The sequence below is a fragment of the Zalophus californianus genome, chromosome 4, assembly GCF_009762305.2.
Source record: "Zalophus californianus isolate mZalCal1 chromosome 4, mZalCal1.pri.v2, whole genome shotgun sequence".
In the NCBI taxonomy this organism is placed as follows: domain Eukaryota; kingdom Metazoa; phylum Chordata; class Mammalia; order Carnivora; family Otariidae; genus Zalophus; species Zalophus californianus.
Genome location: NC_045598.1, coordinates 72,910,765 through 72,982,853, shown reverse-complemented (window position 1 = coordinate 72,982,853; position 72,089 = coordinate 72,910,765). Strand labels below are relative to the sequence as shown.

General features: G+C 43.1%; 1 long non-coding RNA gene across 1 annotated transcript; it reads right to left on the bottom strand.

Annotated features, from left to right (window-relative positions):
• Window positions 1-41,205: 41,205 nt before the first annotated feature.
• LOC113938154 lies at window positions 41,206-66,199 on the bottom strand. The gene is made up of 3 exons (XR_003524837.1): window positions 65,982-66,199; window positions 42,071-42,226; window positions 41,206-41,292 (listed from the first exon to the last, which is right to left on the bottom strand). It is a non-coding gene; the product is annotated as an uncharacterized LOC113938154 (long non-coding RNA).
• Window positions 66,200-72,089: the final 5,890 nt, after the last annotated feature.

Sequence of the window (72,089 nt, the reverse complement as noted above, 5' to 3'; positions counted from 1 at the left end):
TTAGCTCCCTCTCTGTAACGGGGGAGCATGGAGTTTCCAGAGATTGGATCACAAAGCCCAGGGCTCCTGGAGTCACTGGCTGAGCTGTTTTGCCTGCTCTGCCACCTAGTGATTGGGATGCAGAGAAAGGCCATGCTGCTCCGTGATGGAGGCTCTCAACATGTGCTCAATGCTGGAGGTTTCGGAAGATGGAGATGCTGGGTCTTCAGAAAAGGGGGATGGTGTAGGTGCAAAGGATCTTAAAAATCCTCAGAGCAGTCAGAATTTAGAAAAACAAATAGAAACAACTACAGTATTTCAACTCCTTGACTCCCCCATATTCTTGTAGGCAATGATCTTCATGCTCCAAGGATAATCCTGAGGGGCAGAATCACTTTCAAGGGCAGAGGCATTAATTAATTCTTGTGGGTGGACCACCGGGGAGACCAGCATCAGGCAGATTTTAAATGGAGAGAGGATGAGGAGGCAGATGAGTGCATGGTCCTTGCCCCTGAATAGTGCATGACTTGTTAGGAACAGTGAATGACTTTCACAAACACTTTCAGTTTATCCTCATTTTACAGGGGAAAAAAAAATGGAGGCACTTGGAGATCAAAGGATTTTCTTTAGGTTATGTGGCCAGTTCAGCACAAGGAAGAATAAGATGGCTGGCTCCTGACCCCCACCCAGGTTCTCTCCACAGGAGGTCACTGTGCCTGTTTTGTGCAGAATAAGAATCATCAGAGTTTAAGGCATTGGCCTGATATGCTCAGGTGGGCCTGCCTTCCCTTCCTTCCTGCAGGGAACCAGTCACCCTGACAAGGGAAAATGAATTTTGCTAGGACACCAGCCAGAGTCTTGGAAGCCTTCATTTTTCTCCTCCAAGTACTCAACTCCCAGAGAGTCAAGCAATCTGCCTAGTGTAGCAGAAAGTCATGTCCATTTTTATTTGGAGCTATTTAATACATATTAGCAACATGCCAAGCACTGTTCCATAATCCCCAAGAGCTTTCCTCCCCACTCTGGACTGATTTATGCTAAAACAATTACACACCCTGGAGCTTCACTCAAACGCTTGCTATGGAGGCCACCTCATGGGACCCTGTGATAAGTAGAAGTGTTAGAGCAGTATCTCCTTGGCATTTCTAAGGTTAGGCACCTCAGCTGCATTCTAAGGCAGATCAGCTTTACGTCGAATGTGCAGGACACGCGTGGGGCTTGGCTGAGGTTTCAGTGCACTGTGGGAAGAGGTGCTATGGAACCCTAGAAGCTCTCTCACTCGAAACTAGCCAGTTGCTCAGGTTGCAGGTGCTCTCACGTCCCCCTGGAGGACATGCTGACTGATGCCATCAGCATGTGGACACCCAATGGCACGGGACATTCTAGGAACCCGCAGGCTTCTATTCCTACAATCTCAAGTGTGTGCTTATCAAGAATCGGTTGTGTTGTTGCTTAGACTCTTTCTTCCAAATTTCCTTGTTATTACAATTACATAATTTTGGTCAATATTATGTAACCTGATGAAATATGAGTTCTGGGGACAAAAAAAGGGTGTTTCCGTGAAAACTAAACTAGAATAATCTGGACACAACTGGTAAAGGCAGTTGCTAAGAAAAAAAAATTGCTGTCTAATGAGATGTGGGCAAAACAACTGTAAGTAATTGGGCAAAATAGTAAAAATTCAAAATGGCCCTGAATTTAGATTGCTTCACAGGTGTCTTTCAGTTTGCTTCCTACATTAAAAGAAAGTCTGAAAAGGGAGATTCTATTGTATTAGGAGATAAATATACCAACTTACAAAGTGCCCAGAGAGTGAATGAGACAAAAGAATGTGCTGCCACAGACCTGAAGGCTTTGTCCTCCTTTATGGCTCCTCTGGTGTTTGTTCTTCCACTTGTTCATTTCCTGAGTTTATTGACAACCTGAAGCGCCTCCTGGGAAAGGCAGGCACTGTGCCAGGGACTAGGATGTGGTGAGAACCAAGGTGGATGGCAACACCCCCCAGGAGGCTTATTTTGCCAGAGCTCCATCCCCTGCCTCAGCACCCACTTTCCCTCCCGCTCCACCTACCAGCCCAGTCTGACCCCACCTCACCTTAGCCCCATGCCCATTGTAACCCTCTCAACTTGGCTTCTGCTGTCTCCTTTGCCTGGAATCCCCTACCTCCACTCTCAGCCTGCCCAAAGCCTTCCCAACCCGCATGCCCCTTCCTCCTCGGAGTCTGCCCTCTCCACAGGCAGAGGTGATCCCTTCCCACTTTAACTCCCACAGGATTTCCTATGTTGTTCCTTTATGAACTTTATAGGTTTCTGCCTTAGACTTAGTACCTTTCCTAATTTGCAAGGCCACTTTGGTCAATGACCAAGACATTCATTTTGGCATCTCCACATCACCTGGTCCATGGTCTTGTTCATAAATTCTAACTGCTGCTTTGGTTGCTAAAGTGCCACGTATAAAGATTAACTAAGCACAGGAGATGATCAAGAAAAAATACCCATTGATAGATTATGAATCTGTCTCCTTGTCCCTAAGAAACATTTTTAATTGACTATGCAAACTTCAAAGCATCTTTTATTCACCAGCTAGTTTGCAAGTAACACAATGAGATCTGCTAAAAGGAAAATTCTTTTGGAAGTTTTATTTGTTTGGGAACCTTACATTCTATGGAGATTTTCCTTCCTGCTGGAAAACATCTGGATATAAAATGAAAGAAATTAAGTTTTTCCTCATATTTCTAGAAATATTATTCTTCCAGGGATTTTGTTTATTCTCACATGCCCAGATGGAGAGGTAAGGGACTATGAAGCACATGATACCTCTTTGGAAATTTCAGAATTCTAAAAGCATTATTCTCCCAACTGCATTATAAGGGATGTGAATCTGCCTTGTCATAACCTAGGCAACTGCAGATGAGAATGACCTAAGGAATTACCCAAGATGGCCATGATTCCAAATCATTATTAGCAGTTAGCTCTATGAACCAAACACATTCATAGGTGCCCAAAATTGCAAGTCTCTGAAACACAATCACTTCCAAAGAAAATAATTATACTCGATAATGCTCTTTATGTTGTTAATGAGAGTTGATTGGTCACCGTGCTGATCCAGACTGTCCTCATGGCTTTGCCTAATGTCCACTGCTTAGCATGCCATGGAAGTAGATTATGCCTGGAAGGAAATTCATTTACTGCCCTTTATAAAGGACTTGGAGAGAAGCAGGATCTCATAGTAGAGAGATCACCAGCCAGGGGGCCCAACATCCTAGGCTAATATTCAGCTCTGCTCCTTGTGAGCTATAGGACTTAGTTTCCTCATCTGCTGAATGGTGAAAAGAATATACTTAGCAGGGTTGTGGTGAGAAATAAGTGAGATATCATAGGTAAAATGAATTGTGCCTAGATTACTATGGATGTACTATTGAATTCCTTACTTTAGTTCATGCTTTTGCTCATAAAACATTTGCATACTCAACTCATTTGAGTCTCTTAAACTCCCTGTGAGAGAGGCAAGGCAAAGTCTATGGGTTGAGTTGTCTGAAATGGCTGATACTTGACTATTGTGACCTATTAAAACAGACTGTGGATCCATATAATGTTACCCTATCTTACAGATAAGGAAACTGCAGAACCCAGTAGTTCTGTCTATTGGCCAGTACGCGGTGTTCCACCAAAGGAGCTGTCACAAAAGTCTTGTTCAAAATAGAAAAGACAAACACAGCGAAAGAAACATGGGCAAAGCCTAGGAGCAGACATTCCACAGAAGAAACACAAATGGCCAATAAAAGCAAAGAAAATGGGCGAACTGACCAGTAGTAATCAAGGTATATAAATTAAAACAAAATGAGATGCTTTCTCCCCACCCCCCATCAAATCAGTAATTTTTAAATGTTACTACTCAATGTTGAAGAAAATACAGGGAAATGTATATACTCATGCATACTGGGTAGGTGTGTGAAGCAGTATAACTTTTCTGAACTTATGTATAAAAAATCCTAAAAGAGTTCAGGAGTCAGTGTCCAGGAATTTACCTAGAAACACACTCAAAGACGTGAAAAATCAAAGATACATATTACGGTATTATTTATGATGTAAAATTGTAAACAACCTAAATACCTAAAATAGAGAAAATTAATTAAATAAATTTAGCAACAGCCATATACTTGGACTCTGCTCCATTAAAAAATCATGTTTTAGAAGAATATTTAATGACACAAGAAATATTACATGTTTATATGAAGCAAATGAGGTTTAAATGATGTATATGGAGAATTTTAATTTTGTAGTTATACACACATATAGACATACTCATGCATTTAGAAAATCTAGCAAGAAATACAAAACAATTTTAATAATTATTCTCATTAGGGTAAGGAAATATGTATTTTTTCATGTTTCATACTCCTTTGTATTTTCTAGATTTTCTTTAATAAACATATATTATCAGAAAAAAATTTACAAAATATCAGTATTTCTAAATCAAAAAATGACTTGAAGCAAAAGAAATAATTTTCCTAAAGAACAAAAAACTAACCATAATCCTCATGCATCATCTGACCAGACAAAACACTATTTCAATGTGGTAACATATCAAAAGATTATGCCAAGCATTACATCAAAAACAGAGGTGTTAACCCCGTCACATTCAGGACATGACTGAAACTGACCCAGGAATCAGCAATGGGATGTGGCAGAGAAGGAAAAACAAGGATGTAGGATTTAACTTACCCATCAGACCAATGATCAGTGTTATCAAGGTAATGAACATATAGTTCTTGAGTTCAGTGATTGGAAACCTAGAAATTGGTGAAAACAGAAAGGCCGGGCAGTTGAGAAGTTTCAAGTAAGGGACAGAGTGGCCATCTATTGAACATATTTGTGGAGTAAAAAGGGCAAAAGATCTCTATTCCACATAGATAGCTTTTTTTGATTGCTTCTGTTGTAGACCTTCATTATTTATTCTTTTATCCTTCACCCATTCTATAATAATATGGCTCAATCCATGCAGCTTAGTTTGGGCCAACATACCCACAAATTGCCCTCCCCACAACACATGGCAAGGTCTTTGTGTCAACCTAATCCTAGCTGATAGAATCCTCCAGTTCTATAGCCTCAGATGTGTGTGTATGACCCAGTCAAACCAATCAGTCTTTCCTGGTATTTTACCACAGTTCTTGAGAAATACAATTATTTGGGGCTACCAGCAGCCATCTTGGTATTCATGGAGAGAAACTTCCTGAGAATTAAGCCAAGCATAGGCATGCAAAGAAGAGAAATGATAAACATTATTTGAAGTGCTGGATCCAACTATTCCTAGAACTAGCTGTTGCTCATAAACTTATTGTGGTAGTCATCTTGCAATATGTACAGATATCAAATCATTATCTTGTATACCTTAAATTTATATAGTGTTATATACTGATATCTCAATAAAGCTGGGGGTGGGTGGGGGAGAACCAAATGTATACTCATTCACACGGTGCCAAGCACTGAGGAGGCACTGGGGCCACAAAGATGAGGAAGACAGTCTCTTCCCCTGTAATAAAGTGACATACAAGGTGCTCTGGAAGCCCAGGAAAGCCTGAAATTCCCAGGAAAGCTTAACAAAAGAGAACTTATTTGGGCTGATTCTTGCGCCGAAGTCCACATTTGGACAAGGGAATGGAGAGCTTTCCAGGGAAAGGGAACAACAGAAGTCTAGAGGTACAGAAGAGCTTGGCATATGAAATCAATGGTCAGAATGCCTGTGTGACAGGAACATAAGTTAATCCCATGGAGTGGTGGAGAGGAGGGACTGGAATATTTTTGAGAAATGGCAAGTTTTTCATTATATGAACTAATATTGTATGAAATTCAACCAGAAAGATAAGAGAGGGCATCCACATGGATAACACCAACATGGTAGTCACCCTCTGTGAAATTCCTGAGCTCCTGCTCTGTGCCAAGTACTCTTCCAGGTGCTTAGAATACATCAGTGAGCAAACAAAAGATGCCTGCCCTTAAGGAGCTTATATCATAATGCAGAGACAGACAATTAACAATAAACCCAATAAACAAGCAAACTATATAAAATAGATGATAAGCAAAAAAAAAGGGGAGTAGGACATAGGACAGAGTGGGGAGGATCAGGAGTACAGAGGTTGGGGAGACAGATTTTGTGGTTCTAATGAGGGTGGTCAGGGAAGACTCCCTTGAGAATGGAGATTCAAGCAAAGGCTTGAGGCAGATAAGGGAAAATCCAAGAAGATACGGAAGAAGAGCTTCCAGGCAGGGAAGGAAAAAGTTCCTGACACTGGAGGGCCAGCAAGGAGGTCAGGGAGTGTGGTGTAAAGTGAGCAAGGGGAGAGACACAAGGGAGGAGGTCAGAGAGCTGATGCGGAGCCAGATTCTGTGGGGCTTTGTGGCCACTGTAAGGACTTTGGCTTCTCTGAGTTGGGAGCCATGCTGATGGGAATACCCCAGGGGAGGGTCAGACACTGAAGATGTGGGAGGGAAGGGAGAGGTGCTGTAGCAGTACCCTTGAGTGGATGATGAGGAAAAGGCAACGAGCACAGGCAGAGGGACTGGCTGGAGACGGGAGCACAGGTAGCTCATCTGCAGGAAGAGCCTGCAAGGCCAAGTCTGTGGGAGCAGATGGTAGTAGGTGGGTGGAGGTGGGTGGGAACCTGTTCTCCTTGGATGGTTTCAATTTTTCTCAGTGAAGTAGGAAGCACGGTCATTAGCTGAGAGTGAGTGTTGGGGGAGGAAATTAGTTAACTGAGAGAACGAAAGGACCAGGAGCTAAGCATTAAGGGCCCACTAAAGACTCATGGTCATGCATTTAAAGTGAGACCTGTCTGCGTGGCTGTGTGTTTTTCTCCAGTCGTATTCAGCTGCACGGATGGAGGAGGAAGAGAGTCGGTTTTAACCAAGATTGTGGTTTTGCCAAATGAGTCTGAGGAAATGAGAAAGGGACAAGGGGGTCAACAGTATATGGCAGGATGTAATTATGATGATTGAGCATGGAATTTAAGCCCAGTAAGAATAAGAATGAGGACATCAAAGGGGTTAGGGACAGTGAAAATGTGGAAGAATCAGTAGAGTATGGTTCTGGTGGCCAAGGGATTGTTCAGGCTGGGGTACTACAGAGAATGAGCTGGAAAGATAGGAGGTGGGGGCCAAGAGCAAGCACATTACTTTAGGATTATAGAAGAGCTGTCATTTTGGCAATGGCACAGGAGCGAGTAGCTGAGGAGGGGTCGAGTAGTTAAAGAAATCATGTCTGGGCTACCGGTGCTAGGCGTAAAGATAGGTCATGGGTGTTTGAAGCCATGTTGAAACTGAGAATCCCAGAGAGAATTCAAATGACAAAGAGAACAGGGCTAAGCTCAGAGACCCAGGGAGTGGGACACTGGACAGAGGGAGGGCAAGCAGGAAAAGCGGTGTCCTAGAAGCCAACAGACAAATAGTCTGGAGAAGAGAAAGTCTGCCAGCAGAGTCAGATTCCTCAGAAAGGTCAGATAAGTAAGGACCAAACATTGTCCATCAGACTTGGCAGTAACACCTCCTCAGTGAATTTAGTAGCAGCTGGGGGGTGAGGAAGAGGTTAAAAAAAAATGGAGGCAGCAAGTGGGGACCCCAGTCTCTTTGAAGAAGCTCTGGAGCAAATCAATCCAGTTGTTAGACTACATCTGATAGCTACTCCCCTATGGCTATAAGCTGTGCTTTCTGACAGGCCCTTCCCTGGAAATACAAAATGAAAAGAGAAAATACAAAATGACTTCATTGCTTTAAATCATGCAGATTAGCATGCGTACATCTGTAAAACGCTGTTGTCAAGACAACTGACAAAGCCTCACAAGCTCATCTCTCACTTCATTCATCTATCACCTTGTTCTATGCCCGTGGGTGCCTGCCTTCTTTCCGATGCTGTTACATAACCTTAATGTAGATGAGGACCTGCCCATTTCAGACACAGTGAAACCGTTATTATTTTTGGAATGGACAACTGCCCATTTAAGGAAGTGGTAGTGAAGAGGACCTGAAGTAGGAGATGCAGGGATGACCATGACCCAACATCCAACATGTCAGATAGACCACTGACAGTCCCAGTTGGGCCACAGATAGCCTAAAGAAATATATATATATATATATATCTTTATCTTTAAGGGCCTACTCCCTGCTTATCTAAGAAACAGAATGAAAATATAAACCACCTATTTCATAGGGTTGTTGAAGAATACATTATTACTAACTACAAAATATGCTAAGGAAAGATAAGGCATTATAAATGATACTTTAGTTATTCTAGGTCTTTTGAAAACTTCTTGGGCATTGACTGCGTTTAAACTATAAATAAGGAGCATCTATTTCACCTAAGTTACTGACAAAGGTATATTGGGTGACTTCCGTGATGTAATGAGCACTGGGTATTATATAAGACTGATTAATCACTGACCTCTACCTCAGAAACCAGTAATACATATATGTCAATAACTGAATTTAAATTAAAAAATGAAAATAAATTTGTAAAGAAAAATAGGATGACTTCAAAATGTTCAATGGAATTATTCTCGAAGTGCTATATGAAACACAATTACTAATAATAGGCCTACGTCTGGGGTATGCGAGCAACCCTAAGAAATTCAATAGATGACAGACATCCTAGATGAGCTCTGCATTATCTCTATTTGATAGATGAGAAGGTAACATAAACGGCCTAATTTCACATAGCTGTAAGTGCCAGAACCAGGATCCAAACATAGGTCTATTTGACACCAGTGCTGGTAGTGGGTGAAATCTGAAGGCAAACTCCACATGTGTTAAGCTCTCTCCAACGACCACTGCAAACATCCACCACATTGGAGTTGTGATGCATCCCAAACAGAGACTTGAGTTATTAACCAATGCAGGTGAAGAAGAACTAAAACCCTAGATAGGACTGTCTTCTAGTCCAGAATGTCTTAAACATTCAGTCAGTGTCTTTTTTCTCAAATGTGTTCAGTTTGTACAACCACACTTGTTACCGGATTTTTTTCTCTCTAACCTTTGACACTGTAGCTACTATGTGTCATGGTGTGGACATCCTTGGGTTCATCTTATTTTGAACTCTGTGCTTCTTGAACTTGAATGTCTGTTTCCTGCCCCAGGTTAGGGAAGTTTTCAGCTATTATTTCTTCAAATAAATTTTCTCCCCCTTTCTGTCTCTTTTCTCCTTTGGGACCCTTAAAATGAGAATATTTGTTTGCTTGAGGTTGTCCAACAGATCTCTTAACCTATCCTCATTTTTAAAATTCTTTTTTCCTTTTGCTGTTCAGCTTGGATGCTTTCCATAGCCTATCTTCCAGATTGCTGATGCATTCCTCTGCCTCCACTAACCTACTGTTGATTTCCCCTAGTGTAGTTTTCATTTCAGTTCTTCTCTGCAATTCTGCATCCTTTTTATATTTTCTCTCTGTGGAAGTTCTCACTGAGTTCTTCCACTCTGCTCTCCAGCCCAGTGGGCATCTTGACAATCATTAAACTCTGATGTTTATGTTTCACTTAGTTCTTTTGAGGTTTTTGTCTTGTTCCTTAATTTGGAGCATATTCCTCCATCTCCCCATTCTGTTTCACTTTCTGTGCTTGTTTCATTGAATTCGGCGGAACAGCTACTTCTCCTAAGTTTGAAGGAATGGTCTTGTGTATGGTTGTCCCCTGTGTAGACTATGTGTGCCTGCTGATTCTGTCTGGCCGGAGCTGTGGCTGGCATGGCTGGGGGTCCAAGGGCACTCTGTGCTGGGCTGCCCTGGTGAGATGGCCAGAGCTGAAGTGGGCATGGGCCAGGGGTTCCTGGGGATCTCCACACAGAGGACACCCTGGCAGGATGCTGAGGCTGAAGTGAGTGCAAGCTGCTCTGTCCGAGGGCTTTCTGCACAGGGGGCACCCTGGCAACCCAACTGCAGCTACAGCAGGTATGAGTCAGGAGGTGCTCTGTGCCAAGGGTGCCCTAGCAAACCGTCTGGAGCAGAAGTATTCCAGGGTGACTGTGCCCTGTGTCACCTTGGTGTGACAGCTGGAACAGTTGTGAGCACTGACCAGGGATGGCCCCGTGTGTGCCTCACTGAGGCAGCCTTCTGGCTGGGACACCCGGAATCCTGTTCCCGGCCACACTACCCACTACCAAAGTGGAGGGGGAACATAAACAATGGCGCTTGCCATCCCCTCTGACCCCGAGATAGTTCCACCAGCTCCCTCGCTGTTGGCAGGGTCCTAGGGCTGGTTCCTCTCTTTTCTAGTTGCTCTTTTCCATCCTGATTTTTTCTGTTCCCCGGGGCCTCCTGGCTCCGCCCTGCCAGGGCGCTGAGGCGGCAGACGAATCTGCTCAGCTCCCTCAGTCGCGTCCCCCCATCGCAGTCCCGGGACGCGGGGGGGGGGGGGGAGTGTGCGGGCTCCCTTCAGCGCCAAGTCTCAGACTTGCCGTGCTCCGTGTGGTCCCCCATCCTTTGTTGTGCAGAAGCTGTCCAGTCAGCCCTCAGCTCTTCGGGAGGAACCGCTCTATACAGAGGGTTAGGGTCGGCGCGCCCCTTACAGAGGCGAGTTCAGGGTCTTCCTACGTCGCCATCTTGGACCAGATAAAGCACCTTTTAAAAAACATTCTTCTCCCCACCCGCGTCATGCCCTGCCAAATGCACTTCCCGCCCCCCGGCTGCAATTGTCTTCAGCTGAACACGTGGAATTTTTTCCATTTGTTTTCAGCAAGCTGGGCTGTTGGACCGCATGATAGCCTGGAAGCCGCGCCCAGGAGCCACCGCAGCTGTGTGCACACCCGGCTGATATGCCTTTTGCCCTTTCACCTTTGGACACGTGCTTCGGCAAGCCCGTTTGGGTCATCAGGCGCACCTGGCTTCACAGTGCCAGGGCGACAGGCCGTGTCCTTGGCCTTGTCAGTGCTCTATAGGCTCCCGAGTTTTATGCATAACAGCAATGGGTTGTTAGTCCAATTAAGTCCGCAGCTATCTGAACGGCTTCTATAGGAGGAGGGCGAGCACAATATGTAATTTCAGCCTTTTTTTTTTTTTTTGAGGAGTTTCAACCCTGCCATGAACTAAATCATTTTATCAGGTTTTTTTTATTTTTTTTCACTTGTCCCATTAAACTACAGAACTGGAACATACTCATGAATGGTTTCTTTCTGCTTTTACTCAAGGAGTTCCTGACATAACAAAAACTGGTAATTAACTGGCTCGGAGACTTTTACAATAGCCTCTTTAAATAAGTTCCAGTGCGCGGCCCTGGCAGTCCCGACTCCGCACTCCTGATAGCGCCGCAATGCACCCGCCATTAAACAGGCTCTCGCTTCACGCCCTCGTCCCCCCAGCTCGCGGCCGCACTATCTTGCTGCTTGGAAATGCCCTCCTGTCTCCGCGTTCCCTCCTTAGCTAAGCCGTTCCCTGCGTGTGATTCCTCCCTCACTGCCTCCAGCCAGGCTCTGCACTCCCCAAAATGGCGGTCCTACCCGCATCGCAGGACCTGACCCGGGGTTATCGTTTCCTGGAAATGTGGCTGCAAGGACTCAGCCAAGGAGAACGTCACCTTGCCATAGGCTCTCACAGTAAGAGGTTATCGCACCCTAATCTGTCCCTCCTCTTCCACTTTCCACTGCCAGCCTTGGCAAGGACAACACCAATGTCTTTCAGCAAATAATCCAGTCAGTTCAACAAATTTACACAAAAGCCTCCTGAGTGGTTTTTCTGTTTCCAAATTTGCCCACATTACCCCCACCTCCTTTTCCACAAAGCTGCCAGAACGCTCTTTGAAAATGTAAGGTGTGCCCCTCCCTAAAGTTCCCATTGCCCTTAGAATGAATCAAATTCCTTACCAAGCCAGCATTACCTGGGACATACCTACTTGACCAGGCTCATCTCTTACCAATGTCCTCACGTTCGCTCTGCTCATACCTCCCCTCTGCCCCTCACAGTCAAACTCCTTTCTGCTTCCGGGTCTTTGCATTAGCAGCTCCCTCAGCCTGCAATGATCATCTGCATATGGCCTGTTCCTTCCTGCCCTCAAATCTCAATTCAGAAATCGTCTCTAATGGGAGTGCTTCCCTGACCACCAATCACAAACATGCACTTGCACGCGCACGCACACACAAACACACACACACACACACAGACAAGACCAGTCATTCCGTCACATCCTCCAATTTTATTTTATTTTTTTAAAGATTTTATTTATTTATTTGAGAGAGAGAGCATGAGTAGCAGGGAGAAGGAGAAGCAGGCTCCCCAGTGAGCAGGGAGTCCAACATGGGAAACTCGATCGCAGGACCCTGGGATCATGACCTGAGTCGAAGGCAAACACTTAACCAACTGAGCCACCCAGGTGTCCCTCCAATTTTATTTTTTTAATAACAATCTTACACTATAATTATTACTACAATCCTTTGCTTACTGGTACTTGTGTTTCACTCACACAATGGAAGCCCCTCTCAAGCAGGGACCTCCTTTATCTTGTCATATCTACTCTATCTGGCACACAGAAGATGTTCAGGGAAAATTTCTCAAATGACGTTGTTTGTGACAGGAGCTATGCTAGACACTAAAACTATACCGATGACCAAGTACCGGTGTCTGGTATCCAGAATCTAGAGGAGGAAACAGGCAGGAAATATACCATGTAAGTCAAGAACACTGAAAGTGCGGGGGTGATTCGCTGTGGTGGAGTTCTGCATGGAAACAGAGCCCTGCCTTCGGATTAAACCACCATGGCATCTCCAGAGCAGGGATAGGGCATCTTTGGCGAGAGTTGGTTCTGAGACTGAGTGACTGTGCCCTGAAGTTAAACACCGAAAACCAAACTGAAAAGAAGGTGGTTCCTGGTTAAATACACCAACCCTGTTACTAACTCACCCTGCTGTGCAAATTTATTAAAGCAGTCTCCAAATAAACAAGTCCTAAAACTAATCAGGAAGTGGAAAAACATAAAAATAATCCCCAGCCCACAACACACACCCATGAAACCAAGAAAGAAAGAAAAACGTTCTATATAAAACCCATGGGGCCAAACTCTGTCCTCAATTAGTGGTGCAGGCTGCCAGCTGAAGTCAATGGAGGTTTTCAGTCCAATAAGAGAGGCAGGATTTGGGGCCCACTATGCATTGCATTCATTTTTAGGCAATAAATCAGGAATGTCAAGTGGGTGTGCACTGGCCTTGCTGACATGGTAATTAAACTGAACAGTACTATCTTCCACACTGAGATCCACTGGAGCTCATAGCAACCAAGGAGGTTCTGAGGGGTGTGTGTGTGTGTGTGTGTGTGTGTGTGCGTGTGTGTGCACGTGAAGAGATACCCCTGCATGGGCCATGTTGGACATCACCGGGTGAAGGGAGAGAACTCGTCCAGCCAAAGCCAGGCCTATGTCTCACCCAGGATTGGCTACATAATTTGTGGGCCACAGGGCAAAATGGATGTGCCCCATGTTCAAAAATAATTTAAAATTTCAAGAAGGTGACAACACAGCATTAAGCCAAATCCAGGGCCCTTTTGAGCACAAAGTCCTGAAAGGCTGCACATGTTGCTCATCCATGAAGCTAGCCCTGACAGTAGGAATAATTCTGGAAAAGAAGCATGAGATCAGGTTTAAAGGTCTGCATCAGTATCAGAGCTGTTAATTTTGAGCATTTCCCATGTGCCAGGAACTGTTCTAAGTACTTTACATATATTAACTCCTTTATTCTTCACAATAAGCCCATAAGAAAAGAAGTCTAATTATCCCCATTTTCTGTTAAAGAATCTGAGCTGCTGAGGTCATACAGCTTGAAAGTGGCCATGCAGAGATTTGAACCCACAGAGAGGGATTTTAACCACCTTCTCACCTTGTTAGTCAATGCTCGTACCATTCCATGTTTCTCTCATTCTCACACTCACCCACATCTCTTGAGACCCATTCCCATCACAATCAGGGACTGTCTGAGTTCAAATACCCACTCGGCTGCTTGCTACTTATGAGGCCTTATGCAGCCTTGAACAAGTACCTTGACCACTCCCAGCTTCCTCATCTGAATAAAAGAGATTAAAATAGTACCTATCTCTTAGTGTTGTTGTAAGAACTTACTGAGTTACTTGAAATAAAGTGTCAGGTGCATAAAAAGTACTAACAAATGTTAGCTGCTAAATAAATATTATCCCAATTATGATTATTATTATGATTTGGAAACCTGACATAGAAGATTTCAAGCTAATTGCTGTCACTTTCTCTTTTCTCTCATTTGCTGGAATTTCTACACATAAAATTAGTAAAGAAGAACTATAACATATCATATTTCGCTTAGAAATTCACCCATGAGGGGTGCCTGGGTGGCTCAGTCATTAAGCGTCTGCCTTCGGCTGAGGTCATGATCCCAGCGTCCTGGGATCGAGCCCCGCATCGGGCTCCCTACTCCATGGGAAGCCTGCTTCTACCTCTCCCACTCCCCCTGCTTGTGTTCCCTCTCTCACTGTGTCTCTCTCTGTCAAATAAATAAATAAAATCTTTAAAAAAAGAAGAAATTTACCCATGAGCCTAACAACAATAATTATAAGAGTAGTAGCTACCATATATTTAAACTTACCATATACCAGGAACTTTACATAAATCATGTCATTTATTTTTCAAAACCTAATGAAGGGTGTCAAGGTAGTTAAGTAGGGAAAGAATTGTCTTCTTGACAAATGATGTCAGGACAACTGGATATCCATCTATGTACACAAGAATAAAAGTGGAACCCTACCTTACATCACATACAAAAATTCAAAATGGATTAAGCACCTAAATGTAAAAGCTGACCTACCAAACTCTTGAAAGAAAACATAGGAGAAAAACTTCAAGACCTAGAGTTAAGCAACGGTTCTTAGATATTACACCAGAAGTACAAGTTACAAGAGAAAAATAAATTGGACTTCACCAAAATTAAAAGCTTTTGTGCTTCCAACGACACATCGAAAAAGTGAAAAGACAACCCACACAATATGTAAAAATGTTTGTAAATAATGTATCATGCAAAGGGGCTTGTATCCAGAATATATAAAGAACTCTTAAAATTCAGCAATAAAAAGACAATTAAACCAATTAAAAATCAGCAAAGCATTTTAATAAATATTTGTCCAAAGAAAATATATAGATGACCAATAAGTACATGAAAAGATGTTCAACATCATTAGTCATTAGGGACATGCAAATCAAAATCACACTGTGATACCATTTCACACCCACTAAGATGGCTGAGATCAAAAGGATATACAGTAACAAGCACAGTTGAGGAACTGAAAAAATTGGAAGCCTCATTTTCTGCTGGCAGGATTATAAAATGGTGCAACGGCTTCAGAAAACAATTAGGCAAATCCTCAAAAAGTTAAGCAGAGTTTGTATAGGACCCAGCAATTCCATCATAGACCTATACCCCAGAGAAATGAAGTCATATATCCATACACACAACTTTGTACACTAATGTTCATAGCATTATTCATAACAGTCAAAAAAGTGACAATAACCCAAATGCCCATCAACATACCAGATGAATAGATAAAACATGGTATATTCACACAATGGAAAATTATTCAGCAAGAAAAAAGAATGAAATACTGGTGCATGCTACAACATGGATCAATTGTGAAAACATTATGTAAGTAAAACAAGTCATGAAAAACCACACGTTGTATGATCTTATGTATATGAAATGTCTAGAATAGACAGATCCATAGAGATGGAAAGTAGATTAGTGGTTGCCAAGAGTTGGGGGAAAGGAGAAATGGGGAGTGACTGCTACTGTGTATGGGTTTCTTTTGGGGGTGATGAAAATGTTCTAAAATTCGATAGTGCTGATGGTTGCCCACTGTAAGTATATGAAAAACCGCTGAAGTCACTTTAAAAGGGCAAATTTTACGGTACATAAATTATATCCCAATAAACCTGTTATTAAAAACAAAACTCCCAAATTCAAATGAGGTCAGTTTCATTTCCCCTATTTTGCAGACAAGGGAAGTGAAGTTCAGAGTGGGTAAATAACTTGCTCAGGGTCAAAGAGCAAGGCAGCAGGGGCTTCGATTTAAACCTCCATGCTTCTCATTTCCACCTCTGTGCCTTCACCAAACTGCCTGGAAAGCTTTGGAAATTAGAAAAATTCCTCCTCAAAAGAAGGAAGAGGCTCTGCCACAGCTGGCTTAGATCTGAGGTCACTTAATTCAATCCTCATTTCCCCAAGTCCTTTGCTGCCAGCTTGATCCTAGGTCCCTGGCAGATGGGCGTGTGGCAAGGCACACAGGAAGCCTATGAAAGGTCATAAACCTTATGTCAGTGTGACCACCGACCCAGACTGTGGCCTACTGGCTCCGATCGAGAAGTCTATCCCAACAATCAATAGTAATGGCAGAGGTTCAATTCAATTGCTCACAAATCCCCATCCATCATTAGGACAGCAGAATGACAGCCCTGGCCTTCCTAGGACCTAGTCTTTCACATTCACGGGCTTAATGCAAGTAGATGGTCCTTTCACCCTTAATGATTCCCCATTTTGGAGCACTGAAGCTTCTCCTGAAGTAGTACCTAGTATATACTCCTATCATTTATTGTACATTGTATTTACTCTGTGCTATGTATCATAATTATCTGCTGACCTGTCTTCCTCTACTCCCTCCTCGGTGTGACTCTTAAAGGAAGACTGTGGTCTATTCATTTTTAAATTTCCCTCACCATGGAAACTTCCCATCACTTATTAATAAAAGTTCTGGTTCCACTCCCTGAGTGTATACTCTGTGCCAGGCTCTGGGCTAAAGTTTTACAAGCCTGATCATATTTTGATTCTCCCAACAACCCTAGGAGGGAGAGACTATCACAACCCCAAGTTTACAGTTAGCAAGTGGCAGCCCAATAAATCTCTGAATTTCTCTGGACTTCATTCTTGGTCACCGTGAATATTCTTTCTGGTTCACAGACACGGTAAAGGCATGGGCTATATTTTCACTTATTCACATCATGTTGTATACACCTGGCAAACAGAGATGCCAGGCAGGGTGGTATCAACTAGAACATAACAGATGAACTGCATTCTCGTGGATTTGCTCATAAACACTCTCCCAGGGGTCAGCTGCCTAAATTCCAATCTTCCCATTCAGAAGGCAAGTTTATACAATTGTGTGCTTGAGAATGACCCTGGTTAAAATTTCTATTACTATACTAAAGTGAGAAATGGTGTTGTGTTTTTAAAGTCTGAGTAATTTAGTTGAATGCCTTTCTTTTTCTTTTTGGTAGAGGTTGGAATTTCCTACTATTTGGGGGTTATTTTTCTGACTGAGGGCTATGGCACTCACAGTCTGACAACAGTTGGTAACAACTTTCTGGAGTTTGGGTGATCACTTTCAGTGACTAAGGCAAATCATAAAAATGGGACTGTTATTCCTCTCTCTTTGCAACTGGCTGGTTGGAGAATTTGAGGGGCTTTGCCTCCATCCCAAGCACTCATAATGTTGATTTTTAAAACCAGCTATCCACTTCAAAATCCACCAGCCAGGACTTGAAAAGGAATATTCTCAAGTTCTTTCTTTGTGATGTCAGCATAGACAGGATCCCCACAGCTTTATCATCTCTCCATAGCATGCAGAAAGGCCCATTTTAATGCGCCTTCCAGTTTCAACTTCACACTTGGGGACAGAATTTAAGACACCAGTTCTCACTGGCATGTACATGAGAATAACTGAGTAAGGCATAAAATATCTCCATGGCCACCTTCTGCTGCCTTGGCCTGAGACTCCATCACAAATTACCATTGTACCCCTTGCAACCAGGTCACCAAGACTTTGATATCCTCGTCTGTTCCCACCTCAACTTACCACCATCTGGAACGAGGCGTTTTCTTATTGTGATAGATTTTGTTGAGGGAGGAGGATGAAGTTTCTATTTCTGTGTCAGTTTTGGCTTGGGATATGTATTTGTTTTGCTTTATTTCGTTTGGCAGAGGGAGGTTTATGAAACGGAACTTCCTTTTTCTTTACTGGTTGCCCTCCTTTCTTGGACTCTGCCTCTCTCCCACCTCCTGGTGCTTCTATCTTTCCTAATATCCTTGCTCCCAGTTAACTCAGTTCCCCTCCCCACTACCAGATGGCTATCCTAAGACTATACATGGCCCAAGGAGAAAAATGGGGATATGGGAAAAGAGAATGTTTGATGTTGGTCAAGATCAGAGCAGGCTGGGTTGGTTTGGCGAACCATGAGCTGTCGGAATCTAAGGTAACCCACAAGCCAGCCAGAGGCCCTCAGATCTTTGTGGGTATGAAGAAAATTGTCCAGAACCCACCTTACCCACTCTGTGGCCTTTGGAAACCCAAAGCTTTGCTCCAAGTCTCTGCTCATTCCAGGAGCCCCTCCTCAAGGTCTTTGGCTGCAACTTCTTAACTGCCTCCTTCCCACAGAGCAAGCCTGCTATGGATCCAGTGCCTTCTTCATTTTCCATAATCAAAAGGTGAAACTCCCCCACCCAACTCTTTCACAGGCTTATAAACTTTACCAAAATGTCCCAAGCAGGTTTACCCTCTATCTCCTTCCTCCCACGTCTGCTCTCACTCACCCATTTCCTAATTTCCACCCACCCAGCTCCAAACTCTTCTCCAGCTTCCCTTCCCCTCGGAGCCAGTCCAGACACCTCTCCACAAACACCCATCAAGACATCTCTTTTACCAAAGATACTTCTCCCCTCAAAAACACCCTGTTGCCATTATTAGAATAATAAAATTTTTCTCCGCCCAATTCCTCTGGGAAATCCTGGTGTTCAGAAAATGGGAAGAGGTCATGTTCTGCTGAGATGCTGTTGAGAGCAAAGATGACTTTAGGTAATAGTGAGGAAAGGTGGGCAGGGATTGAACAGGTAGAATAAGATTTGGACTGCACGGATACCAAATAAGGAAGGGGAAAGAGAGAGAGAGGGATGTTTGGAGGTCTGTGGGAAAACTTTGGTGACAAAGACATCAAGGCAAGGGCAGCAGGAAAATCCCTGGAGCTAGGCTGCCCCTCAGCTCTGTAGAGACTCTTGAGGGCTCACTCCCAGTATAGGTGGGAATCTGGGCCTCTCAGAACACCATCCTGAGCCACGGGTAGGCCCTGCTGTAGAAATGAGACATTTAACAGCCCAGCCTCCGAACTTGGGACCCTGGAGTCTTACAAGAGGCTTCCGAGTACTTTTGTTTCCCTCAGCATCATGCCCTCCCTGCAGGCTCATGAGCTGACTTCAGCAACACTTGTGCTCACTCATTGTAGTCGAGGAATGTGTTGGGTTGAAATCCTGATTGAACAATTAACTAGCTATATTACCACAGGCGATTTCTTCTGGGTCTCAGTTTGAGTCTCAATTTCTTCACCCATCAGATAGAGTCAGTGACACCTACCTTGCAGGGTTCTGTGAGGACTAGAGATAATCTATAAAAGGCACAGGGCTTGACATAGAGTGCTATTCGGTAAAGGGCAACTGGTTATATATATGAATGTCTAATTTATGTTTAATTATCATTGCGAACAATAATGAATTGTAATGTCCCATTAATTTTGTTGTAACTTTTACTGAACTATGATCAGTGTTGTGTTGATAAATACATACCACTGATTATAGTTAAATTACAACCAGATTGGGGGAGGGGAAGCCTGATTTGAGCATTTGCTGACTTGCATCGTGTCACTACTCCCATCACAGTCAATTTCAAACGACCAACGTGACGTCACTGAGCGTGGCGCAGGGAAGAGATGAAGGCTATCCTGCACATCCCTGACTATAATGCTCAAATCTGCACAGATGTGTTCAGATGTCACACATTACAGTTACGCACTTACAACTTACAAGAGGAAATTTTGTAGAATATTCCCACTCAATCAAGAATTGCCTCTTAACAGGAAGCAGGGATTGCCCCTTCAGATGTCCATATTCTCCCAATTCCACATTGTGCCCCTTTTTGTCAGCATGTGTTTTCATGGTTTTTAAAGACAGAAACCCCCATAGGATGCATACACGCATGTGTACACGGGCACTGAACTTTCCCACCCTCTTCTCTGACGATCCACATAAATATGGATTATATTTGAAAATCAGCCTTGACTAAACTAAACTCTTCTAATAGCTTGTAACATCAATTTAATGATAGATAAAATAAAGGAAAATTACATTCTCCTTCACTTACACGCTAAGCCATTTTAATTGTTTTACTAAAAAAAACTTAATTTCTCCCTGTAATTATCAATATATTTCCATCACCCCAGGAAATAAAAAGACTCCTTTCAGGGGCATTTTTAACACCTGTAAATTCCCCAGATGTTAGAATGAGTCTGTGAGAGTAGAGAGAAAAAAAAGCTTATTTTATAGTCCAGCAGTTTCTCAGTTTGCTTTTTATTTTTTAAATCCTTTCATTGTATTTTTGATTAGTAGTGGATAAATAATGTTTGGATTAAAAATCCCTACTGTATGATTATACTCAACACTCCTACTACCAGTTTCCCACATTGAAAAGTTAATGAACATATATCTAGTTCTCAACATGAGAACCATGATGGTCATACCTAGAGCAGGAGGGAGCCAGAGGGGTCCTCTTACTACAAATTTTACTTGGTAAAGGAGCACATTGAGTTACAAAATGGCCCCATGATTTGTCCACATGGTGTCACGTATGGACTTTTACACCATGGTAGACCACCCTCCGTACCCTCACCCCCCTACGCACACACACGCACACGCACATGAGGTGGTATGTACAGTCACAAAATTCAGCAGAAACCATAACATTGGATATGCACCCCAAATGCAAAAGTAGGAATTTTAATAATTATTTATTTAAAAAATATTTATTGGACACCTACTATATGCTGGGTACTGCCATCCTGATACAATCTGTTTCTAAGTTTATGATGGAAACTCTTTTCCTTACGTTCCTACATCGCTAATGTAACATGCAGCCCTCCCAGATGTAGACTTATCCATTGTGCTCACGAGAAACTTGACTGCAAGACACCATGAGGTTTGGGTTTACATTGATAACAAAACCTGAGGATTTTGCTCTCTGCTGTTTCTTTGCTTAACTCTGGACTTTATAAAAACAACAGAGGCTTTGTGGGAATGATCAAACCCTTATTGTGGAAGAACCCCGGATGGATGGCTTGCTAGGCAGTTAACTGAAACAGGATTATGGCCATAAATTGTTTTTTCCCCTAAGTCATGCCACCAATGGCAAAAGAATGGTTCTTGAATTAGACAGTTCTGGGAACATACCCAGCTCCAGCCCTTACCCGCCGGGAGAACTTCAGCAGGTTACTGTACTCCTTTGAGCCTCAGTTTCCTCATCTGAGAAAAATGGGAACAATCCCACTGGGCTCAGAGGCTTGTCGGGAGATAATATGTAACCGCTTAGGCAGCACAGCAGCCTACAGGGTAATCACCCTACACACGTGAATTCCCTTTCCTTTTGTCTTCTCTACCCACCCCGATGGAAGGGGAGTGGACAGGAGAACGGGAATTCAGGGAGATCATGAGCAGGAGGGGATGGAAGCAAAAAGAAAGGGGCAAGGAATGGAAAACGAATGGCCTGGCTCTGGGGCCCCAAGAATAACAAAGGGGGAGACTGTGGTGAAGAGCAAGGGGGCTCAGAGCCCCCCAAGAGGATGTTAACCCCCAGAGGTTTCAGAAGAAGGCCTTAGGGAAGCTTCAGGCCTTCTCTGACCTAATGTTGAAGGTCAGGTGGTGGCGCTTCCACTGTGTCCTACCGGCTATAAACAAGTCACAAGGACAGCCCTGCTTCAAAGGAGGGGCGCTACAGTCCTCCTTGAAGTCGGAGCGCAAAGTCATATTTTAGAAGACAGGTGGGATGGGGTATCATCACAAAATACAACCTACAGCTGGGGACCTGGGACAAAAACCTCTGCTCATCTTCCCGCAGTATGATACCTAAATCATCCAATTTGGAGCATCGGTCTACAGAAGGCTCTAAAATAACACTCGGACCTAAAACAGTCTCTGGGAACATAAGACATGAAGAAAATTTCAGAGATCAGAAGTCCTCGAAGGAAGCATGCCACATGACGTTGGAACAAATAACTCAGGAAAGTTCTCAGAGGTGGGAAATGATACTCAGAAGGGAGCATGCTTACGTTAACAACAGGGCGCCTTCCACTGAAGTGCCTTCTCAGGAGGGTGGGCCCAGCCAACTTAGAACTTTTGCTTTCCTGGGTGAATTATGCCCATCTGGCTTGGGAGTAGAAAAAAAGGCAGATGTTGCCATTAGAGGCCCTTCATGTCTGCCCATCCCTCATGTAAATTTCAGCCTCTTCTCTAGAAAAAATAGTAAACAGGTAATTAAAAGGTGATATGTCACTGTCTTGGCCTTGGACTCCAGATCCATTGCTCTGGGCATCAAATTCCCTGCCAAAGTAACCGTGGGTCAAGGTTGGGTGATGGTCTCCATGTTAGAGCAATGGGTTTGAGACTCAGAGCAGGTCTGCCTTCCATAGACTTTGTTCTCTGGGGTTTACTCTGCATTTTGGAAGCTTTCACCCCAATCTGGATCCATTTTTTTTTTAATAGGGACAATAATAATACTTCTCTCCACAGCATCAGTGTATGAATTAGATGAGATAATGCACATGGGCAGTCAGTGAATACTGGAGATCACGTTATTGTTATTGGCATGGTGGCAGGAGGTGGCATCTTCATCCTTCTTCCTAAATACTTGCCTGGCTGTCTCCCCAGCCACAGTGCAGTTTCAGAATGGCATGGGGTTGATCAGTGTCACTGTCACCATTACAAAACTTTCCCTGTCTACAAAGAGTTTGGCTAATAGTTCTCAAATTAAATAAAACACAAAAGATAATCTCCCATCTCAGAACACACAGTACTTGATATTGCCGATCAGGGAGCTTGCATTCTCCCGGAGCCATTCTTTGTACCTTGCCAACAGAGGCATTTTCAAATAAATATAAATTCCAATAGGGGCAGTGCCAAGACCCAGTTGTGACAAAACCACCAGCCAAGCCAGTGGAGTTATTAGGAATTATCTCTTAAGGAGAGAACTAAATGTGAAAACTACGTAATGCTTGAACTTCACTTGTAAGCATGGTTTTCTTTAGGATTTGGGGGTGAGTCACCTAATTTCAAGTGCCTGAATATATTCAGAAGTCAAACCACCTGGGTTTCTCTTAGGAAGTATGGGATGGGCCAAAGGGCTCCCTTGGAGGTGCTTCAGAAGAGCCGCCTCCCCACTGCTGCATCTCCTGCTCGTTCTCCCCTTTGCAGACGTAAACATGCCACAAAATGGGGCAAGACGGCTGAGAACCAGCTTGGCAGATGCTTCATGACTCTGCTAATATCAATATTAATTTTTGTAGGCTTCCTTTTTTCAGAGCATCGGGCTGGAGGTGCAATTTGTACAGACTCTGGTGTTTGGGAAGGGATTTGTGAGCCTGCTCAAAGGTGCCTCCCTTGCCACTTCCTCCATGGCATCATGCAAGATTCTAGTTCAAACCCAAGGCAGCAGGGAGACAGGAGGGGGAGCAGTCAAGCCACTTCTCATGGGCCAAATCGCAGAGGCTGAAAAACAAGTACCTGGGTATTATGCTCCTGCCTCTCTGGTGTTTTTGCCACCAATTTCCCACTTGGCCACATGTGCACATTTAATTAATGTTCTGCTCATCACCTCCTGCAAGTCATTAATAATGATGCTCTGTAGATAGCAGCCCATCTCAGAGCCTGCCAGAAGCATGCCACTGGCCACCATCTCCCGAGCAGTCCATGGCCGCCCACCGGCTGCTCACGTGGCCTTCCAGCCAGGTTTTGATCGGTGAGACAAAGCTCAGAACCAGCTCGGCTGAATTCATCTTTCAAGTGAGATTTCCGGCTGCATCCATTTCATTTCCTTCACCCACTAATGTTGTGGAGGTTTTTTTTTTTTTTTAATTCTATTAAAAAATGCAATTAAATTTGTCTCATGGAATTTGCTCTTTAAAAATCCAGACAGCTGCTTGCTCATGGTGGCATTATGCTCTTGATTCTTACGCATTTTTTTCTTCGTCTCCATTCCATTACTTTACTGAGGATTAAAGACAGGCTTACCAGATGGCAAATGCCAGGATCTCTTCCCACCCCCACCTCCCATTCGGAAGACTAGTATCATATCAGCCATAATACATACCCCGGGTTCCTCTAAGCAGCTCTTGGAAGAGACAGCAATTGTTTCATTTAAATTCATTAGCTAATGCCCAAAACCCAATGAAGGGGCAGGAGGTTAGGAATGAGAAAACCTAAGTACCGTTCACAGGAACTTGCTGGAAATGCTGCAACCAGTCTCTCTCCCACCGTGCCTCAGTTTCTTCATCTCTCCCACCTCACTTGCTTCTTCCACCAGCTCCCAGCCATAAAGCACTCATTAGGCTGGGAAGCAAATGAGGTAATGTCTGTGGCAAGATGGTTTGTGCGTTTCCAAAGAAAGACACCGTATAAAAAGCATTCTGATTGCTAACAGTCAGAGATGCTGAGGATTTGGCCTGGCTGGCTTTATAAACTATTTAACTGCCTGCTTCTTGCAAAAACTATTTTTATCAGTTAATTACACATTTTTCTTATTAAATAACAATGTCAAAGCATTTCTTGCTCATTTTCTTGTCATGATTAATTTAATCTGCCTTCCTTTATTAAAAGTCCAGTTTTCCTTCTCTCGTCTTATCCACCCTGCTAGACTAGTAAAAACCCCACGACCATTCAACTTCTCTGATTAACATTAACCCATTCTACTTCTGTTCTTTTCAAATTTTCCCAAATCCCTGAAATAGTCTCTTTCTCTCACAAGAATGTGTGTCTGGAAGCAACAAACTCTAAAGAAAGGACGTTGCCCTAGTGAATGGCTTTCCTTCTCTCTTTTATTGGGCCTTCCACCAAAGAGCAAATTCTCAGAGGTAGACCAGATTTAAAGGCAGCCCTGGGTCTTAGCCTGCCTGGGGAGAGACAAGAAAGTCAGAGAGAGAGTGCTGGTCATGTTTGATTTCAAAACAGGGACACATGTGATGTGCCCAGGATTTGGGGAAAAGAATAAGAAGAGAAATGCCAATGGCATTCACCACACTCTAAGACTCTTTCCTGTTGCTGTTGTTATTATTATTTATAATTACTGATTACTGAAATAATATTAATAATACTGTTATGATTATATACTTAAGCCCTTGACATGGAAAGGGGACATAAGGCATTATTATTATGTGGTTCCTGCTATTGCTTGGACTCACAGAGAGACACTAGAACTTTGAGAAGAGAAACCACAGTTTTTGAGGCAAAGTAGTTAACCACAAGAATTTCAGACATGGTAACAGAAAAAGTGATTTCATGTGTTTTATCATTATTATTATTAGCCACTTGTGGTAGTAGGCAGCATCTAAAATGACTGCCTCCGGATATTCCCTTCTCTCTGTAATCTCCTCCCCATGAGCGTGGGCTGGACTTATTGACCCACTTCTAATGAATGGAATTCCCCATAAATGATGAGACATCACTTCCAAGAGTGAGTTACACAAAGTCTTTTTTCTTAGATACCTTCCCTCACTTGCCAGTCACCAATGGGTGAGCCACCCTATGATGAGGCCTGGATGGCAAGGGCTTGAGACACATTCTGTGACAACTGAGGCCCTCAGTCCTAGGAACCATGAGGAAGAGAATCCTACCAATAACCACACAAGTCAGCTTGGAAGCAGACCCTCCCCGCATCTGAGGCTACAGGTTAGACTGCAGTCCCAGAAGACAGCTTGATTACAACCACATGAGACATTTCGAGACAGAAACACTCAGCTAATCCACACCCATATTTCCATATCCCACAGAAACTGTGTATAGTAGATGTTTGGCTTTTTTAAGCCACTACATTTTGGGGTAATTTGTTACTCAGCAGTTGGTAACTAATACATGACTCTTCCTACAGCAAAGTTAATCCAGAAGTAACACTACATACTACAGGGATGGGAGAAAAAATACTCTGCTTCTCTATCCTTTCCCCATGAAATTATTAATCAACCAAAACCCTTTTTCTTGCTGGATGTGATCTTAAAACCTTCTCAACACAACTCTCCAGGCGGCCATCCCCAATTAGTTGGTCTGACAGATGAGAGAAAATCTATTTGCAGACCCCTGAACAGTGTAAAGAGAAGACTTGGAGTTAAAAGACCTGATTCTACTTATAAGAGAAGAGACTTTGGGTGAATCAGTATAATCACTTATACTCTCTAAGCTTTATTTTCCTCTTCAATAAAATGGAGATAATCTGGGGACCCTGGGTGGCTCAGCCATTGGGCGTCTCCCTTCGGCTCGGGTCATGATCCCAGGTTCCTGGGATCGAGTCCCACACTGGGCTCCTTGCTCAGTGGGGAGCCTGCTTCTCCCTGTCCCTCTGCCCCTCCCCCTGCTGTGTACATGCATGCTTTCTCTCTCTTTCTCTCTGTCCAATAGATAAAATCTTTTTTAAAAAATGGAGGTAGTCTGTCTGGGTGCTCTGAGGTACAAGGAACACAATACTAAACTAAGATAGCCTAAGGAAGATTCGTCTTCTTTCCAGCTGGCCATCTTCAGCATGTTGGCATCTCCCCACAAGATGGTTATAGCTGCTCCAAGCCTCAAGTCCTTCCAAAAGAATGTCCCTAGGCATGAAAAGGAAGCATTCTTGTCTCCTGGTCTATATGTGAGAAACAATTTCTCCAAAAATATCCCCAGGAGAATTCCCCAGACATCATATTGGTCAGACCTGGCTTACATGCCTATCCCTAAGTAATCACAGGCTAAGGGGATCCAGCTGAAACCATGATCAGCTTAGACCATCCCCATTTCACCCCTGAGCTTTGAAGAGGGCTACTGGCCCCTAAGCAGACGGCCATCCAGAGAAGAAAAGCAGAAGCAGAATTTGAGCTTCTTCATTTTTTTTTTAAGGTTTATTTATTTATTTGACAGAGAGAGAGAGAGCAGGAGGAATGGCAGGGAGAGGGAGAAGCAGGCTCCCTGCTGAGCAGCGAGCACGACTTGGAGCTCGGTCCCTGGACACTAGGATCATGACCTCAGCGAAAGGCAGATGCTTAACCAACTGAGCCACCCAGACGTCCCCAGAATTTGAGCTCCTATGCACATAAAATGAAGAGGGGGAAGTTAATGCTGGGTAAATGTGTTAGTTCACATAGGCCAATTTATGCTGGAGTATAATATATATGGAATATAATATAATATAATATAATATAATATAATATAATATAATATAATATAATATAATATAATATAATATAATATATGATGGCTTAACCCAACAAAATCTTATTTCTTGCTCATACTATATGCCAGGCCAGGGCCAGGCCAACAGGGGCTCCACCTCTTCAACACAAGGCCTCGGGATTGGCTCTAGGAGCATAGAAAACTTGGAGTGGACTTTCCTCCTATGTCACTTTTACTCACGGTTTTTTTTTGGCCAGAACCAGTCAACGACCCCACTTAACTACATGAGGGCTGGAAAGTCTAGTCTTCCTTGTACTGGAAGGGGGAAAAATGGAACAAGAATGGCTTTGACCCCAATAGACAAACAAGACTGTCTGCAATAAAACCTTATCTCCTCAAAAGATTTTAGGAGGTTCAAATGAGACAATGTATTTATCCATTTCTCAAACATTCATTAAATACATAAGGCCTACCAAGTACTGAGCTGGGAGAGCTCAATAAAACATAATCACCACCTTCCTCACAGATATAACCACTGAGAAGGTAATCACACATCTGAATCTGAATGTCAATCAAAATTTATCTGCCCTTAGGGGCACCTGGGTGGCTCAGATGGTTAAGCATCTGCCTTCAGCTCAAGTCATGATCTCCAGGTCCTGGAATCGAGCCCCGCGTCTGGCTCCCTGCCCCGTGCTCCGCGGGGAGCCTGCTTCTCCCTCTCCCTCTGCCACTCCCCCTGCTTGTGCTCTGTCTCTCTCTCCTCCCCCTCTCAAATGAATAAAGAAAATATTTTTTAAAATATTTTAATTGCCCTTTTCTTCCCCTTCCAAGTCTTCAGTGCTCACCTCACATATTTTGTGTTCGTATTATTGGTTTTAATTTTGTCTTCCTATTGTTGGCCTCAAAGTCTTTGCAATGCCCTCAAGAGGAGTCACAGCCAGAAAGGACGAGGAGACTAATCTGGAGTGGCGGTGTCCAGGGATGAGGGGCAATAGTTATGGAGACAATGCTGTAGGCAACTCCAAACTACAATCTTTTCTTTGATCCCCCTCAGCTTGCATCTTTGGAAGAACCAGTTGTTAACCTTGTTTCTTTCCAAATCCCTTTATCTGTGGCTGGGGACCTCATGAGAGAGAAGAGACTCCTGCTTGAGTCAGTTCTAACTGTTCATTCACTTCCCTTCCCCTTTAGCCACCATTACTGTTGCTGGTTTCACCTCTCTCCTGAGTGTCAGCTTCTTCAGGAAGGTACCGTGACATTCTTAGGGTGGGCTAGTCTGCAGCTACAGAGGGACCCCGGAATGTCAGTGGCTTCATACAAACTACTTGCTAGGATTGGCTATTCAATTCAGGTCTCTGCAGAGGGTCTTCCCCACATGGTCATCAGAGACTCAAGCTGACAGTGGTTTTACATTTTCAGCCATGGCTTCTAGGCTTGCCCTGGGCATTGACAGCCCCAGAAACCAGAGAGGAAAGATCATGGACAATACACAAGAGAGATTTACAGCAGGCTGGGTCTGAAAACAGCACCCTTCACTTCTGCTCATATACCATGGGAGCGAACTCAGTCGCATGACCACACCTAATTGCAAGGGAGGCTGGGAAGTGTAATTTAGTTATGTGCCCAGGGAGAAAGGAGAACAGATTTTGGTGGACAGCTAGCAATCTCTCCCACACTCACCCACACAGCTTCTTATTTTTTAACTTGGCAAAAGCTGAGTTCATGGAGTATTTCTATACAGCATTATATTCTTTGGTCTGTCAAGGCAATGATCTTTCTGGGAGAAGATTCACAAATCTCACAGTGCAATTAATGGGCAGAGATCTGACCCACTGGCCATTTTGCCTGTGGTATCCCTCCATCGCAATTCTCAATCAGGTTCTCCAATCCTAGACGTGATCTTGAGAATATAAAGTGAGCTAGACAATTCCAACTTAGGTACAAGCCAACAGATGCTCCCCATGAGAGAATCATCTTTTTCCAAGCAGTAACAAGGGGAGAAAGTCTTATGTGAAACACATTTCACCAGACATAAGACTTTGGGAGAGGTGCCTCTCTGAGCATCTTTCATTCACTCATTCACTGAACAAATATTTTTTGAACACCCAGGGGTGTATCAGGCACTATGTTAGGACTGGCAATAAATACCCTGAGGAACCAGGCTGACATGATCTGCTGGACCCTATAGCCTAGACCAAAAGAAGAAAGTACCTAGAAATATGAAGGAAATACACACTATGATTAAGTAATTATAAAAGAAAACCTAGGGCAAAGGCAGAGAATAACAGCAGAGGGGGGAGGGGTGACAGGTAAGTTAAGACCTGGAGGATAAGCTATAGCCATGCAAAAGGGGAGGAGGAGGAGGAGGCAAGCACTCCAAGCACAGGGCACAGCATGTGCAAAGGCCGCGGAAAGGGCAAGAGACTGACGTGGCTGAAAATGATGAGGGAAGAATTGGAAGGAGATGAGACTGGAGTAGTGGGCAGGGCCAGATCATGAAGAGTTTTATAGGTCTGGATGTGGACTTTGAATTGGAATTTGAATAAAACAAGAAGCCATCTAAGGCTTTAAGTAGTAAAGGGACATGACTCCACAGCACATCAGCCGGCTACAGCAGCCACCACAAAGTACCATAGACTGCGTGGCTCAAACAACAAAAACGTGTTGTCTCACAAGCTCCAGAGGCTGGAAGTCTGACATCAGATATCAGTGGGGCTGGTTCCTGCTGAGAGCTGTGAGGGCAAATCTGTTCAAGGCCTCTCTGCTAGCTTCTGGTGGTTTGCTGGCCATCTTTGGCATTCCTTACAGATGGCGCTCTCCTTGTGTCTTCACTCCAGGTGCGCCTCTTTCTCTCCATGCAGCAATCTTTCTGTAAGGACTCCCACTGTAGAGGCTAGGCGTCCACCCTACTCCAGTATGAATGACCTCACCTTATGTACTATGTCTGCAATTCCTCCATTTCCAAAGAAGGACACATCTGAAGTACTGGGTTAAAACTTCAGCATATGAATGGGGAGGGGGACAGAACTCAACCCATAACAGGAACTTTTGAAGATTTATGCTATACTCTGCCTGTTATGAATGGAGGGAAGGTGGAGTTAGGGTAGAAGTAGAGAAGCAAGCTGGGAGGCCGGTGTCACTGTTGCTGGTGATGTTTGCCTGGTCCAGAGGTCCAAGGAGATATCGGATATATTTTGTTGATAGAACTAGCATGACGGCTGATAGATTGTATTTCTTTTTTTTTCCCCCCTCAAACTTTATTTATTTATTTACTTTTTGTTTCTCCAACTTTATTTTTTTGTATTTACACAGACCTCCCTTTATTTTTTTTTAATTTTTTAAATTTTATTATGTTATGTTAGTCACCATACAATACATCATTAGTTTTTGATGTGGTGATCCACGATCCATTGTTTTCGTATAACACCCAGTGCTCCATGCAGTACGTGCCCTCCTTAATACCCATTACCGGGCTAACCCATCCCCCTCTCCCCCCTCCCCTCTAAAAACCTGTTTGTTTCTCAGAGTCCACAGTCTCTCAAGGTTCATCTCTCCCTCCGATTTCCTCCCCCTTCACTGTATTTCATTGGTGAGGGAAAGGGATGAATCAAGGGTGACTCTCTTTTTCTTTTTTTCTTTTTCTTTTTCTTTTTAAGGATGACTCTTAAGTTTCCAGCTTGAGCAAGAAGGAAGATGGGGCTACAATTTGTGAAAGGAGGAGGAATTGGGGGAGAGACGTGTTTTGGTTTCATTCGGGATGCGTTAAGTTGAGGTATGTATGAGCCATCCAAGTAGATAGGCCACATAGGCAGCTGTATATAAGAATCAAAGGAGAAATCAGGGCTCGAGATAGGAATGTGGAGCCGTCAGCATATAGAGTATTTAAAATCACTCTGTCTGGTTGAAGGAGGGAGTTCCCCTCTTCCAGCACATCTTATCCCCAGCAACCCAGCACTACCAAAGTCTTTTATCTTGGTGTCTCTGTGGAATTGCCCAGGCCTACAAGGGGCTTCTGAACTAGAGACTCAGAGGCTTTGTTGCTCTGTCTCGAGGACGGCAGAGGGCTAAGAATCCTGTCTCACGTGCCAACCCCTGATTGTTCCGCCTCAGTCTCTACGCACATCCTATGGATCCTTGGTTTCTGGAGAAGATGAAGACTGTGCTCCCAGTTTTCTCAGGCTTAAACAAAGCATTCATCATCAACACCAAAGAACACCCACTTGGCCCAATGTACACGTCCACCCAAATCATAAGAACGTTGGGGAACGTGCATACACACACCCCGTCCCTTCAACAGAAATGACCTAAACTTTGTGAGGTTCACATGTCCCTAGAGATGATCTCATTTGCCTGCTTCAAAAGCGCTTTGGTCTGCACAGCCTGTAGCAGCAAATTTACACTTCAAAAAGCAGACAGCTTTTTCCACATCTTATTCACTTAATGGGTGAGAATGTAAAATTAGTTCCGTTGCTGATGAGGACCTTGAGCCAAATGAAAAGTGTTCATTTGTCAGCACAGACTTACAGCCTGAGACATGATTATATAGCTAATCCAATAATGGGTTTTGATGCCGAGCATTTATTTATATACAGTATGTCTTGTTATCTGTTGATAATCAGGACCTACAATTTACTCTTTCTTGTGCGTGTAGTGTAAAATAGCAACATCTCCCAGACATATTGCATTTAAGTACCAACATGCGAACACATACGAAAAGCGCCATCATCAGCAAAATATTTTATTTGCTTTCTTTTAAAAAAGAAAAAAAAGAGAGAGAACCAGCGCTTGGAATTCGGGGTTTTATATTTTTAAACATGAATAGTAAATAAAGTATGAGGTCTCTCTCAGGAATATCGAAGGGTAAAAAAAGAGCTCAGAAAACAAGATTTCTTTTATCATCTAGAACCACTCTAATCAAGGGATTTCTCCTTCTTGTTCTCTAAAAATTCTATCTGCAGGTCAAATCCTACACACATCTTTACATATAATGATATAAACCAAAAAGATGGGTAGAGAAAAATCTTCACAATGCCACCACCTGACTCTGGGTACCTGAACCTTACAAACACTCTGCTGGTTTCAAAGATGAACATTATCACCATGTGGGCATGGAAACTGTAATAATTATCTCAAGCAAAACCTTTCCTTAAAAATTAGTAACTTAAAATTAAATATAAAACCATCACACTTCTATAAACTCTTTCAGAGACTACATACTGCTACATAATATTGTTTCTTACCCTGTGGATGAGCGTAAATGTCTATCACTAAAATATAGGGACACTTTCGGCCTAATATAAACATAAAATCCAACATTTAAAACAAGCAGGCATTTTTATAGGTATCGTAGAGTATGATGCATTGTAACATATTCCAGCTATAATAAAGTCTATGGGAAAGAAAAGGCACATCAGGATTAAGTATTCTCTTAATTGCAAATGTGTAGCACACCTGCAAAATCTGTGAAAAATCCTACAATACTTGGAGAAAGTCAGTGTAAGTTCCTTTCCATGCTACCATCTCTTGGATGGGCCTAGAAAAATCTAGAACAAATGCAGGGAGGCATCAGAAAACCCTTGACTTCAGTTGCCACTTTGCCCCCCTCAGTGGTCTCTGACCCGGATGAAGCTGAGAAGACCAGTCAGTCTGTGATATATGAGAAGAAAGGGGGGCGAGGGAACTTTTTTAAGCTGAAATTTATCCCGCAATAAATACTTCAATGTTGGTGAGACATGACGTTTTATTGGATTACACTGGTTTGCTAAAGAAATCACATTGGGAATAGCAAAGCTTGCGGTTTTGTGGGTAATGCGTTTGTAATGTGAGGGCTTTACACTGGAAGAGTGTTGGAGAAGGATAACAAGGCAAATTAGGAAGTGGCTAAATGCATGCAAATCTATATTATGGTAATACTTGGCCGCCTGAGTCCAAGACGTTTTTGTGGTGGTTGGTTCACCTAGGCTGGATAATTCATTAGGTTTTGACTTGGGTAAGGAATAAATGAATATAGCATACATTACATTCTTACTTTCGTCTCAGAAACAAATCTTTCTTGTACCAGCCAGTGTAATCTTCAGAGTTTTCCTTATATAAAACACCTCAAGAAAAATGCACCTCAGTAAGATTTACACTTTATTACTCTAATGATTCTACAAACACTACCACAATGTGATGAAAGACAGAGCAGTCCTGGACTGATTGAGGGCTAATAAAAATCAGTACTGAAAACTGAAAAGAGCACCCTTATCATCTTTCTTTCATTTAGAGCTGATTACTAGGGGATTATAATGCAATCACAGCTATGTGTGAGAGGTAGCTATGGGAACCAGTTTTAACTGTTTATCTAGCCAAAGATCTTAATTTAAGTTTGAACACTCTGATTCATTTATATGTAAGACACCAAGGAGACAAAATGCAGAAGAAACAGATGCGCACTTGTTCTTTCCATTTAACTTCATAAGCTACCAGCCGATTTGTCTTTCAGGGACAAAATTAATTTCTGATGACAATGTGAGCAAGTAATAAACTAGAAGTTCCTGTCCTGGGAAACTTGTTAATGCCATGTAATGTTCTGGAGTTATTTAGGAGGGGAAAAAAGAGATTTGCTCCTGGAGTTACGGAGATGTCTGTAACAAACTCGCCTCTGTCCCAGCTCTTAGTCACTCCTGCAGAGGTTTACGACACCTTTTCTAGAGATTGAATTGGGAAAGTTCAAAAGAAACCATGTTGCTTACCATTTCTTTCCTATGAAGTATTTTTAAGCTGCTCGTTTTCCTTCATAGTCTCTCCCGTGATTCAGATCTGCTCATGGCACAAACCTCCAGCTCGTTGCTTCCCAGCCCTGGCATAGGGGCAAGGCGACCGGCGAAGAGATGAAAATGAATCACGGGACCTCCTTCGTGGAGCCCGTGTTGCGAACAGCACACGGCCCCTTGCACAGAAGAACACTCTGTGAGTGGCTCAATGCCATGGCAAACACTTCACAGAGGAACCTGGGATGTGTGCAAGGAGTCCCAGCCATGAGATTAAATGTGCTAATCCACGGCCATGGAGAAAGAAGGGTGCCAGCACGTCTGACAAAACGCATGCACATAGACACTCAAGTGGCAGATAGGGCTGGCCACCAGCTCAAAGTGGTCTATATGCTAGACTATGCCCTCCTGTCGGTGGTAATAACAATAATAGTGTTAATAATAAGAGACAGCATTTATATAACACTGTGTACCAGAGAATAAGGCGGACACTCTACATCCATCATCTCATTTAATGAGCACAACAATCTTCGTGGAAACCATTTTTAGGGCCATTGTACAGGCGAGAAAGCAGAGTCACATAAAAATTAACCTGCCCATGGGCGCCTGGGTGGCTCAGTTGGTTAAGCGACTGCCTTCGGCTCAGGTCATGATCCTGGAGTCCCAGGATCGAGTCCCACATCGGGCTCCCTGCTTGGCAGGGAGTCTGCTTCTCCCTCTGACTCTCTTCCCTCTCGTGCTTTCTCTCTCTCATTATCTCTCTCTCTGAAATAAATAAATAAAATAAAAATAAAATAAAAAGAATATTCTCAGGTCTTTAAAAAAAAAAAAAATTAACCTGCCCCGTGCCACAGTTAGTGGGCGGAGAAGTCAACATTGGAACTCGGTCTGTCAAACTCCAAAACTTATGTTTTCCAGCGCTCTCCTCAGGCAAACGTCGGCAGTCTTACTCATCTTAGCCAGTATTCTTTTCCTACCTCATTATGTATCCAGTTTTTGTTTGTTTGTTTGTTTGTTTGTTTTAGTATCTCTGGACTCTGTTCGTCCCTTAATCCACAGCTTCTGCGCTCTGTCTCCCCGCGACTTCCCCAGCCTGTATTTTTCTGCTCTCCGGGCAAACTCCCTACGGCATAATGGCTGTCCATTAGTGTGTTTTCAAAACCTCGCTCTCTCCCATCCTCTGACAGTTTTCATATGCTCCACATGAAGGATCCTTTTCCATAAATACTTTTGAAGAAAGTCTAAAGTAAGCTGAAAAGTATTACATTTTTCATCTCAACAGGGAAATGGATTTAAGAAAAGGAGAGAAGAGCCTGCAGGTCTTTCAGATTTTAAAAAGAATTCAACACACTGCTGCATTGGCCCTGGGAACACATCTATCACAGAAACCAAGAGAGCATCTGCATTTACACGCCGAAACGGTTCCCTGCGTCCTTGATCACGATAATGACTTCAAGTTCCGCTGAGCCTTTCATCCGGAGGGACGCCATGGCCCCTGCAGAAGCCGGCCCAGCGAGTGGCTCGCTCCACCACCAAGGCTCCGTCTCCTCCAAGGTGAAGGGGGAACAGCTCCTCTGGGGGAAAACTGAAAAGGACAAGTGAGCACTGTAAATCCTATTTCCAAAGGCAACTAAAATAACAGTCCGGCTATCCGTATTTAATTGCCCCATCTGGAACTCGGCATAACAATGCAGTCCCAAAGAAACCTTCTACCAGGCATCAGTAGCAATACATGAAAGAGGGGGAATGTTTTCAGTGCCTAGAGAAAGCCCTGCCCTCCGAGCACCAGGACATTTTACTAATTGCCCTATTTCCGGTTTCTAAAACCACGTCAGGCAACTGGGGGACATTCCTTAGGACAGTTCTCGCATGCTTCCTCCTGCCCTCAGGAGTCAGTACCGTGTATGATGAGAATGAGTAAGAAAGACAGAACGAGCTAGTGTGTGGTTTGGGGAAGAATGAGATCTAGCACAGAGCTGCTTCCTTTTACCCTGTACAAGCAATCATATAAAACGTAGCAGGCTGTGCTCAGTGGGTTCTTGGATCCGGGGTCAAAGTCGGACTCACTGTCAGCAAGATGCATGATTGGAGTTACCCTTCCAGCTGTGCAGTGAACTGGCCCTGAGCTGGTCATACATGTGTTACCTACATGTGCTGGTGCCTCTACCTGGAATTCTGCGCCCCTCCCTCCCCCCTCCCTCCTTTTCCCCAGTCAACATTCAGCTCAAGTGTCCTCTTCCCCAGCAGCCTTCCTCGAATTCCCTAAAGTTGACCTGGGTGTCTCCCTTCTCTTCTTTCCACAGCATCTTCCACAAATCTTATGGTATAATAAACAGGCCTCATTTATTGAACGCTTACTACAAACCAATCCCTGTGCCAAGTACTTTACACATGACTATCTCTTTTCATCCTTACAATCATCCAAAGTACTATTATCCCCATTTTATAGGTAGGAAAACTGAGGTCGACGAGATTAAAGTCTCACAACCAGCAAATGGCAGAGCTGAGATTTGATTCCTGCCCCCCGAGCCCATGCTCGTCCCCCCTGGTTTCTGCACTCTGTCTCTACCCCTCCCAGTGTCCCCAGCACTAGCACCTTACCAGCTCGTATAGACACGGGCACGGGACACACTCTCGTTGAGCTAAACACCACTGTGGGTGCGTATGGAGACCTCACTGACCTGGACCGAGGTACCCAGAGTACACTGGCCTTCTCAGCCTGGCACTCAACCAGCTGACGGTTCTGATTTGCCTGTGTGACAATAGAGTTGGGTTTTTTGTTTTTGTTTTGGTTTGGTTTGGTTTCCAAAAAAGAAAGGTAGAAGCAGTTGAGCAGGGTCCTTGATGTCATGCTGACGCACCAGAAAATGTGTTGTCTTCTTGAACTCAGGTGTTCTTTTCACTGAATTCGGTCAAGCCAGTTCCGCATGTCGACACAGGCGGTGTAACTTAGAAGGATTCCGCTGTTATGCATCACTGCATAATCATGTCTGTCACCCTCTGCTGTCCCTCTCCCTCAACGGTGCTACCACCGTCACTGTGGCATGGCCACGTATTTCCCCGGGAGGCGAGTGTGGCTGAACACTTGGGCTGCAGGGGCTGGGACAAGAGAGCCCACCCTCCCTGGGAGAATGAGAGTTCATTCTGTCTGACAGATGGCCAGCCCTGCTCATCTGTCTCCTTCCTTCTCCACGTCCACTCTGTCTTCATAAAGGGTCTCCCTTTCACCCTTTCTCATTGTCCCTGCTGCTGCCCCAGCCCAGGCCTTGATCAAGTATCCTCCGGCCTTCTGGCCCCAGTGGGTGCAGGTCTTTCTGCGTGCCCCCACCAAATTATGCCTCCATGTGGCTTGTTTACTGTCTCACCCCTCCCGACACCCAACAACTATTTGCGGCTCCCACAAATAGACTTGCAGAATAAAGTCTAAAGTCGATAGACATTCAAGCCCTTCACCAACGGGTCTTCCGCCATTCCCTAACTCAGCCCCCTGAGCCACTCAGCTGTGTCCTCACAGGCCCCCTGTCCTGGGCCTTCAGTCCATCCACTCACACCCTGCCTTTCCTTCAAGACCCAGCCCCAGTGCTTCCTGCTGTCTGCAATCCCCAGTGACCTTTCTCAGAATCTCACACACTTCCTGTCTGCTTTACCGTCACGGATTTGGGACATCTTACTGGGGCCATACGTTTTGGTTTAACTTTGTGGGTATTTGCGTCCAACATCGCTGGTGAAAGTATAGGCTCCTTGAGGGCAGAAACCATCTTTCTCTTCTACCTCTGCTCCATGAGGACCTAGGCGGTCAGTGTTTAAGTGACAGTTCCAGCACCATTTAGCCATTTTTGCTGTCTGTGAACTCTATCCCAGGCATACCAGAGTCCTCATAATTCCCCAAATGAAGCCATTCTTCCTCTTATTTCCAGGTACTCAATATGAGATGTTCCTTCTGCCTGAAGCTCTTAACCACCTATGCTGTCCCTTCCTCCAGCTCCAGTTTCCCTGGAAATGTACATGGACTCAGCTCCGATGTCTCTGCTTCTAGAAAGTCATCCCTCATCCTGCAAGACCAGGCGAGGCTTGGTTCACCCGACAGCTGTATTAACTCCAATCAGGTTGTCATGCTGTGTGTTACTTAGGACTCTGAGTATATGTAACGGAAAGCCAACTCAAACTAGGGGTGGGGGGAAGAGGGAATTTATTATCCTGGGTAATTGCAATGGCCCGCCAGAGCTAGACTCAAAGTATGTGGTCATTTACATTCTCTCTGGCTGTCTCCTTATTCTCTTTCTCTTTTTCTCTACCTACTGGCTCTGCTTCACCCTGTGTGGGCCTCATTCTCTATGCAGCAGAAAGTAGGGAGGTGCGTGTGAGGGTGAGGGAGAGCCTGACTGCAGAGGGTACTGGGTTTACATCATCCCAACGACCTCAGAGGAAGCAGAGCTGCTTTCTCCTGGCAGCTACATATTAAACCCCAGGAAATTACTCCCATTGGCCTGGCTTCATTTACGTGTTTATTCCCCAGATAATCACTATGGCCACAGGCGCATATCACCTGCCCACGCCCCAGCTTCCCATGGTGTTGTAGGGTGGAGGAGAACTGCTCTGATTGGTGCTCTCCACAGACCACTTGGAATTGGAAAAGAGAACTTCCCCATGGGAAGGAGAAGAGTGTTGCCAGGATAAAAAGAAGGGAGGGATGCTGAATAGACAAAAACAATACACGTTCACAACATAGCATCTGTCGGCCTCCTCCATCTACTGAAAGCTACCTTAGGATATTATTGTGCCTTAGCCACTAGCCGTCCTTGGTACCTGGCACATGGAGATACTCAATAGTACTTAATAAATGTATGAATGAACGAATGTTCTGAGTGCCAAATACCTTGAGTTCTGGATAAGGAAACACAGTGTCATGTTCAAAACCTTAGATCTGCAGATGGTGGCCATGGGCTGCTGCTTTGCTTTCCCAGCCCATGCAATAGTGGCTGCAAATGGATTCTTGGAGGATCTATGTTGGCTGCTCAAAAAATTCATAAAGTGTCCAAAGAAGGACCCAAAGCTTAGCTTAGATCTGGCAGGATATGAACTGAAGGTCAGCCACCTACCTTCTTCCACCTGAGTTCATTCAATACTGTGATCATAAAAACATCCAGAGCAGCATGTTATCAAGGAAGAGGACCACCAGGGGAGAAGCTTCAGGGAAATCGAGACTTCTTCACTTCTCATCAGATGGGAGTAAAGAAAGCTAATAAGTGAATTGCTTTATTTGACCATTTTGTTAAGTATATGCATACCGTGTAAGAATAATTCCATTTAGAGATTATAAGTGTCATATATCCCTGCTAGATAGCAAACTTTTCAAGGAGAAGAAACTTATCTTTATCTCCATGTAATCCACACAGTGATTGGCACAAGAAACACTCACAAAGAGAAGGCTGGAACTAAAGTACCCATCTGGAGTTTTTACAAACCTAATTTTACAAACCTAGATCTGAAGAGATCTTGACTTTCAGAGACAGAACCATTGATTGATTCATTGTTTCCAAAAGAACTCCATTTATAATGCCAAAGTTCTTTTATCTCTTTATAGGTTCTGTAATTAAGGTAAACAAACATGCTTTTATCATCTATTTTATTTTTTTTAAGATTTTCTTTATTTATTTGAGAGAGAGAATGAGATAGAGAGAGAACATGAGAGGGGAGAGGGTCAGAGGGAGAAGCAGACTCCCTGCTGAGCAGGGAGCCCGATGTGGGACTCAATCCCGGGACTCCAGGATCATGACCTGAGCCAAAGGCAGTCGCTTAACCAACTGAGCCACCCAGGCACCCTATCATCTATTTTAAAATGTGGGTCTTGGGGCGCCTGGGTGGCTCAGTCATTAAGCGTCTGCCTTCGGCTCAGGTCATGATCCCAGGGTCCTGGGATCGAGCCCCACATCGGGGTCCTTGCTCCGCGGGAAGCCTGCTTCTCCCTCTCCCACTCCCCCTGCTTGTGTTGCCTCTCTCACTGTGTCTCTCTCTGTCAAATAAATAAATAAATTCTTTTTTAAAAAAATGTGGGTCTTACCCATTTTTCTGTCATCTGTGAAAAGCCTGCAGTCATTTTCTAATAGATTAGATACCATAATATAGCAATTGTGGTGATCATACCCAATCGTGCATCATTAAATAATTTTGGCCAAGCACGCACATGCGCGCACACACACACACACACACACACACAAACACACACACACACACTCACCTTTGAGAAATAAATTCCTTTAGAATCCCTATTGGATATGATAAAAGAAAGTCATATTCTTAGTCTTAGAATGCTCACAAGGAATTTGGGGATAAACATTAAAATTTAATTCCTAAATTCATTAAAATTTTTAATGTATCACTAAGTAAAGCTTGCTGTTAAATAATTGCTGATATTGTCATCTATTTTACTTCCCAAAACTTCTGTTAACATTATAACCTAAAATGGTAACTTTTAAAGAGATTTTGTTTTTAAGTAATCTCTACACCCAACATGGGGCTCGAACTCACAAACTTGAGATCAAAATCGCATGGTCCACCGACTGAACCAGCCAGGCACCGCTAAAATGGTAACTTTTTTTTATTAATACCATTGATATAATTAGCTATTGGCTATCTTTCTGTCTGGGCTTCACATTATTCTCTCCCTGTGCTTCACAACTGTAATTCATAAACACATCTTAAGCACATTGTAGCCTTCTCAAGCACAACCTTAATCATGTACTCCTCCTCAAAATCTTCTGACTGAGCAAAATTCAAATACCTTAGCTGACATTCCAGAACTTTCACAAGGTTCCATCCCCCTTGCTAACAGACCTTTTCCCCTCCCTGATACAACATGGACATTCTGTGCTTACCTCGCCTACCCACCCACCAAACATTGTACACAGCAGCCTCCCTCCTCTTAGCCTCTCTTCTCCATCAATCTAACTCCTATTATTTCTTCAAAAGTCAGAGTACGGTAACCCCCTTTTCTGCGGGGGGATACGTTCCAAGACTCCCGGTGGATGCCTGAAACCACAGATGCTACCAAACCTGATATGTACTATGCTTTTTCCTATACATACATACCTATGATGAAGTTAATTTATAATTTAGGCACAATAAGAGATGAACAACTCTAAGAATAAACTAGAACAATTATAAAAATATACCGTACAAAAATTATGTGACTATGGTCTCAAAGTGTCTTATTGTATTGTACTCACTCTTCTTGCGACGATGGGAGATGATTAAATGCCCACGTGATGAGATGAAGTGAAGTGAAGGACGTAGCCATGTGACACAGCGTTAGGCTACTGTTGACCTAAGGAGGGTCATCTGCTTGCGGACAGTGGTTGGCCTCGGGTAACTGAAACCATGGAAAGTGAATTTGCGGATAAGGGGAGGCTACTATATGTTTTACAGGCTTGGGCTGCCTTCCGTGAGCCCCCCAGGCCCACAGAGAGTCCCTGCCCTATGAAATCAGGACCCTGGCAGGCTGGCCTCAATCTTGGCACTTAGGTTCTGAAGTGTAACCTACTCTCTATTGCCCCTAACTTTTTTCTGAATATCTTTTCAACTTTGCTGGGTAATGAGTATATTGAGGAAAGGAATCTTATATTTGTTTATATTCCCTACACCACTTAGCCCGAGACCGTAGCAGTTTTTCAACACATATTTAACTTTTTTTCAACTTCTGATGCTTTTCTCACATGTCCACAGAACGTTAGAAGAAACAGTCCTCTATTTTAAACCACTTCACTATTCCCTGTGTAATTCAGGATAGGTATAAGCTATGAAGACAGTGGACTAGAATGGAGTTTTAGTTCAGAAAGTCCTCTCCTGAGAATTGATGCCTTCACAGAGTGTTCGGTTCTGGGTTTATTTAGGGAAGGAGAGGACAGAATAGAAAAAGAAGTCGTCTCCTAAACGGACCTTTCAGCATTATTTCATGGTTTACTCTGAGGTTGTGTTATACCCATGAGAGCAGATACATCCATTTTCAGATTCAAATTCAAAAGCACAGAGCTTTCGAACAGAGAGCGCTGGTTCACAATGGTGTCCTGAGCACAGTACCTACCTCCCCTTCCTCCAAAGAGCCGAGGGAAATTACAGAAAATAAACATTTTGAAATAATGAAACCAAACCTGTTCAAGAAGAGTGGGATGCCACATCAATGGGCTAGAGATGGAGGGATTCACGGAAGACAGCACATGGGACCAGGGTGGCAGAGAAATGAAAAGTGAAGAAAACTGCAAGGAAGTCCTGGACAAGTTCCAAGTTCAGAGGCAACACATGCAGAGCTGTAGGGGGAGGGGGAGGTGGTGGGTGGGGAGTGAGAAATCATAAGAGCAATTAATTAAAAGAACTACATTTGGAACAGCTGAACCAATGAGGCAAAGCACTCCCCACACCCTATGCTTGCAGATCAGCTAACAATTAATAGCTTTTGCCTTCTGGGTAAAGCCTAGAGAATTATTCCCTAGAGAAGGGGAGGGATCTGCCTAGAGCAGGGTCCTTTATTGGGGCTGGGCACTGAGGTAGAAGCAGAGCAGAGCCAGAGACAATTCCAGACTTTTGTGAGCTGCCAGGGAAAAAACTGAAAAGCAAAGTTGCCCTGCCTTGAGTAGGATGACCAGTCATCCTGGGTTGCTCAGAATGTTCCAGTTTATGTTGTGATCCTCACACAGTCATCAATCAGCAGTTTTCCTTTTATGCTCAGAAAGTCTCAGTTTTTTGCCGTTGGTCGATTTTTATTTGTTGGTTGGTTGGTTGGTTGCAGGGAAAGCTTTGTTTTATTTACAAGATGAGGGAGGTGAAGGCAACTAAAAAATAGAACTTTAGACCCATGGAAGAGAGCAGGAGGCATGAACGTCAAGTCTCAGAGGAAGTGAGGAGGGAAAAGACCCAGATTTGAGGGAGAGAGTGGCCAGAGGTGGGGTCAAGGGGAAGAAGCTGAGAGTATATGACGACCAGTCTGGGATTTTCTGCAGACCCCAGCTGAAAGCGAAGCCTGGTCCAAGAGGCTCCTGCTGTTTTAAAATGTAGATTTTATTCTTATTCGGGTATGATGGGATCCACAGATCAGGAACCAGATGGGTGCAGGGTCCTCGGCTTCTCCTGCTCACAGTCCCGAGAGATCCAGAGAGTCCAGGTTCCAGAAGTTGTGCAGCATCGCATCCTCAGAGCCTGGTCCAGCTGCTGCTGCTCCTCCTGGGGGAAGTCCACATCCCTGAGGGTCACCAGTGCCAGGGCCTTATCATCCAACAGCTGGGTGGCCATCCCTCCACTGCCCACAGTGGCTAGGGACAGGCAGCCAGGTTTGCCAAATGTCTCAGTCATTACTCAGTTTGAGTAATAAATTATAGAGTCATCTTATCCATGAACGAAATACACTAAAGCCATGTTTCTCAAATCAGAGCCCAGGAACCAGGCATGAAGTCAATCCTCCCCAGACTGGTCCGCCAGTGTGTGCAAATCATCATCTGTGCAGGGGGCTCTGATGTCATTTGGGCAACACAAGCCATGGATGTCATCGTATAAACACAAATGCAGGGACGCCTGGGTGGCTCAGTCAGTTAAGCGTCTGCCTTCAGCTTAGGTCATGATCCCAGGGTCCTGGGATCGAGCTCCGCATCCGGCTCCTTGCTCAGTGGGGAGCCTGCTTCTCCCTCTTCCTGCCGCCCCCCCCCCCCCCGCTTGTGCTCTCTCTCTCTCTCTCTCTCTCTCTCTGACAAATAAATAAAATCTTCAAAAAAATGCAAATGTGGGTTCTGACCTTGTTTGCCACACTAGATATTCCAGAGTCAGCAACTGATATTTTAATGAAAACCAAATTAGAAAATTGTCTTAAAGGACTCATGGACTTCTGAGAATATATATATATATATATATATATATATATATATATATAGAGAGAGAGAGAGAGAGAGAGAGAGAGAGAGAGAGGGAGAGAGAGAGAGAGAGAGAGGGAGAGAGAGACACGTTCTAAGGATTATTAAATATTTAAGAAAATTATGAAAAAAAAAGAGAGAGGGAGCAATTTACCTCATAGGGATCAGCAATTATGCAGAAAATAGAAGATCACTTTGTATAAAAAGTCAGTTAGTTTCAGAAAAAAATTCAAAAGGACAATGGATCCAATAACCAAAAGCAAGGAGCTGTTTTTCTTTAAATGCTCAGAGAACAAAATAAGAATTCTTGAAAAGGAAAAACATAATGTCTAAATCAGAAATTCAGTGGGTAATCTGCCTAATTGAATGTGTTATAGATGAAAAATGAAGATCTGGCAAACTCCAGGAAATCTCTCAAAACATGGCACAAAAAGACAAGATAGCAAATATGAGGCAAGGGAAGAAATTTAAGACATCAGTAACTGGCTAATGGGAACTCTAGAAGCATAAGACAGAGACCACAGAAGGGAGAAAATAACCAAAGACATAATACAAGAAAAGTTTTCTGAAATGAAAAGAAGACGTGAGTCCTTAGATTTAAAAGACCCACTAAATGATGAGCAGTATGAATGAAAAAAAGAAAAACCCATTTTAAGATACATCCTAATGAAATTTCAGAAATCCAAGGATCAAGAGAAAATCTCAGATTTCCAGAGAGAAAAAAATGGGCTACTCACAACAGAATAAAGATTGGATTGACATGCGATTTCTCATCAAAGACATTTGATGCAAGAAGGTAAATGCTTTCAAAGGCAGTAATACCTTCCAAGTTCTAAGAAAAATTATTTCAAACCTACAGTTCTATCACCAAGCAAACTACAAATGTAGAATGGGTACAAAATAAAGATTTGCAGAAATGCAGAGGCCACAAAGTGTGCCACCATGAATTCTACATGAAAAATAACTACTCAAGAAAAATAAAAAAGAGTCAAAATAGAAAACTACAAGAGATAAAAGAAGTGCAGTTGAGCTAGAAGAAATGAATAAAGCTAAAAAGACACTCTGAAAGAATCCATTTGACCTTAAGACACTCAGAAAATTCTCTTTTGAGAGAAACAGGCTGGGGGCCCAGGGTTAGTTTGTTTCTCTTTAGGTCTAACCACAGACTTCTTGGTTTGCAGTGAATAATATTTGCACAGTCATAGGACTACTTTTGTTGGTTTTTAATTTTTTAATCAAATTATGAACTAAGCGCAGAACACATTATAATCGCAAAACAAAATGCAAATATAAATTTTAACAAGGTGAAAATGACATAATTAATCAAAATTGGGAGAAAAAAGAAGAGCTTAGGAAGAGTATAAGTAAACTAATCTAATTTTTCATAGCAAGAAATAGAAGTCTAATTTCAATGAATCAAGAGGTAGCGGTGTGAATATATATTAATTAAAATTACAAAGATATTCTTTGTAATAACTAAATACAACTAACAAAATCTGCGAATGAAGTGGAGGAGAGGGAATGAGTAATGTTGCAATTGCCCTAAATATTTCATGTTCCATACCGAAGAGTCACTAGATGGCACCCGCAGTGATCAATCAATAGTAGAAGTACACCATTTAAAGTTATAATGGTAGCTGTGATAAGAGTTAAAGACAGAAACTTTTAACAGTGGTTACCTAAGAGTGACTTGTATTATATTACTCCACTTTTTAGTACGCTGTACATGTGTTTGTATTACTTTTCTAACTTAAATTAACTAGTTTAAAAGCTCTGGATATGTGCCCTTCACAATCCACAGAGACCAAAAGAAAATATCTCTTTTGAAATACTGTTTTGACAAAGATTAGTCCATCCATCAAATTGGATTTATCCACTCGAGCTATAAGGAAAACTCATCACTGCCTGGGCAGTCTGCTCTCAGTGGGCCGTGTGGCGAATGAAAGCATTTAGATGGCCCAGACCTCTTTCTATAGCCAACTAATGTCCACCACCCTTCCATATTAATGTAGTGACTGGGACAATTACCGGCCACAGGATGGTTCTCCTGGTGCGACTTCCCCATCTGAAGGGTGTTGCATTCTTGTTGTGAAGGAATTATCGCCCTGGGGTAGATAGGGACAAAATCATCATTCCCGTGTTGCAGATGATCAGATGGGGATTCTGAGAAATTAAGGGCCTTGTCCAAGACATAAAGCCCAGTACCCTTACTCCATCACACTCCCTCGCCATCTCTCAGAGGGGAGGAAAGGATTTTTCCAGTGCTCAAGGCAAGGAAATGAAAAGGCTACAGCATCTATTTACCGGAGGGCAGCGAAGTCGATGAGAAAGCCATCAACCTCCACCACTCATGTATCTCCAAACCATTACAAATTAAACTCACCAAAATTTGGAAGGGAACAACAAAATCATCCCCTTTCTCAGCCTAATAGCTTGATCTCAACAATGATTTCAAAAACCAAACCATTCTTCTGTAATTTAAAGTGACCTTAGACAAAGTGTCTGACACCCCTTTATTGTGCACTGAAATGAAAACATGTTTTTAGGCATAACCAGTTTATAATTATTCATTGACCAATTATGTAGTTGGTGCATTATCCAGACCTTTTGCAATTTGTTGCTTTATTTAATGTGTTTAATTGTATTCTTGGTTTGTTACCCTTTCACCATTCCTGCTTACCACGATCGTCATTACTATTTGTCCCATTAAAATTTTGACTGAAAAAATTTCACTAAGTTTGTGGCATTTTCTGGGAATTTCATCTCCCTATAAAGGCATCCCCCCACACCAGCAAAAGAAAGGATCAATGTTGGAAATATTCTATTCTATTCTATTCACACTCATATCAAATTTGAATAGCATTAACTTAACTTGAAAATAAATCTTGATCCTTACCAAGGGAACTTTTTTCTCTTTTGGGAGTGTGAGAAAGTTTTTTTGTTTTGTTTGTTTTTTTTTTTTTTTTTTTTTAGACCATTGCTCACTACAAGTTTGTCTACCAAGTCCTCATCCAGTTCCTCCAAAACTCGACTCATTTAACCCCCTCAACCCAGCTACTGGAAGAGGGAACCAGCTCCATCTTGCAGATGAGGAGGCACCTCCAGACAATATCTGCTCCCAGTAACAGGGTACAGATGGCCAACGCAGGTAGGTCTTTATTATTTTTATTAGAAGTTGTTATTATTATTTATTATTATTTATAAGGGTTTTATAGTAAAAATGGTAGCAGAAATGGAAAGGTAGTAGATATATTCTCTAAAACAGAACTGATCTCTGAACAAACAAACCAAAAGTCTGCAGTTGCTGAATAGACAAGATTTATCAAAAAATAAATGGATATACTAATAATAAACTAAAAATAAACAAATCAGCCAGAGCTTGGTAGGTCATTTTCTGACCCAAGCCTTGGCCATTCTTACCTCCCTTACGCCTGAGGGAGAATTGTTGGCTTCACAGTGAAATAATTGAGGGGTCACTGCGAAATGGACTTTGCCTTCCTTTGCAGTTCTGCACCTCTTGGCAAAATGGAACAGACTATGGAGGGTTTAAAGCTAAGGAAAGGAATAGGAGCAGCTGAGATGCCTAATGGTAAAGCTGACATGGGTATGGGGTGGAAGAAAGTGCAAGCTTCCTTTGGCTTGAACATGGCTGAGTCTTGAGTTGGGCTTTGCTAAGGCGAGGGGCTTACAAACAAGAAAGCCAAGGGGCTCCAAGAAGGCATGTTCTTCCCGCCCAGAGCTCTCCTCTCACATCCCAGAGCTCCTCCTCCATCACTGAACCTAAAATTTCAATCCTCAGGAAAGAGATCTGTGCTTTACTGGAAGCTCCTTCTAAACACAGATAGCCCTAAAGCCCTAACAAATGAGACTAGTGTCCATAGCCTCTGGAATGAGTTTATCAGGTTGTCTTCTCCAAAATAAATTGTAAAAGGAAATGGGATGGACAGGGAGAGGTAAAGTTTGATGACTGATGAAATTGGAGGGATATGTCTGGAACTTAAGGGCCTGCCCAGGGAAGGCAAGTGGAAGGAGACTGACATTACTGAATAATTATGTCTCCCAGGCATCATGCGAGGAAGTTTCCCCATACAGCCTCCCAGCTGCTCCATGAGCAGAGATTACAGTTTCCATTTTCCAGGTAAGAAAATAAAGGCTCAAAGAGGTTTTGTAACCTGCCTATTTCAATGATCTATTACGGTGTAACAAACTACCCCAAAAGTTAGTGGCTTAAAGCAATAATTTATCATTTCTCACAGTTTTGTGGGTTGACTTTGTGGGCTCAGCTAGACAGTTGTTCTGATGGTCTCACTTGGGTCTCAGATAGCAGATAGGACTGGAACATCCAAAATGCCTCCCTTCCATGACTTGTGCCTTGCTGGGAATGGCCACACGGACAGGGGCAGCTAAGATGCTGGGAAGACCAGGTCTCCCTCTTGCCAGGTAATTTTAGGGCCTGTGTCTCTTTGCATGATCTCTCCAGCAGGAAAGCCAAACTTCTTACATGACAGCACAGGGCTTCGAAGAGGAGGAAACAGAAGCTGCCAGGTCTCTTAAAGGCCAGGCTCAGAAGTGGCACAAAGTCATGTCCACCATCTTCCACTGGTCAAAGCCAGTCACAAAACCAGCCTGGACACAGCATCGCCTCTCCAAAAAAGAGGATGACAGGGAACTTGCAACCATGTTTAATCTACCATTTTGTGCAAGGTCACCCAGGGGCAGCAGACCCAGAATATTTGACCGGCCTTGGTGCTCCTGGACCGGTTGGGAGTGGGATGGGGTTAGTGCTATGCTGAGGACTCAGGGCTGTAAAGGAGTTGGAAGGTGGGCACAGACAAGGACACAGACAAGGACAATGATCAACAGCTGGGAGAGGAACAGCTCCCTGATGTAAGGCTAAGAATCCATTCTGGCTGGAATTGATGAATGAAGTGTTAGCCATCTGGGCCAAGCCTTCAGAGCAGACTCAGATCTCCAGGGAAGATTGTAGAAATAACGGCACATCAGGCAAGCATTTTCAGTAAATGAAAATGTCCGGTTTCCATCTCCACCTCAGGAGCCATCAATGGCAGGCGAGGCAGAAAAGCATGCAAATGTATCTGATCCATTCTGTGGGCCCCGAAACACTGAATACATTCTAAATCACACTCATTCGCCTTATTCCTTCAGGGCGATCCTTTGTTTCATCTTCAACTCACTCACTTATTCATTCACACAACAAATTATTATTATCATCTACTATGAGTCAAACACTGTTCTGTGGGCTGGGGATACAGCAGTGAACAAAAGAGAAAATCCTGACCTCCACGGAGTTCACAATTTTTAGTGAAAGTGATAGGATCATGCACAAAATAAACAAGTAAATCATGTACTATTTCAGAGGGAGATACAAATGGAGCTAGAAACTGCACTGAGGTGGGGGCAGGTGGCAATTTTATTTAAAACAGAGAAGTCAGAGGAGGCCTCAGAGAAAGTGACATTTGAACAAAGACAGGAAGAAGGTAAGGGAGTGAGTTCTGCTCATATCTGAGAGAGGAGCATCCCAGACAGGGGGCAGAGGAGGGGCAGACGGGAGGGGGCAGAGGCAAATCCCTGAGAGAGCCATGCTTGGCCTACTACTGTGCTGAGGACAAGCAGCAAGGGTAGAGACAGTCACTCTTTGATTCATTAATTTAACCATATTTATTAAATACCTACAGCTTACCAGCATTTCACTCAGCACCGGGTGTACAAAGATACGTAGGTCACTACCCTCAAGGAGCTGACACTCTTGCGGCGGGGGGGCGGGCAGGTGAACAAAACCCTTGACATAGCATTTAGAAACATGATGGGTGTAAGGCAGGCTGCTCAGCTGAGTTGAAAATGTCTGTTCTCAGTCCATCTGTTGATGGATCAGAGAGACAAGGGTTGTGTTTTGTACTGGAAATAGACTCTGCCCATATCCTCAAATATTACAGAATCATAATTTTTATTAAATGCAAATTTTATTATTGCACTTTAAAGCAAAAGTACTGGGTAAACTGCATAATATAATCACCATATGACTATCACTTTGAATTAGTATTGCAGATACTTCTAACTACTTAATTATTTATTTTTAAAATATATTCCAATATTTTAATTATGTTCAGTTAAGTGTACTTGAATATTTGCGGCACTCTGCATTATTTATATTAGAGAAAAAGCAGCCTAAATCAACTTGCTCTGGCATTCCATAATTTGTGCTTGCACATCTCTAAAATAGATTTATATATAGCTATCAAATGGTTATTCTGGATATGCTATGATTTTAAATTTTTATCTGAATTTTATTTTAATGTACCACAAAAATAAAATTTATTGGTTTCTTTATACTAGTAAGTGTCTTATGTGATTATTCATATTCAATATTTGTGGAATACTAACTAGGGCTGCTCTCTCTTCAATTAATACAAATGCGTAGATTTCAAGTCACCCGTCCTAACCCCCAAGCCCACTCCGCCCATGGCCGCATTCCTAGAAATATTCCGGATTTGAATGAACTGAATTCTCTAGCAGCTCCAGGGTAAAGAGTAAGGGAAACTGTCTCAACTTAGAACAACACCATTACAAACAGGGAGAGGGGAGAAATTAGAAGCCCCCAGGGAATTTACTATGCGGCACCGAGGAGCATAGCATATTACTGCTTATGAGGAAGAAACTGGTTGGGGAAGCTTCCACAGATGCGGGCTCTGCTATAACTGGCCTGAAAAATAATGAGAGCTGCTTTGTTCTTTGGTATTTGTCCAATGCCTCTCCTTGTTTCTAAATTCATTTAAGAGTGACTTCTGTATAGAGGATAAAAAATATTAAAGTTACTGTATTTCAATAACCCTCTTTATGTCATACAAATCCAATGGACAGACGCCCACTAAAGAGATTACAGTTTGAATACTTAATCCCAATTTGGATGTTTTTAAACAAGGCAAACCTGGCCTTAAATGCAATGCATGCAATTTAGCTAAGTATAAAATATTAATGCACAAACATGACTATAAATATAGCCAGAGAATCTGGCAGGTGGAAGCCACCCAATACCCACCTCTGCACATTATTCTCCCCAATCAAGGGCTGCGCGAATAATGAACATGCCCATTTCCGGGTCAAAAGTACAGGTGGCTCGTGACAGACCATCTCAAAGCCTGGGTAGGGAGAGCTGCTTAGAATGACAGTCACTTCAAAAACTAGGGCTAGGTTAGGAGTAGCTTTATTCCAACAGGGTTTGGCCTCCCCATCTCTCCTGCATTCCTCGGATTCTCTCTGAAAATGAAGCAGTAGAGTCTCAATGCCCAGGGATGGGGTTTGTACCCAGGGCAACATGGAGCGTTATTACAAGCATGGGCTCAGGAGTCATGTTGCCTGCATTCAACTCTCTCCTCCACCACTTGTTAGCTGAGCCATCTTAGGTAAATTGCTTAATTTCTCCGTACCTCAGTTTCCTCATGTGACTGAGAAAGTCTTCGAGGTTGTCAGTATAGAGTCATACATAATAGGAGTCATGATTAAAGTCATTTTGAGAATTCAGTTAGAACCAGTAGATGAATTCAGTAAAGTCACAGGATACATAACTAACATACAGAAATCAGTTGTGTTGCTATACACTAAGAATGAGCAATCAGAAAGAGGAATTAAGAAAAAAATCCCATTTACAATTGCATCGAAAAAAAAGAAAACACCCAGGAATAAATTTAACAAAGGAGGCAAAAGACCTGAACTCTGAAAACTGTAAGTCATTGATGAAAGAAATTGAGGATGACACAAAAAAATGAAAAGATACTCCATGCTCATTGGTTGAAAGAATTAATATTATTAAAATGTCCATACTACCCAAAGCAATCTACAGATTCAATGCATTCCCTATCAAAATACCACTAGCATTTTTCACACAACTAGGAGAAAAAAAATCCTAAAATTTGTAGCAAATTTTAGCAAAAAAACAAAAAAGGCCCTGAATAACCAAAGCAATCTTGAGAAAGAAGAACAAAGCTGGAGGTATCACACTTCCTGATTTCAAACTGTACTATCAAACTTTAGTAATCAAAACAGTATGGTACTGGCACAAAAATAGACACATGGATCAATGGACCAGAATAGAGAGCCCAGGAATAAACCCGTGCTTATATTGTCAACTACTTTATGACAAAGGAGGGAAGAATATATAATAGGGAAAAGACATGGTCTTCAATAAAAGGTTTTGAGCAAACTGGACAGCCGCATACAAAAACAATGAAACTGGACCACTCTCTTATCACGTATACAAAAATTAATTCAAAATGGATTAACGACTTGAAGACCTGAAAATATAAAACTCCTAAAAGAAAACATAGGCAGTAAGCTCATTGACATTGGTCTTGGCAGGCTTTTGGGGGTCCCAGTCTCCCCAGACAAGGGCTACAAAAGCCAAAATAAACAAATGGGACTACATGAAACTAAAAAGTTTTCACATCGTGAAGGAAACCATTAAGAAAACAAAAAGACAACATATGGGATGGGAGAAGATATTTGCGAATCATACATCTGATAAGGGGTAAATACCCAAAATATATAAGGAACTTACATAACTTAATATCAGAAAAACACACAACCTGATTTAAAAATGGGCAGATGACTTGAATAGACATTTTTCCAAAGAAGGCATACAGATGGCCAATAGGCACATGGAAAGATGCTCAACAGTACTCATCATCAGGGAAATGCAAATCAAAACTACAATGACATATCTCCTCACACCTCTCAGAATAGCTAAAGTCAAAAGCACAAGAAAAATAAATGAATTGATTAGGAAAAAAAAAAAAAAACACAAGAAACAACAAGTGTTGGCAGTGATATTAAAAAAAAAAAAAAGGAACCCTTGTGCACTGTTGGTGGGAATGCAAGCTGGTGCAGCCAAGGTGGAAAACAGTATGGAGTTTCCTCAAAAAATTAAAAAATAGAGCTACTATATAATCTAGCAATTCCACTTTTGGGTATTTATTCACAGGAAACAAAAATTCCAATTCAAAGAGAATACGTACTCCTATATTCATTAAAGCATTATTTACAATAGCAAGTATGGAAGGATCCCATGTGACCATCAATAGATGAATGAAGATGTGATAGATAGATAGATAGATAGATAGATAGATAAATAATAGATAGATATACACACACACACACATATATAGGAATATTGCTCAGCCATAAAAAAGAATGAGCTCTTGCCATTTGCAACAACATGGATGGACCTAGAAAGTATTATGCTGTGTGAAATAAGTCAGACAGAGAAACACAAATATTGTATGATTTCACTGACATGTGGAATCTAAAAAAACAAAACAAATGAACAAACAAAACAGAAACACACATAGATAAAAGGAAACAAATTTTGGCTACCAGAGAGGGAAGGGGTCAGGAGGCAGGTAAAATAGGCAAAGGGGATTGAGAAATACAAACTTCTAGTTATAAAAGAAATAGTCATGGGGATATAATATATAGCATAGGAAATATAGCCAATAATATTTAATAATTTTGTATGGTGACAAATGATAACTAGAGTTACCATGGGGATCATTTTGTAATATATAAAAATATAACTCACAGGGCACCTGGGTGGCTCAGTCAGTTAAGCATCCAACTCTTGGTTTCAGCTCAGGTTGGGATCTCAGGGTCCTGAGATCCAGCCTGGCGTTGGGCTCCCGGGTCAGCTGAAAGTCGGCTTCCCCTCTCCCTTTGCCTCTCCCCCCGCTCATGCACTCTCTCTCTCTCTAAAAATAAATAAATCTTTTAAAATAAATAAATAAATAAAAATACCAGCTCACTATGGTATACACCTGAAGACTAATAGGATAATGTATGTCAATTATACCTCAAAAAAGACAAAAAAGCAAGTGAGCTCTATAAATATTTGTCGGGTGAATAAACTTCCAGGCTGCTAACCCTCAGGAACGCCTGCTGCCAAGCAGCCACCATATGAGTGAAATGCTCTTGGCTACTTCTAATGCTGCCTTGCACATATTTTGGTGAATAAAATCTTGCTGGATAAGATACAGAAAGAAGGAATGGAAGAAATAGGGAAGGAGGGAGAGGATAGAGGAGGGGGAGGGAGCACGCCCTGCTGTCCTTGAGGGGGCAAGCAACAATAATCGTAGTATTGTGATAAAAAGTGGGGGCTGAAGTAACATCCTATTCTTTGTTTAACTCACAATCAAAACTTATTTGCATTTTATACTGAAAATGGCAATAAAATTATAAATTTCACATTTTAAAATGTCTTGTTGTAAGAACTTCACAATAATAAACACTTCTTCTCTTCCATAAGTGGTAACAAAACCCTCACAAGAATGAGAAATGCCAGTTAAAGAACTCTTAAGGGTTTTGTTTCTTGCTCTGGGAACCTCAGTAATTTCATCAAAAATTGGTCCTATTAAAATATCACAGTCTTATCTTCACAACAGTAAAATTCATTCCTTCTACTTTGAGCTCCTCATCTAAATCTGACAGGGGCCAACTCAAGCTAAAAAATGTGGAGATGTGTCTGAGTCCTCCCTCTCGTCCCCACAATGAAATAATCAAACAATCCATTGCCACATGGGAAGCCAAGACCACTAAATTCTCATTGCAACTCTACGCTTCTCTGACTCTTTGACAAGTTTCTGTAATTTAAAATAGAAATAATCTCTGCTGGGTAGGTTTTTGCAAAGATAAGGTAAAAAAAGAAATATACTGATGAAGTGGTTAGTATATAATATGTGCCCTAAAAGTGTCAATATCAAAATCATTACCATTATTAGTATTTTTACTAAGCGGAGAACTGATTTTGAAAAAGCCATTTAACTTCTCTTTGGTCTCTTTTTCCTTATCCTTACAGCCAGAGTCAGGACAGGATTCTCTTTAGGGTCATTTCTGGCTGTAAAATTGATATTTTCTTAGGTGCTTTCTATTTAATAAAGCACCTTTGTGTACATTTCTCATTCATTCTTCACTACGCTTTGGAGACAGGTGGTATTGTTTCCCATTTTAAAGTTAGAAAGTAGAGACTAAAAACAGCTAAGGAAATGGCCCAAAATAACTTATGCCAATTGGTAGAAAAGTCAGGACTCAAACCTTGGTTTTCTGACACCAAAACCATGTTCTTCTCAATGCACAGTGCTGTTTCTCTTCCTGAAGCTGCGTGCATCATCCTGGGGTTCCCATTTTTTATCCATATCACTGTACAGCCCTGGTTCATTTAATCGCTTCTTTACTCCTTCAACAAATACTTATTGAATGCCAGGTACAGAGTTATATACTGAGAATACAAAGGTGAGCAAAAAAATATATATTCCTTCCCTTGTGGAGTTCATAGTCCGATAAGGGAGGCAGACATGAATTAGATAATCAGGGAAATAAATGTGAGATTAAAACCATGGAAACAAGATGGATTTAGGAGTCTGAAAAACATATAATAACAAGATTTGGCCTAAATTAGAGAAGTCAGTGAATGCTTTCCTGAGGAAGTGACTATTGAGTGAGTCCCAAAGGACGAAGGGTGATGGGAAGAGTCTGCCAGACAGAATGAACAGCTTATGCAAAGGCCCTGGGTTAGAAGGCAGCATGGCCCATTCAAAGGATTCAAAGAAGACCATTGCAGGAAAAACTACGAGAGGGTGGGGCAAAGTGGTTCAAAATTTTGCTGGAGAGATAGACCAAAGCCTGTCCAATCAGGCTGTTTGTCTTTATCTTAAGAGCAATAAGAAACAGAAGGGTGACATGATCCAATTTTAATTTTACAGAGATCATTCCAGCTGCAGTGTCTGAAAAGTAGATGGGGCAGGGCAAGAGTGGATGCAAATGGACTGGTTAGGAAGCTATGTAGGGTCCAGGTGAGAGAAGACCAGCATAGCTGGAGTGGTAGTAGAGATGGAGAGAAATTGGTATATCCTTAAGGCATAGGATAAGCTAAACCAACAGGATGTAATGGTGGATTAGATGTCGGATTATTTTGACAGGCTCCCAACTGTTCTTCCTACACCTACTCTTTCTAGAGCCATCCCATGTGCCACTGCAAAACAATCCATCCTTCCATACTGTTTTTCCTCTACAAAATACCCATTATCCATTTTCTATACATGGCTTCTCTTTCCTAATACCTACAATTCTCTCCTCTCTGTTCTCCATATATATACAAATAATATCCACTTCTCAGTGTTCTGCTTAAATCTTTCCTCATTCATTAGTAATCATCAAATGTTTATTGAACACCTACTATATTCCAGGCATGTTTTAAATGGTAGAAATACAGTGATGAGTAAAAAAAAAAAAAAAAAAAAACCTGACCTCATAGAATTTGTGTTCTAGATTTCTTTGATCCCCCTCTCTTCTGAACATATACAAATGGGTCATATCTCACAAGTTGGTATTGTCTTATTTTTTTCTATTTGTCTCAGTCTTAATCTTGCCTCCTCAAATAAAATTAACCTACTCTTTGAAAGAACAGACCAACATGTTAGTTGCCTCCCAAATTCTCTCATCACCACCTGTAACATACTAAGAATATTAATGCTTAATGTTTAAAAGAACGTTAATGTTTAAATGACTTAAAAATATTTGTTGGGAGTGCCTGGGTGACTCAGGCAGTTGAGCATCAGACTACTGATCTCAGCTGAGGTCTTGATCTCAGGGTTGTGAGTTCAAGCCCCACGTTGGACTCCACATTGGGCATGGAGTCTACTTAAAAAAAAAAAAAAAAAGATTGGTTGTAACGTTAAAAGCTCTGTGTTTTTAGAATTACAAAGTGCTTTCACATTCATTATTTCATTAGGACATCTCCAAATTACAAGGCACTATTAGAAAAGTGTTGTTGTTATTATTAATGTTAATAATATTACTACTATTATAGCTCACAATGTCTACTGACTAGACAGTAAGTCTATTCCCAGTCCTGGTTCTGACAGGTTGTAAATGATGATTATGTTATAATTGGGAATTTACATGTAAGACAATATTTCTTTGTGAGAAAATCCAGTTTCTGAAGAACAATGGACATCCATTGATAGTAATCTGAAATAACACAAACATCAAAGGTATATAAATCCTCATTTACCCCTCTGGCGGGTTACAAGGAGACAAAATTCCAGAGGAAAACCTCCCAATAGATGGCTCCATCTCTCTTTTAATTATAGCCCTTCTTTTGTTGAAACTGTAATTGTCACTAGTTGAGAGATTGTCCAACCCAGTTCTAAGCACACTGCGATCTGATGTCCCAGTCAGAAGGCTTTGTGATATCCTATCTGCAATTGGTAATCTGCCCTTATTCCCCCAACCTCCAGAGCATGCAGATTAAGACAGCCACCTTTTAGACAGATTACACTTTGTGGAATCCCATTGAATAACTGATTTGGGAAGAAAATCAAAATATAATTTGTTGACAAAAACATACTTTTTCCCTTTAGAAACAAGCATTGAAATTCAGTGTGTCAATAAAGCCTTTACATTTTCTTCCATCACAACTAATATCTCCCACTGACCTGTCTTGATTGAGGGCTTTGCATGGATCTTTAAGTAAGAGAAGAAAAAGCTCTAGGAATATCAGATAACCTCAGTTACCACACTTCATATAAACAACTAAGCAACATATGACTTAAGTGGCATATTGCTTCATATTTTTCTAGAGAAATATTAAGAGGTGATTATCAAGGACTTAAATAGCAACACAAAGAACCACATTAAAATTATTAGGCCCAAAAAAGCACGTGTTAAAATTATTAGGACCCCAAAAGCCTATGAAAATTAATTTTAGAGGCACATGTTTTATTAAAATCTATTGTGGCATGTGGTTAAAAAGTCATTTAAAAATAGTGTTTAATAGGGGCGCCTGGGTGGCCCAGTTGGTTAAATATCTGCTATTCCTTCTCCCTCTGCCCACCCCCAGCCCCGCCCCGTATATGCTCTCTTTTTCTTGCAAATAAATAAATAAATAATCTTTTTTAAAAATAGGGTTTAATATGTGTAATTTGACCATTTAAGCTCATTTCCAGTTTGGCATTTAAAATACTCTCTGAGTATGTAATTATCATCCCACATTTGGAGGTGTCTGTTCTTGCCCTATCGTCTGGGACTTTCTGCTATTTTCCCTGACTATAGATGATTGGTCCAGATGATTGGTCCATTTGACCCCAGCTGAGCCAACCAGATTCTCTACTGAGGATTTGGAGTTGAAACCAAGGGGACATTTATCAGACTCTATAGGTGCCTGGACATAAAACACAGCATCTCTTCATGTGATCTGAGAAACAGAGAAACCTCCGGGGAGGAGTGGATGGAGAGAGGGGGAAGAAAGAGAGAGAAGGAGGTGGAGGAGCAGATGAGTAAACAGCAGAAATGACAAATGAAGAGATTCCTGATTTCTTTTAAGTCTCTAGTTCCATTCTGGTCCTAGAGACTGGTTACATTCCCACCCTTGGGTTCCATGAGACATCCCGGACTCTTACAACAAATTCTCTCCTTTTTTGCAGAATCAAGTTCAAGTTTGTTTCTGTCACTTGCAATCAAAGAGCTCTATCCAAACACTCTTTAAAACAACCAAATGCAGGGCGCCTGGGTGGCTCAGTTGGTTAAGCGACTGCCTTCGGCTCGGGTCATGATCCTGGAGTCCCGGGATCGAGTCCCATATCGGGCTCCCTGCTTGTCGGGGAGTCTGCTTCTCCCTCTGACCCTCCTCCCTCTCGTGCTCTCTATCTCTCATTCTCTCTCTCTCAATTAAATAAATAAAATCTTTAAAAAAAAAAAAAACCAAATGCAGTTTGGTCTAGAAGGCCATGCATTCATTGATTCCACAATCATTTCTAAACCAGACCCTGAAAACACAGACATGGATTAGTCACATCCAAAAATCTCATGTTCCACTGGGAAGGCAGAGAAATACCTTTGAAAAAAAGCAAACCACCAGGTAGGCAAATATACAATGTGGGTATAGACTCACTGATAAAGGAATGTTTTGTGAACACTGGAGTTTCAAAGGAAGGGGCAGTGAACATGACCTGGGGAAACCAGGAAGGCTGCCCCAAGAAGGTGATGCTGATTGGAAATCTTGAAGGATGACTAGTGCAGACAAGGGAAAAGTGTATCGCACAGAAGGAAGAGTACACGCCAACAAGAGAGGATGGAACAGTCTGGTGTGTTTGGAGTTATGAAGGGTCCCTTATCCTGACGCACCTGGTTCAACGAGGGAACGAGGCAACGAGACAGGAGTAGAGAGACCATGAGGGCAGCATGGCATTCAATATGGTGAGTGTTGGGCTCAGGGCTGGGCTCTCACAGGCCTGGGAGCCCCCTTGGCCCTCTCCTGTCCCTCAGGACGAGGAAGATGGCACTTGCCTCACTTTTCAGGTCAGAAAAATGAGGCACTTGACAGAACTATGGGACTTGGTCCTGAGATCATCTGGGAACTCCAGACACAGAGTCCCAGAGTCCCGTGACCGCCACCAGTTCTCACTCACAGCCGTCGGAAGGCTCAAAAGAGGACATGCCTGAGAAAGCAACCCCCAAATTGGGTTTCTTAAGTATAGGTACAGAACTATTTAAAACTACATCAGGGGCGCCTGGGTGGCTCAGATGGTTAAGCATCTGCCTTCGGCTCAGGTCATGATCCTGGAGTCCTGGGATCGAGTCCCGCATCGGGCTCCCTGCTCCTTGGGAGCCTGCTTCTCCCTCTGCCTCTCTCTCTCTCTCTCTGTCTCTCATTAATAAATAAATAAAGTCTTTAAAAAAATAATAAATAAATAAATAAATAAAACTGCATCAGTACATACCTCAATAGAAGAGCCCTTTTGAACATTTCAATAAATGCTTGGGTTGGTTTTTTTTTTTTTTCTTCAGTTATATCTGTGCTAAAAGGACTAATGGGAAAGAAAAACGGGGAAATAAATGTTTTGGGAGGATTAAATATGAGAACCCCAAAATATCATGGGGCTGAAACTCAGAAAGAAAGAAGCACAAATACAAAGACAGTAGAAATGTAGATAATAATGAAAGCAAAGTTTAAAAAAAAAAAAAAGGAGGTAGGTGTGTGTGTGTGTGTGTATTTGTTCAGGGGGACCAAATATTGAACTTTGAAGAAAAAGTTATACTAGCATTAAATGAGATAGGATCAGAGATACCCAAAGCAAGATGTAAAAATAAAACCAATTTTCCTAGTTCAACTTTCCTCTCAAAAGGGTTAGTGAGAAAAAATACTTTCGGGAGAGAACAGCAGGTGGGACTAAGTTTCCGTTCTTAACTATCTCAAAACAATTATTGATAATTGCTTGTCCTGAATTACATTATTTCATTCTAGAGAACCAGATGGTCCAAGCTAGTCTTTTATTTGGGGGATTTAGTGAAGTTCAAACAAACTTTGCCACCACACAAAGGTTTAATAAAGTCAGAAGGAACGACTAGTACTTTCTCGCAGGCTGTCTTAGGACCTCTAATCCAACAGCTCTGGCAGGCTGGCCTTGGTGCCGGGCCTGCTGTCTTTTTATGTTGGTCCTTGATTGCAAAACTGCTCCAGCTGTTGAAGGACTTATTAACCCTTTCTCCTTAGAACAGTGCAAGAGAAGCAGAGCATCCATCTGGACCTGCTCAGCGCTGGGCCAACTGAGTCCAATCTTAGAACGGTGTTCTGCACCCAGAAATGCTCAGTATGATTCCTCAAACCCACCCAGCCAAGACAGTTCCCTCCTCCTAACATCCTTCTCAAACTTTATCATGCATGTGGATCACCTGGGGATGTTCTTAAACTATAGAGCCGATCAGTGGGTCTGGAGCAGAGCCTGAGCCTCTGCATTTCCCAAGATCTTGATGCTGTAGACCAGACTTTGCTAAGGGGGGTCATAGAGCGTTCCTAAAGACAAGCATCTGAGCACTCATGTAAGAAACCTAAAATCTGCATCAGGTTAGATCAGGGGAGTCCAGAGCAGAAATGCCCATAAGACATAAGAACTTTTGTTAAGCTTTCATGTCAGCTCCTGCAACAATATCCCCAAAACAGTGACTTTCACAATGTGCCGGCTGGAGGTTGCGATAATCACAGGACTTCAGACATGGACTTTATTGCCAGGGCAGATAATCATACCAAAAAGGGGAAGAGAGCCAGAAGGCATTCAAATCTCTGGACAAATATGACTTGCAATTTATTATCATGTGAAAAGCGTAAGTTGCAGCAACATTGTGATTTTTTTTCAGGATACAGAGAAATTGATAACATCAGAGTTGAGCTATCTCCTGCCAGTGTCCCCTCCTGGTGCTGTCCCATCCACTGCAGACCTGGAGGGCCTTATTCATCTTCATCTATCAAAGGGGTCATGTGTGATTACACAAGCTAGATAGAAAGATTGCAAAAAGAAGCCTGACAGGGCGATGGGCCCCTTTGCACCACAAGAGTAACGTTTGGAACAACGGACAATTATTATCCCAGAGGTAGTGTTGCATCTGGTGTCCCTCCACTCCTGTTTAGAGAAGGAAAGGTCACAGACAGGGTGATGGAGAAGCAGGTTCCAGGGGAGTGGCTGGGATCCAGGTCCTCTGGCTTTCCTATCCCTGCGGCAGCCTGGAGAACCCCTCCTGGCCAAGAAAAACATCCCGGCTCATATCATTAAGGGGCTCAACTGTCTTCAGGCAATCGCTCAGATTTTTTTTTTTTTTTACCTTATTACCAATCTGCGTTTCTTAACAAAGGTCATGAAATGGACAGGGGATGTCTCATCTTCGTTATAATCCACTGTTTGAAACATTTCAATTAAGCTTCAGATCAGGCCCCAGAACTGAGGCTGTTTTAACGAGGGGAAGTAATGACCTTCTGTTGCAGGTGGTTTCTGGCACACCATCAGTTTTAATTCTTCTTGATCTTTCTGCACCCTTTGATAGCCAGGATCAAGGGTTTTCTTTATATGCTTCAAGCACATTGGAGGACTTTCAGGGACTCCACTGACATGGTTTTCATCCCTGCATCTCAGCCGAGCTGGTTGTCACCTGCAAGTTCTCCACGCTTGTTCAATTTACCCAAGATTAAAAGACAGCTGAAAAGGCAGGGCCCATGTGCTAAACTGTGAGTATCTGCATGTGTTCCCAGAGCAAGTGAGCATCAGGAGGGTTCCACCAAGACAGTGAGCTCACCCCTTTGATGCATGCTCCCCGGGCGGAAGGAAGCCTCTCAGAGGGCGCGAGAACAGCAGTGTGGGCTTAATGGGGTGCACACTGGGGGTCTGGTGTGTGTGTGTGTGTGTGTGTGTGTGTACATGCGTGTGCAAGTGTGTCTGGAATCGAGTGCAGTTTGAAAGTTACACTGGTTTCATATTGGAGGGTCCTGGCTTTTGTGAAATTTCATTTCCTTAACAGCGACATGGATATTTTAAGGAAAGTAATCCTTTTGAAAAGGATTTATCACATTTCTCATCCTGGATAAAGGCCAGGAAGGACAGATAAAATACCTTCTTTCCTTTCAGTATTGAAGAATTGCATTCATTTTACTTATTCTTTAACAATTCTTGGACCCTACTGTGTTCCAGCCTCCTTGTTGGGCTGTCATGGGGCGGGGGACGGGGGGAGGGGTGAGCAGCAATGACTAAGACAAATGACCTCTGCCCCTAGGAGCTTATAGTCTACTCTGAGGAAATTATATCCAAAAATAATTATGCAAATAATTGCTTAAAGTAAAAGGTGAATGCACTGTGCAGGAGAGGGAGAGGTACCTGTGTGAACGTGTGTGAGGAGCACCAGCCTCGTCCGAATGGCCACATTTTGGTGCATGTTCCTGGCTTCGGAAGGGTGAGATGGTTGGTTAGCATCATGGTGATGAGTCAGGGCTTGGAATAAAAATGAAGGCATCCTCACCAAGCCAAAGCTATTAGCAGGTGCTTGTGGGTGTGGATGTCAGCAAGAAACAGCCAGAAGTCACAGTTAAATATCCACACACTTAAAAAATAAAGAACACTTTATTGACATGTGAAGAGCCATACGTATTTAATGAATACAACACGATGAGTTTCAGGAAAGGATTTCGCCTGTGAAACCATCACCACCAACAAGACCACAGACACACCCATTACCTCCCAAAGCTTCCTCCCCTCCCTTTTATTATTATCATTATTATTATTACTTTGTGTGTGCGCGGCAGGAACACCTAATGTAAGATCTCCCCTCCCATCAAATCTTCAGTGTGTACAGTATGGTGGTGTTCGCTGTGGGCACTATGCCGTGCAGTTGGTGTCCAGAACTTACTCATCTCGCATAACTGAAACTCAGTACCCTCTGGCCATCAACTTCTGATTTTCACCTCCCTGCAGCCCCTGGTAACTGTCATTCTACTTCCTGCTTCTGTGAGCTGGACTATTGGAGATTCCACCTATAAGTGAGATCAAACACACTTCCCTGACCCGCGAGATAGAATAACCTAGAAACTCGAGGCTCAGACTCTAGAGCCAGAGTATCTGGTGCAATCCCTAGCCTGAGCCCTCACGAACTGTGATCTTGTGCAAGTTCCTTAGCCTCTGTGTGCCTCTACTTCCCCAAATGGAAAAACGGAACCAAGAGGAATACAGTCCTCACTGGGTTTCTCTGAGGATTACATGAACTAACAAGTACGAGCATTTGCTGTCAGTATGAGAGGGGCACCAGAATCATCTCTCTCTCCAAGTCCACCAACCAGTGGTGACTAGCCCGGCGGGGTCTGCAGCTGTGCTGAGTGGCCCCCGTTCCCCTTCCAGGGGGCCTATCCTGCCATAGATCCATGGCCTACTTTCAGCGTGTTCCCCTCTCCTGTAACGAGGACTGTCCTCCCATCAGGACACTGGGGATGGATCATTTGAAAGAAATGGCTCCTGGTGCCTTTTCATTCCTTAAGCTGTTCTCACTTGCAACCAGACGGTTTATCAGGAAGGGTATCAGCAAATACTGTGTGCTTTACTGCCGTTAGACGGCACAACATTGAATTGAAAAAGCCTTAAAAATGGCCATCAATCATTTGATATACGTAGCCAGTGATCTATATTGATACGGCTCCAGCTACCATCTGAAATGGTTTGTCTTTCATTTTACCCTTTATATGAGGGTTATTACAGTGCACACCACTTACAACAGACATGGTTATTATGGACAATTGGTTATAGTGGACAAAAACTGATTTCCCAAACCAAACATATTAAATCCAATACATTTTTCATAGGTTATAACCGACAGAAACCTTGGTTTCGGCTGACATTTTCTAGGGACTTTAATGACATTACTATAGGACTCCAAAGAGGGAAAGGAAGGATGGCAGGTATCAAAATGAGGCCGGGGAACACCAGAGGTTTCATTTCCGACAAAATAATGATCCAAGGGTGGGAAACTATTTTGGAGTTAACCCCCAGAGTACCCCTGCTCATGTGGCCAGGTATCTGTTAGAGCTGTAGCCCTGCACAACCCCACCCCAGCCGTGGGCGCCAAGATGCTGGGAGCAGGGCTACGTCAAGAAAACGTGCAGCTTGTCCAAAACAGGCCTCCCCCCGCCAGAACACAGCTGGGCTACAACTGCTCACGTCTTGTCCATGAAGTTTGCTGAATCAACGAGCTCTTTTTTTTTTTCTTAATTTATTCAGGCCAACAGACCCCCTTCAAGGAGTTGTTAAGAGGTGAAATAGGGGCAGGTGGGACAGACCTAATGACCTTCCTAATCCGTGCCTTCAATTCTCTGTTTCTTCCTAAGCCTAAGGTCACGGGGAATGCATGTAAAACCTCAGATCGTGCAATCAACGCCACAAGTCAGCACACAGCAGCCGATCCAGCCGGTAAGTTTTCCTCTCTGGGACCCTTCGCTTGCCCCTCAGCGATGTGGGCTCAAGGATCAGCCAAGTTTACTAGTTGTCAGAATGCAAGGTAAACCCCATTCTGCATGGCATCTGCTCACATTTCACCCAGAGCCCACCCCTCTCTCCCCTTTTGGCTCTCCCCCATCCAAGGGAGAAAACAGGGTATGGTCCTGATAGGTGGAACAGGAAAAGTGACATGGCCCTTGGTCACTCAGAACGCGGACCCCTCAAACAGCATCAGCTTTGGAGCCCAGCACACGTGTGTTCCAATCTTTCTCCTACCTCCTAATACTCTGTCACCTGAGCAAGTTTCTTCACCTCACGGAGCCTCAGTTTCCCTTCTGAAAATTGGATGATGATGTCTACATCGTGTGAAGTGAGATTACTCTGAAGCATCATACATGAAGGCCCCTAGAAAGTTCTGGCACAGAGTTGGCCCACTTGAATATGTGGTGCCCTTCCTCTGGGCTCCCAGAGCACACTCACGGCATTCCTCCAATTCAGCCTGTGTTAGCACTCATTGACTTGTCTCACTACCCACGCACACACTTACCACCAGTTCTAGAAAGACTGAGACCTCAATTGCTCTTGGTGTCCCCAGTGCCAGGGGCAGAGCATGTGCTTGGTAAAAGTTTGTTGTTTCCCTCTTCGGTTCCTTCCCTCACGGGCAGTTTAGATCTTCTCTTCAGGGATTCTGTCTTCAGGGTTTTATTTCCAGGATTTGAGTATGATATTCCTAATTTAAAAATGAAGCTGGGGGCGCCTGGATGGTTCAGTCGGTTAAGCGACTGCCTTCGGCTCAGGTCATGATCCCAGAGTCCTGAGATTGATTGAGCGCCGAATCAGGCTCCTTGCTCAGCAGGGAGCCTGCTTCTCTCTCTCTCTCTCTCTCTCTGCCCCTCCCCCTGCATGTGTGCTCTCTCTCTCAAATAAATAATAAAATAAAATTGTTCTGAATTCTTTCCTTACTCGTTCTATTCGCCCTCTCCAGCTCCACCTGGAGGAGGCGAGTCCTCTCTCTCCTCTAGAGCTCAGACCCTATGAAGTTTAAACTCCCCACGCACCCCCTTCTCACGCACCCCCTTCTCGCGCACCCAGGCCCTGCTTGCCACAAGCAAGGAAAGGGCGTCTGTAAACTCGGTGCAGCGTCGCTAATGGAGCACGTCCCAGCAAGCAGAGCGCCAGGCCTAATCCTGAGACTCGTGTCTTTAATCCAGAGCCTTAAACCCTTCCAGCCTCATTTCCTGATCTGTAAAATACCCCACTTTCCCTGCTGAATCTCGGGGATCCAGGGACAGAACACCAGGAAAACTACTGTAAAAACCAGAGAGAACTAGACGAGGATTTGAAGACCGAATTACACTTACCCTTTCCGGGTGCTGTTTGAACCCTTCACTGCTCAAGTGACTCTTAGACCAAATCATCTATCAAGGTCATTCTTAAATGACTGAAAACTGAGCGGCAGGCTGACAGTTTCTCATTACCGGAGCCTGGCACTTCTCCTTAGGCCCACTGCCCGGGTGCCTGCGCCCAAATGGCCTTCGACACTACAAGCTGCATGCCGGAGAAGCCAGGCCCAGACACACTCAGCGGAATACCTAGTTCCACTCCTTCTGCATCACTAAGTTCAACAAAATGACTTCCTTAAATAATCCACTCCCACCCTCCTCGCCTGAAAGAGGTTTGTTCTCTGGGGAAAGAAAGTTACGTGGGCCATTGCTAGGGAGGCGCTGCTCGAACACTTCCCCACACGAAACCCTTCTCACCTCCCCCGGAACGCCCCCCCCCATCCCTCTCCACAGCTCTGAAAGTCAGTGGGGATGAGAAGGCATGAGTTAAAAAGGATCTTTTCACCTCTGTCATAACACCACTTATTAAACATAAAATTTACACATTTTCTTAGGTTGGTCATTATAAAAAATGTTCCAATGTGTGTGACTTTTGCAAATACATTCCAAAGGAATGTCAATAGTGTGTTTGTAGACATGTTCACTGGCTCATCTGGCTTCTGCAGCTTTTGTCATGGGAGGCAGGAGAACAGATTTAAAAGTGAAGGAGTGTTCTGGAGCAATAATTCTAGGTTCTAATCCCAGCTCTGCCTCTAACTTTCTGGGTAAACTTGAGAAAGTTACATGCTTCTCCGTGCCTTGGTTTCCTCATCTGTAAAAGGGGCATGATAACAATAATAATAGTACCTTCTTCAGAGTTGCTTTGACAATTAAAGAGACTTAATCCGGGTACTTAGGACAGTACCTGGCACACAGTAAATGCTTAATGAGGGTTAATTATTGTTAAATATTGTTATGGTTCGTACTTTGGGGAAAATAATCACTCCTCATTGGGGCCTGGTGAAAATTAAATGAGTTGGATGCATATAAAGTGCTTGCAACAGTTCTTGGCAAAAAGTATTCAGTGAATGTAAGCCCCCCCCACCCCACCCCAGGGACAGCTCTGCCCTAGCATGCTTGTGAAACAGCTCCCCAACCAGAGCCCCAGCTGAAGCCCCATCCTCCCCTTCCATGAAGCCCTTCCTGATTAGCCCAGCGGCAAGAGGGCTTTCTCTCTCCTGACTCCATATTCACACAGGTGACATAGTATCTACACACACACCATCTCTCCAAATCTAACTAGAAGTTCATAGAGGGCAGGGTATAGATTCGAATTATATGCTCCTTACCCATCATAAGCCCTCAACAGATATCTGTGGATTTATTAAATAAATGAAAGAATGTTCTGATGGAACTGTGACTTCTATAATGAAAAGACAGTATCTATGGGCAGAACTTTTTTTTTTTTCATTGATTTCTTTCAAGCCCCACCCATTGGGGGTGGTCACAGTCTCCTTTCCTTTGGGGTGGATAGCATGAGGGATCGCAGCTCAAAGCATTTTTGAAACAAGGCAGAAAACAAACAAATAAATAAAATAAAATATAAGGGATCATTCTCAAGATGTGGAAGCATTAGCATAAAATGAGTTATTTAGGGAAAAAATGAGTTATTTAGGGTGGAAGCATAAAAAAAAAACAGAAAATTCTTTCTTTTGGTGAGTGAGGAGAAACTGATTCTAAGCCCTTGGGCTTATAAAAGGACTCCTTCAATGAGTAACTCTCTGTTGAGGGAGAAGGCTAACTATTCCTTTTTGCCTTCATTTTCAAGCTGCTCTTTTTGGGGGACAGAGCTGGGCTCACCCCTCGTTTGTAAACCGGTCAAAACCCTTAATGTGGTGTGTGTGCCTCTCCCCAGCCCAGCCCATTGAGGCCTTTTTCGGCCACACTAGGAGCAGCGAAGGAAACCGGCGAAGCTCAAGACAGTTCAGTTCATGGACGGTGATTACGGTGCTAAGTTTGAGGGAAAATGGGCTTGAGTAAGGCTTCTAGCTAAAACTAGGCTTGAGGAACTACCTGTGGATTTCATTTCACCCCAGTTACTTATTTCCCCCACACACACACCACCCCCCCTGCAGTCACCATGGAGAACTGAGAATTTATACTTCCCCAAATGTATCCTTTGGGACTGGATGGCCTTGAGCATTTTCCATTACAGACTGCTGGCCTTTCTGAGGTCCCACCTTTCCAGGCAGATCCTTCCTGAGAAAGAGGCCCAGGAGATGGCATTCTGCTCTAGGCCTTCCTCAGGCCCTTATGAAACTCCATCTCTAGGGAATTCTCTGTAGTTTGTATTCAAAGAGACAGCATATTTTCATTGGGTGTTTTTGGTCTTTTGTGAGCATGTTACCCATGTTGTCCCCCCCCCACACACACACACACCTACTCCTCAATGTTTGGTGAATGAAAAAAAAATGACTGGCTGCCTAAAGAGGTCGGTTGCAAGGCTTCTCAAAACACCAAGGCTGGGTTCCAGTTCAGTGATTACTTTCCACCCCCTGCACCCAGACCAAGCTTAGCCCCAGGGGGCCCTCTTTCCATAGGTGGACACACAGGGGATGGATTTGCTCACACAGATGCAACCATCCCTGTCTAGTGAACCCAAGGCCATCCTTCCACCACCTGCGATGGCTACTCTGTCACCCCGGAGCACGGGTGTCAGCTGCAGTGGGCAGGGGTGTACAGAAACGAGGCAGAGACAGAAACTTCCTCTGCTTCCTCCATGAATCAGTGAGTGGCAGAGGCTAGGAATAGACTTCTCCTTTGCTCTAAGTATTGGACCATACTCTGTCCCAGACAGCTTTTAGCTGCTCCACCGTCTCCTGAAGCTCTGGCCCAGGAATTCCAGCCCCGGAATTGACCACATAAATTCCCCCAAGGAATTCCACGGTGGAGACTCCCCAGGAGGCTAGAAATGCAGAGTGAGAATTACTTGGTGGATCAGATCGGACGACTCCGTTCTGCCCACGGAAAGGCATGTGGGTGAATGATCCACCTTTACACAGTTGTAGTCACTGACTTATTAATCCATTATTTAAGTCTTCCATAATTTAAAAACTTCCTTGCTTGGGAAGTGGTAAGAATTTCCAGTTAAAGACAATCATTGTAATCCCAACTCCCACTCTGTTCCTAATTGGCTCTGTAATTAAATTACCAATTAAAGAGAACTGAAAAAACTCTTCATTGGATAAAGTAAAATGTCCTTAGTTCTGATGTTGTATCCTCGACGAACAGAAGCAGAAATATATATGCATGCACACTGACACGCAAGAAATTAAATATATATGTACCCATCTATAAATGTCATCTTTTCATAGACTTTTCCATACCAGCGCTTCACGCTCAAGCTACACGCCAAAGTTGTGACTCTCCTTAGTTTTTTTTAAGAGGGTGGGTGAGAGAGAAGAGGGACGAAGCAAGACTTTATTGGTTTAAACTTGCCTCATGAAAATAATGATATTGATCAAATTTATAGGGCTTGATTCAAAAGGGAATTGTTCAAGCTACTTCCAAATGAGAGCAATATCATTTTTAAAAAGGCACATAAGATGTAATGCTATCATCTAAAGGGCTAACTTTTGCTCCCTATTAACCTTGCTCTCTCTCACATAAAATCAGTTAGGATGGTCTGTAAGATACAAGAGTGATTTAGAGGAGTCCCTGTGTATTGTGCCTTAGTGGGTTCTGAGGGTTGGGCTCTATAAAGCTTCATGTGGTTTTTATGTCTTCCTGATACATTACACAAGAGAGGAAATAAAGACTGCTATGAACAGGAAGGAAAGGAACTTTATTTTTTTCCCTCTATTTACATTTTATAAAACTGACCATTTTTTCCTGAGGGTACAGAATCACTAGTGTGTTAATTAAATTCACAACTGTACATACCAAGTCAGGAAATACCCAAAGATGGAGGAGGAAAAGAGGGACGAGGAGGAGAGAAGAAAGAAAGAAAGAGAGAGAGAGAGAGGAAGAAGAGAGAAAGAGAGAGAGGAAGGAAGAAAGACAAAGGCTTCTTGCAACAACACTGAGTTGCTGGTGTTGCCCATGGCATATAATGAAGTTATACACTGCCCTACTATTCAAGCAGTCCAAATTCTGAATGTGCCAAGTAAATCACTTCTTAATTATTGGGGAGTTTAATTCATTTCCCCAACTCTCCTCTGCCTCCCCCTGCCTGTTTCCTCTCCCAAAGTTACCCTACATATCTGTGCATTTCGGTGCATTGCTCTTTCAGTTTTGAAGCTAGATTTTGTGTTGTATACTTCAATCAGGGAGAAAGGAATTTAGCACAAACATTCCAAAGGAAATTCTAGTAGGGCGATGAAACTTCGGGTGGAAATTTTTATCTCAAAGGGACATGGGTTTGGGAAAGTTCTTATTAAGCAGCAATTTTCCACGGACTAACACTGAGCTCTTGTCACTGCTACTGTAAGCATAATAAGAGCCACATTTGGAAATAGCCTTTGCGTATCTATGCATCTGCAATTTTGAATGAGTCCTAGAATGGAATCCTGATGTCTACCGGGCACTTGCTACTTTAAGGTTGATGCACAACTTGACAAAGTAAAACTGATTGCCCTTCTTCCCTCAACAAAACAAGACAAAATCAGCTTCCAGGTATGTCTTGGCATTTTCCTGGTGAAAATTCTAAAAAGCCCAAAAGAGGACTTAGAAGAATAATGCATCCATTGGTAGTTTGTAGCTAAGACACAGACGTAATTTCCCGCGTCCGGCACTGTCCTCCCCTCGGTTCTGAGAAATGATGGAGGGCTGTGGCTTCCATTTCACAAATGAGGAACCTGAAACTATCAGTAGCTTCCATAAACAGTCACAGAAAACGATGGGCTGTCAGGCCACACCCAGAGATAACAGCAAAGCCAAGATCTAAACCCCCAAACCTGATCATCTTAACTCGGGGAAACTTACTGAACTGATGAAAGCCATTCAGACAGAATTTGCTCAAGTTTTGGAGAGTCAGCCTCTCATCACCTCGGAGAGATGGTACATCTCCCAGAGCACGTGATATTCTGTTTTTGGCGGAGAATGCTGTACCCTGTATCACACAGCTCTGCAGCAGGACCTCTTTCTACTAAACACGCTCGCTTCCCACATGAGCTGCCATATGTCTCACCCTTCATAAGAAGTTGGGTGTGAATCCATTTTTATTTTAGCAAGGACTCTGATTCTGTTCGTCATTAATCTTCCCCCTTTGTCTCATCCCTCATCGCTTGCCAAATGACTTTTCAAGTACTCACTGAACTTATTTTAAAGGACAAAACGTTCCTATACTCCCTCTGTGAAGAGGTGCCATGAGAAATGAAGAAAATGACTGGAGGACTTCTTTTGTTTCAGGAAGGATTTGTGGACAGGCTTCCCACATTTTAGTAAATGCCTTTCACGGAAGGGAACCCATTAAAGACGTTTAGTAAATCTACTCCAGCGGTCTGTTAAGCAGACGCTGGTACAGGTGACTCTTGAATTTCAGTATCCTTACAGAATCCCGGGCCCCATCCCTATCCAGCCCAGTAATCCCTGAGCCCAGGAATCTGTATTTTTGAAAGCTGTCCAAGTAATCCTGATGCAGGTGGTCCCTGGGCCCCATCTTGAAAAACACTGATCCGGTAGATGTTTATCCACATCTCGAAGATAATTTACAGCATTTACAGCCTTGGCTCAGGCAGGGCCTGGCTTCAGGACACTGGAATGTTAAGAGGTCAGGGCCAAAGGGCCTGGGCTGACACAGGGGGTCCGAGATGTCAAAGGTCACTGGCTCACTTCCATGGTGAGTCTGAGGAGTAACTTCACTTTTCTTGTTTTCCTGAGTTCCAAACTCACCCATTAGCAAAATAAAGAGCAATCTGTTCAGATTCTTTCTGTGAATCTTTCCTGGGTTCCTTAGGAGCAGAAGTCCTGTGCTCTCCCAGGGGTTGGCTTTGCTCTTTGTACAGGCGGTGTTTCCTTCTTCCCCTAAACTGTCAGTATTCGGCTTGGACAAAACAGTTTTCTTGTTCTGAATGACATTTTTCATGTGTACCATAACTAATCTGGACTTTGCAAATCAAAATGGGAAGCACAACATGTGATCTGAAT